The following is a 52690-nucleotide window of genomic DNA, read 5'->3' on the forward strand; positions in this document are numbered from 1 at the left end:
GGACCTAGCTAGCTTCCTCACACTAGCTATTCTGAAAGTATGGGCCTGTACACTGCTCAGGTGGAATCCCAATTTGAGAGAGACTTAAGTATCATCTCATCTTCAACCTTCTTAAGACCTATTCGAGGTGAAGAATATCCTTAAGGATTGTATTATTTAAATGCATTTTAATCCTCAGTGCTTACCACAAGTCTAGTATATCAGGCTCTTGATAAATGCTTGTTGATTGACAGGTAAACCTTAAAATTCCTAAGTTATATGTATGTGACTTGTTCTCTGGTTTATCACAAAATCACTCAGAGGAAATTGCTGCTAAAGGTAAGAAATAATAAGAGTACAATAATCTGAGAGGTTCCCCTTCTCAATTTTCTAGAAACCTCAAAAGTAACCCTAATTCATTTGGGAAAGTGAGTAAGGTACTAATACACATACATAGTACATTCAGTGACTCTTGAGAGTGTGAATCTGTTTCAGTTTTGGTCAGAGATCCCAGTTTTGCTGAAAGGAAATGTCTCATTAAAAAGTGCCATCATTATCCCAGTGACCTAGTCAGTCTCTCAACTTTCAGTGTCATCTCTGACTCTTACTTGTCCCTTATGACATATTTGATCAGTCATCAAGTCTTGTCCCTTCAGTGTGCAATATTGCTGATAACACCTTGGGCCAGTACTACCACCTGCCACCATGGCAGAGAACCACAGATTTTCCTCTCCCTCAATCTAACCACTCCCTGTTGCCCAATTCCCAACAGGTCCTGGACATCTATTTTCAGCTGGCTGCTGAGATTCCCATCCCCGCTTCCACAGGAGATCCTTGAGCCCTGACCCTAGGATTCACTATCTTATTGGTTGGGATCATCTTACCTTATCATTGTTCCTCAAGATCCCTTGGCCTTCCTATTTTGCCTACCAGAAACTTTTTATCACAGCCTTTTCATCTTCGATAAGGTGACATGTTTATATTATCTCATCCAATTAGAATGTGAACTCCTTGAGAGCAGAGGCAGTCTTGATTTTTCTATTTGTATTTCTTTCTAGTCCTTAGCACAGTACTTGGAACATAAAACATGCTTAATAAATGTTTTTCCATTTAATTATAGTCACCTGATTGTATGACTTATTGCAACAGTTCCTTAACTAAAGTCCCTACCTACAGTCCCCACTCAACCTGTCCCACATTGTGGAGTGGAAAAGCAGAAAAAGCACAAGACACGAGTTCAAATCCTACTTCTGTCATTTTATATTTGTGACCTTGGATAAGTCACTTAACCTTTATGGATTTCAGTTTCTTCATTTGTAAGATAAGATGGGTTGAGGTGATTTATAGGGTCCCCTCTAACTCTAAATCTATGATCTTATGATCTTCCTAAAATAAGTTCCTCATTCACCTGCCCAGAAACTTCCAACGATTCCCCCTTGCTTATAAGAAACACTCAAAATGCCTTTGTTTGGCATTCTAGGCCCTCTCCAGCCTGGGTCCTTCCTCTCCTATTAATCTCCTCTTCATACAGTATGCCACAGCAAAACTGGGCTCCGCACCTCAGTTCTTTCTGTTTCTTCCTTGGAATGCCTCTGCCCCTTCAGCTTTCTCAAATTAATCCCACAGGCACTCATGAAGCCTCTCCAGGGTGCCAAGGACCGCGTCTAAGGAGGTGTGCAGACACAAGGGCACGGGGCTACACTCTGCGGGAAGGGATACAGTAACCACCACTCAGGCCTCCCTGAGCGCTGCTGCCCGAGGTCCTGGACCAGCTAACAAACATTTACACGGCGATAGAGACCCAAGCCGTCCACGGTGTAACCCGGCTGGACAACTTTCTGCTCCCCAAACATCGCGTGTGCGGGCATGTGTGGTTAGGAGCGCCCCCGGCCGGTGTAGGGGGCAGGGCTGAGGCTGGCCCCAGACCTGGCAGTGCCCAGCTCCCTCCTCCCAAGCCTTTCTGTCTGCTGCCAGATCTGCCCGTCTTCTACTCCGTAACTCCCACGCTGCTTCCCTGACTCTCGTCCCCATTCATCCCGTCTCCCCCTTCTCTTTAAATGCCCGTAGGAAGCCCCACGTGGTAACTGAGTGCGGGTCTCAGTGCCCTGATGGGCGGCAGGGGGTGGGCACCAGCTTTCCCTGAAGGCGTTAGCTGATGCTCACCGACAGAACGAGAGTGAGGGACCGGCCTGGGGCGGGGCGGACCGGGGCCCTTCCCAGGTTCCACGCCAGCGAAGTCCACGTGGCTCCCGGACCCACTTCCGGGCGGAACCTTTCTGCCGGAGCCCGGGGGTAGCCGGCGCGGGCGGACGCACGGACAGCGGAGTCCGGGGGCGGGGCGGCGGCGGCGGTTGCGAGGAGGGCGGGCGCTGGAGGGGCCGGGCCAGGCCGGGGCGGGAAGAGGAGACCCGGGGCCTCCCTCCCTCCCTCCCTCCGAGCGCCACGGCCGCCCAGGATGTTCCCCTCCCGGAGGAAGGCGGCCCAGCTCCCCTGGGGGGACAGTAGGTGAGCGCCCCGAACCCGCCCACTCGGCTGGACGCGGCGGGGGGGGTGACGTCCGATCGCGCGCCTCTCGCTGCCCGGCTGTCTGTCCTGGGGGTCCGTGTGTCTGCACCTGCCAGCTCCCAGCCCTGCCTGTCTCTCTCCCTGCCTCCCCTGTTTCTGGGGTCCCTGGCGGTCCTCGCTCCGTGTCCGTCCCGGGGTGTCCGTCTCTGGCTCTAAGTGCCCCGTTCTCTCCCCTCTTTCTTCTCCCCCTTCCCCGGTGTTTGCGTGTCCCCGTTCTGCCTCAGTTTCCACGTCTGCCTCTCTCCGTGTGCCTTCATGTCTGCCTCCCTCTCTTAGCTTTCCCCTCCCCTGTGTTCCCGGCAGACTCCGGCCTAGCCCTTGGTCAGTGTATCCAGATCGTGCTACCCCCCAGGGAGGGATCCGTGGGGATGCTCGCCTTCCCTTGGATAGAGCTGAGACCACGTTCATCCCAGAGCTTTAGTTGGATTTGTTTTTCCTGAGTGCCTGGCTTACCACTTGCCTTCCTTAAAGGTGGGAACTTTGTGAAAGTCATCATGTAGGGGCTTAAAACTGAAAGCCCCTACCGGCAAACAGCACTTTGCCTGGCTGAGAGACCCCCACGGTGAGATCCCGTGGAGCGTTAGGAGTCCCTACTCTCCTGCCTTGATCTCCTCTCACCCTTCCAGGCCTCTGGCATCCCTGCGGGAAGGAGATGGAGGAACAGAGGGATGTTTTACTTGTTCTTTTCCCTTCCTACTTCTCTGAAGTTGCAGGAAAGTCCGCACATTTTGGGTCTGGGACAGTTGCTCTTGGTCACAGACTCAGGTAATTGAGGAACTTGTCCGTTTTTTCACCAGCAGAATGAGAGGGTTAGACTAAATGATTTCTAGTGGCCTTCACAGTTCTTACAAGTCTCTGTAGCTTACTCGAGCCCTTAGTAAGGGAAGTACCCAGGAGGTTTATGGTCCTAGAATTAGGGATATATTAGGGTGGGTAGCTCAGCAGTGTTTTAGCTTGCCTGGTGCCCTTGAGCTCCAAGATAAGTGAGCTGTGTTCTGTTTAACAAACAGCTGCTTGCTTCTTTCCACCCAAAGGTGGGGAAGGCTTCTCTGTACCTCTCCTCTACCCCCTCCCTGCTCCCAGAAAGAGCCTCGAGTGCTGAGGAGATTATCTAGAAATTTCAACCTTCCTAGGCAACATTCAGGACCTGCATATGCTCCTCCCTGTTGGAGGCCAGCTCTGCCAGATGGTAGGGGGTAAGTCAGTGTCTCCTTCCAGGGGCCATTGCTTGGCCTTTCCCTAGATTGCATGTGGTGAAGCCTCACTCTTTGCGTTAGGGGCTACAGGTTTCCACGTAGTTAGCTGTGCCTATGGGGAAGATTTACAGTTGATTTGGCTTGTAAGAGAGGAGGAATCTAGTTAGAACCAGTATTGGCTTATCTTAAAGGTGACTGGCATTGAGATTAGACCCACAGACTTGAAGTTGGGAAAGTCTAGATTCATATCATCTTCAGTCTTTATTAGCTATGTACATCTGGACAAGTCACATAACCTCTCTGACCTTCAGCTCCTCATCTTTAAACAGGGGTGGTGATAGGATCTACATTGTAGGGTTGTTTTGAGAATCAAATGAGATAATGTATGTAAAGTACATTATAAACTTTAGCATTATATAAATATGAGATATTTAATTATGTATTAAAGTGGGAGTAGCAGGGAGAACCGCCTTTATCCTTGAAAGATCTGTCAATCACTAGATCTTAATATCAAATTCTAATTATATACGTATTACTATTCTAGGTACCTAGTTGGATAAGTATAGGGGTGGAAAGAACGTACAATTTGGAGGCAAGAAGACCTAGGTTTGAAATCTAACTCTTCTATTTGCTATCTAGGTGACCTTGGGCAAGTCCCTTTCCCTACTCTGGGCCTCAGTTTCCTTATCTGTAAGGTCCCTTCCAGCTCTAAATTTTATGATGCAGTCTCTGACAAGCAATTTATAATCTGTCTGGGAAGACAGAGACAGGAAACAATAAGGGAATTATTAGGAGCTGAACTATGTGCTCCTAATGCTACAATGAAAATTTAATTAAGTAGAGCAAATAATTGAATATTTGCAAGGTCCTTAACCCCTAGTAGAATCCCAGAATCTCAAGATTGGAAGAGAATCTCTTTTTTAGGCTAAATGTTGTCAGTTCCCTCAGCTGGACTTCTTATTATATGATATATGATATCAGATTCTTTGACGATCTGATTGCCCTCCTGAACAATCTTCCGTTTGTCAGCATCCTTCCAAGAATGTGTCACTTTGAACCAAACACAGCGGTCCAGATGTGGTCTAACCAGGGAAGGATCTGGCAGGACCAGCACCTCCCTCATTGTATAGACTGTGCTTTTTAAATAGAGCCTAAGGTCCCATTGGATTTTTTTTTTTTTTTTACTTCTGTGTCACACACCAGGGACTCACACTGACATTTTTGTCCACTAAGACCCTCAGATCTGTTTCAGGTCAGAACTTCTTCCTAGTCATGGTTTCCCCATTTTGCTTTGGGGAAGTAATTTTTTTAATCTGAGTATAATATTTTACACTTATCCTTGCTAAATTTTGCCTTAAGACCATAGGATTATCAATGGAAGGGACCTTTTTGGTCTTCCAACCCAACTTCCTCATTAGATTTGTCCCAGGGTTCTAGTTTGTTGAAATCTCTTTTGGATTTAACTTTTGTTAGCTAAGTTGTCTGCCTGGGATCTATACCTCGATCCAAGTCATTGATTAGAATGTTAAATACTATCAGGACAAGGACAGGTCCCTGGAGCATTTCACTAGAAACCTTCCATGCTGACATCAAACCATTAATAACAATTCAGTCTCTAACCATTGAGCTGCTTCTGAATCCATCTCATTTTACTGTTATTCAGCCCACATTTATCCATTTCATCCACAAGGATACCTCAAGAGATTTTGTCGAGCACTTTGTTAAAGTCTAGGTCAACTGAATCCGTATCATTCCACTGAACTGCCAATCTAGTAAACTTGTCGAAAAGGATGTGAGATTAGTCTGGGATGACGTGTTCTTGATGAAGCCATTCTGACTCTTTGTGAGGAGTTTCCTTTTCTACATATCTATTAATTAATATCTTTGATGATAAGTTCTACATTTTTTCCAGGAATCAAAGTTAAGCTTATCTGCCCATAGTTTGCAGACTACAATTTCTCCCCTTTTTTGAAAAGTTGAGAAGTCTGTTTTTCTGCAATCCTGCCACATCTCCCCTGTCTGCATGATCTTTCAGAGATCATTTACAGTGAGTGCAGTGGATCAGCAGTCATATTTAAGAGTTTTGTTTTTGTTTTTTTCTATATGCTAAGATATTTGTCAGGGCCTGGAGACTTAGACTCAAGGGAAGTTAAATACCTCTTTATTATCTCCTTACTTATTTTGAATTTCAGCTTCCTATTACATATTTATATTTTTACTCTTACAATGCAAAATTTATTTTCTTTGGAAAAGAAGATAAAAGCAAAATAAAACTTAAATAACTTATCTTTTCTCTGTTATTATTATCCCATCCTCCCCAAGCAGTGATCTCACACCTTCCTTGTCTGTAGTGTTCTCCACTGGCCTTGGCTTGTTTTGAACTTTAGAGATTTTGATAATATTCTTTCCTACATCACCTTGTTTTTTCTCTATTTTCTGCCTTTATACAAAAATTCCCTGTGTATCTACAGTATATCTTTTAGGACTATGTAAATGTAGCAGTAGATCCCCCTGCCTCGTACTCTCTGTGCTGGATCACTTACTCCAACCTGTCCTTGAGTTCCCATGGATGGGCCCACCATTCCACCATTTGCTACTCCCCTGTTCTTTGCTGCTCTTCTACTGCACACATCCACTCCTTTTCTGCTCTTGGCAGTGACAAGATCTAATTTACAGTAACCCTTAACAGGGGACTGGGAAAGGAATATGCTATTTTAGTGGCAAGTATTTCCCCTAATCTAGAGAACTTCCAGGCTTCTCAGATCTTCAAATTACAGGGAATTTTGCTTTGTCCAGGAACCTCCTAGCCTTTTCTTCCAGCAAAGCAGCAGGTATCTAGTGGTTCAGTGGATAGTGCACTGGTTCTGCAGTTAGGTTGCCCTGAGTTCAAATTCAGCCTCAGGCACGTAGTAGCTATGTGACCCTGAGCAAGTCACTTAACCTCTATTTGCCTCGGTGTCTTCAACTATAAAACTAGGATGGTAACAGCACCTACTATGTAAGGTTGTTGTGAGAATCAAATGAGATAATATTTGTAGAAAAAAAAATTGTTAGCACAGTCCTGGTACATAGTTGGCACTATATGAATGCTTATTCCCTTTCCTCCCCAAAATAAAGCTCTCTGGACAATGCAGAGAAACCTAGCAAACTCTTCATTCACAAGATTCTTTGTGTTTCATTCTGCTTTCAGCTAATCAAACCTACTCTATTCTTTCACCTTGCTTTTACCCTTTTAAATCTGAACTGGTTATAGAGGGCAACCAGGCATCTCTGTGATTTCACATTTTTCAAGCTGTAGATGGTGAGGGCAATAGCTCAGATTGGAGCAGATTCTAACTTTTTTACAGCCAGCTAGCTCCCAGCACTTACTTTAGCAAAGTCACAGAACAGTGCCTCTCTTCCAATCTGCAGGCTCCCAGCAAGGCAGTTGAAGCCTTCCTGTCAGCCGATTCTGCTGGCTTCTTAGCTCAGTTCCTTACAGCTGGTTTCTTTGAATACTACAGCCTTCTTAATTTCCTCTAATGCTTCCAATCAGAGCCTCCTGGTGGTCAGTGACTCCTCTTTTCCTTAGGAGATAAAACATGAAATCTGCCTTTCTGTTCATTCTGAATCCAGTAGTTCTTCTCTAATCATGCCATAGTCTCCAAACAATCATTTGACTTACTACTTTGTGAGTTAGAACCTTCTAGATTTTAAAAACAGCCACATGTCAATGAGCTGAAGGATCATAGTTTCCTGTGGCCTCAGGCATTTCTCTCCCCTCAGGTACAGCCATCTGAATCTATCTATTCCCCAGAACAATCTGTCTCTACTTCATGGTTGTCTTAAAACTATGTTTCTTCAAACTTGGGTTTGTTCAGTTTCATACACAAAAGTTCTCTTTTTGCCCTTTTCAGCACCCAAGCTGTTCACCTGTGAAAGGAGAAGTACTAAAATAATGATGAGTGTTTCTGTCCACTTCCATCAAATTAGTCATAATTGTGTGTTTATGTGAGGGAAAAATAAGATCCATGATACATGGCAGAATTAAATAGTTTAATTCAGTGCACATCTAATAAATGCTTCTTCAATTCAGCAAACATTTATTAAGCACCAACTATGTGCTAAGCACAGGTTACAAAAAGAGACACAAAACAGTCCCTGTCCTTAAGGAGCTTACAATCCATGGGGGAGAGGACAACATGCATACCATATATACAAAGCAAGCTATCTGCCAGATAAATAGGAAACAATTATCAGACGGAAGGCACTAGAATTAAGAGGGATTGATGAAGGCTTTCTGTAGAAGATAGAATTTCGGTTGGGACTTACAGGAAGTCAGAGTAAGGAGGAAGATCATTCCAGGCATGGAGGTCAACTAGAGAGAATGTCCAGAGCCAAGAAATGGAACAACCGGGAGACCAGTGTCACTGGTAAGGGGATAAGGTATAAGAAGACTGGAAAGGCAGGAGGGGGCTATGTTATAAAGGGCTTTGAATGACAAAGTATTGTATTTGCTCCTAGAGACAGTAGGAAGCCACTGGAGTTTATTGAATAGATGATGATCACACCTGCACTTTAGGAAAATCACTTCAGTGACTGAATAGAGGATGGGTTGGAGTGGGGAGAGACCTGAGGCTGGCAGACTTCCACCAGGCTATTACATCAGTCAAGGTGTGAAGGCCTGTGCCAGAGTGGGGACAGAGTCAAAGTAGGGAAGGGACCATATTTGGGAAATGATGCAAAGGTGAAATTGACAATCCTTGGCAACAGCTTGGATACAGGGGGTAGAGGTGGTAAGAGATAATGAGGAATCTAGGATGAATCCTAGGTTGAAAACTTGAGGGATTGGAAGAATGGTGTTTCCCTGTGCAGAAATAGGGAAGGTAGGAAGGGTGGGGTGGGAATTTAGGGGAAAAGATAATGAATTCTCTTTTGGCTATAACTGAGTTTAAGATATATATTAGACATCCAGTTCAAGATGTATGAAAGACAGTTGGAGATGTGAGCTTGAACGTCAGCTGAGAGATTGAGGCAGGAAAGGTAGATTTGAGAATCATCAATATGAAGATGGTAATTAAATCCTTGGGAGCTGTTGAGATTACAAAGGGAAGAGAGACAAGAGAAGAGGACCAAGAATAGTGCCCAGAGAGACACCTACAGTTTGAGGGTGTGATCCAGTGGAGGGTTCAGCAAAGGAGACACAGAAGGAGTGGTTAAGTAGGTAGGAGGAGAACCAGGAACGAGAGTGTCCTGAAAATCTAAAGGAGAGTACCTAGAAGGGGAGAGTGAGTAAGAGCATCAAAGATTACAGAGAGGCCAAGGAGAATGAGGATGGAGAAAAGGCTTTTGGATTTGGTGACTAGGAGATCATTAGTAACTTTGGAGAGAGCCTACTGTACAAAGGACTGTCTGGGACACACAGGATTTGAGACAAAACATAGTCTCTGCTTTCAGATTACTTATAGTTGTGTGGGGGAACACATCCAAATAACAAGGACATAAGAGAGAGATCCACGCAAAGTGGTTTGAGGAATTTAAGGAGAGAGAGGGATCACTCTAAACTGGGATCAGAGAAAAATTCATGGAGGATGTAATACCTGAATGGGACCTTGAAGAAAAGAATTTTAACAGATGAAGGAAGTCCTTGAGCAAAAGCACAGAGATGAGAGCGTTTTAGATAAGAAGTAGTAGTGCTGAGAAATAAATTATTTTCCTGGTTGGCTAGAGCTTAGAGAACCTAGAATTTATGTATAGAGGATTCAGGAGTATGAGATAAGGCTAGAAGGCTAGAGTAAGAATATGAAAGGGGGAATGTCCTGTTGATATTTTATTTGGTAGACAATGGGAAGCCACCTCAGGGTTTTAAATTGATTGGTGACATGATGAAGGAGTGCATTAAGAAGCTGAGGGAATGCATAGAACGCTGGGAGAACAATCTGGAGGTTCTTCTCCTAGTACTCTAAGAGAGAGGTAATGAGACCTTGAACTAGGATAGTTGCTCTGGGATCAGAAAGGAGGTACCAGATAGGAGAGTTGTTTTGGTGGTAGAACCAATGAGACTTGCCAGCTGATTAGATATAAGGGATTGGGAAAAGTTAAACATGACTAAACTTTTTAAACTGCATGACAGAGAAAACAAGTTGAAGGATGAGTAAGTTTTTGGGAAAAGAAGACAATGGGTTGTTTTATATTGAGTTTGTACTCAGTTTATACTGAGTTTGAGGAGCCCAAAGGAGCTCCTGGGGCTGATATTCAGCAGACAAGTGTCAAAAGAGACATGCCTGTGCTGTGGGATTTCAGAGAATGAATAGCAAGATCATTTCTAGCTGCAGGAAATCAGGGAAGATCTCTCTGAGGAAGGCTTTGAAGGAAGGGATGTATTTTGACAAGTTGAAATGTAGTCTAGGTGGAAGTTATGCCAGACACTCTGTGGAAGTGAGAGAGCATGTGGCTAGGATAGTGGGAGACAACAATGGAAAGGTAAAATGAGACCAGTTCATGGAGAGATTTGAATCCTAGTTTAAAGAGTTTGGCCCTTTGACATTTGGGAATCACTGAAGGATTTTCATCAAGAGAATGACAGTTGAGACTTTAGATGGCATCATGTACAGAATGGAGTGGAGTAAGAAAGACTCGATGATTAGGAGGCCATCATAATCATTTAAGCAAGACATGATAAGTGCCTGGACCATTTGGGGACCCATGGGAAAAGACGGGCTAGATTTGAGGTAGATTCTTTGGTACAATCAGAGTTAAGAGAAGAGAGAGCTCATGATGAGCTGGGATGTTTAGAGAAGACATATGAAGGTGGTAACCTTTGAGAGTTGTGTCTTAAAGGATAGGTAGAATTCACATGGGTGTTCTGGGCTGGAGGAAGAGCATGAGCAAAAGTATTTGAAGCTGTTTTGCACTAACCTTCCAAAGCTTCCTGAGTAAGCGTGTGTTACTAAGGGGAGTTTCAGGCATCTTCCTGTAGCTGGTGCCCATAGAGCAGGAAAGCTGGCACTGGTAGTGCTGATGCATGAGGTTGGAGAAGCCCAGGCTCTAGGTTCAGTAGGTTTCCATCCCCACCTCTGGAGCCCCGATTGTTCTGCTCAGCCACATTTTCCCTGACTCTAGCCTTTACTCCTCATCCAGGTCTTTCCTGCCTCGGAAGTACAGTGTGTTCCAGCTCTTCTTTGCCTGTCTGTTCCTGGCCTTCCTCTCCTTGCTCTGGCTGCAGCTCAGTTGCTCAGGTGACATGAGCCAGGCAGGGCAGGGGCAAGAGCTAGTCAACCCTCCAAAGACCTGCCCCTATGAACCTCCAGTCTCTTTGGAGGAGGACTCCTCTTGGGCACCCCACCGCCTGGCAGTGCTGGTGCCATTCCGTGAACGCTTTGAGGAACTCCTGGTCTTCGTGCCCCACATGCACCACTTCCTGAACAAGAAAAAGATCCGACACCACATTTTTGTGCTCAACCAAGTGGATCACTTCAGGTAGAATGACCAGGCTGGTCCCTCTGCCCTGTGGGGAAGGTGTGGGAACAGAGAAAGGGAGATGAAAGTAGAGGAAAGAACTTTCCAGGCTGACTTAGCAGTGGCCTTCTATTTCTGGCTACAGTGGTCTTTGTTTGCATGTCAATTTCCTCAGATCTTTCTCTGGGCTTATATTGCTCCCCAGGTCTGACCTGGGCTAGGTCCCTGCTGCTGACCACCTCCAAGAGCCATTCAGAGGCTCACAGGGGGAGATGGGAGAGGCAGCCTGATGTCCTAGGAAGGCCTAGCTCTGCCAGTGTAGTGGGGAAAATTAGATATAGAGTTAGGAGACTGGGAATTAAATCCTGGCTCTAGAACTTGGTACTCTTTTAGCCTTAGGCAAGTCCCTTAACCTTCCTGGGACTCAGTTTCCTCATCTATAAAACAAGTGGATTGGACTAGATAGTCTTACAGGTCCCTTCCTGGCATCAGTGTTCTCAGGTTGGATCCTTAAGGCCCCTAATAGCTCTAAAGCCTATGATCCTATTAACTTACTGATTCTGTGACCTTGGGCAAGTCACTAACCTCCTTTAACTGGTTTCTTCTTATCAGCTTAAATAGGGATGATAAACCTTGTCTCACCTCTCTGTTGGGATTGTCAGAAGGACTAAATAAAATAATGAACGTCAAAGCACCCTGAAAACTACAAAGTTCTCTTGTGCTCCTCAATACCCCTCCCTTCCCAAGCAACTGCCCAATTTGTAGCTGCTCATATAACCTCCTGTCCCCTGGAAGGTTTAACCGGGCATCACTGATCAATGTGGGCTTCCTGGAGAGTGGTAACAGCACTGACTACATAGCTATGCATGACGTGGACCTGCTGCCCCTCAATGAGGAGCTGGACTACAGCTTTCCCGAGACAGGGCCCTTCCATGTGGCCTCCCCAGAGCTGCATCCTCTCTATCACTACAAGACCTACGTGGGTGGCATTCTGCTTCTCACCAAGCAGCATTACCAGTTGGTGAGGCCTGGGCCCTTCACCGGGGAGGCAGGTGGAGAGATAAGTCATTCCCTTAGCAGAAACTGGCTGTGATACTTAGGAACCTGGGAGATGGGGGGCTAGTAGACAACTTGGAGATTCCCAGTGTGCAAGGTTTTAAGTACTCCTTGGGCTAGGGAGGAAGACCAGGGCTGTAGTCAGGAAAGCAAGGAAGATCAAGCTGAGTGATACCATTTTGTTTCTGTTAGTGCAACGGGATGTCCAATCGCTTCTGGGGCTGGGGCCGGGAAGATGACGAGTTTTACCGGCGCATTAAAGGAGCCGGTCTCCAGGTAATATTGCTAAAGTCCAGGCTTTCTTATTCCCTGGTCAGTATCCTCAGCAAAGCGCTGCTGGCCTGAGGCCTTGTTTTTGCCCTCATCTAGCATACCCCATCTTTCCTTGGAGATATTTGCCTGGTTAAGAAAAAATTGAGAGGCTAGGGGTCACTCCTAGCTGTGTGACTTTGAACTGATCACATATGCTCCTTGATTGCAGTTGGATTAGATGACCTTGAAGGTCCTTCTTGATTTCAGTGTTCTGTTCTTTGGTGGGGATCCCTGCCTTACCCCTTCTCTGGACTTTTGTCCAATTGATCTAGTGAAATATTATTTATGAGAGCAAAGTGATATAATGATTGTAACAATGACTCCCATATGATTTTGCTCACAGTAACCCTTGGAGGTAGCTAGTATTTTGATATTTCCACCTTAAAGATAAAGACGAGGCCCATGGAGGTTAGTTGAGTTGTCCAGGAGCCCCTCCCTACCAAGCAGTAGAGGTGTCCCTTGACAGCTATGATCACACGATCATAGGAGTTAAAGCTGGGAAGGCCCTTTGGAGAGGACCTACTTCAGTCACACTAATTTTAGAGAGGAGAGAACCAAGCTTCAGGCTGTGATTGCCCCAGGTCACTCGCCTTCTCTGGCTGTCCGCATTTAGTCAGTGCTCTTTCCCCTCCACCACACTGCCTGCTTCCAAGGCCATTGCCCTTCCTACTACACTAATATCATGCCCATCGTCTAGGACAGGGTTTCAGGAAGTGGGAGAGGAGCTAAATTTGAAATTGCTCTGTCTTGGTTTTCTCTAGCTTTTCCGTCCTTCAGGAATTAAAACTGGGTATAAAACATTCCGCCACCTACATGATCCTGCCTGGCGGAAGAGAGACCAGAAACGCATTGCAGCTCAGAAGCAGGTACTCTGGCTTCCTGAAGAGGAGAGATATTATCAGGGTGGGGGGTTTGGGTGCGGGAGGAAGCTTCTTGGAAGAGACCCCCACACACGACCAAAGAGGGGCCCAGATGACTTTCTGTACCTTTTGCTTCTCACTTACAGCACATAGGCTCTTAGAGCTGGAAGAAGTCTTAGAGATCATCTTCTCCAACCTCCTTCTTCATCATTTTACACATGAGAAACTGAGGCCCAGAAAGATCATTTGACTTTTGAAGGTCTCACAGATAGTAAATAGCCGTGCTAGTTGTTAACCTGAGTCCACTGATTCCAAATCTGGCATTTTCCCATTATACTGCTTCCAAAGCAGAGCTAATTTTCCCTTCTCTTGACCATAAAACCTGGACCCTCTTGGACTCAAGGAAGGAAGCAGGTCCTTCCCCTAAGACCCTAGTGCTACCCTTTTCAGCTCTCACTGTTCTCACCTTGCATGGTTCTAGTATCTCAGAACCCTTAGGACACTGGGAGAGTCTTGGTAGGGCTCCTGTGATCCAGGTCAAGAATTTGAGCAACTCCTCTTTTTTCCTAGGAACAGTTCAAGCTGGACCGGGAAGGGGGGCTGAACAGTGTCCGTTACCATCTTGATTCTCGTACCCTGGTGTCAGTAGCCGGAGCACCCTGCACAGTTCTCAACATTGCACTGGACTGTGATGCAGCTGACACACCCTGGTGTGCGTTTGACTGAGGGTACCATGGCTAGCACCACCTCAATCTGCTTGGCTGGTGTCTGGCCCCAGGAGAGCTTTGTTACTGCTGGAGGGAAGACCTTCAGTGGGCAGGGCTGAAGCTAAGGTATGCTTTAGGACCCAGCACCCACTTAGATGTGGCCCAGAATCAAGTGATGGGAGGAGATCTGAGCCACTTTGGCTCAGCTACTTAGCTGTGCTTCTTCTGGAGACTGACACAACCTGACGTAAAGGTCTATAAGTACTCTTGGACCAAACACTCAGTTGTTATCCCTGCCCTATGGGCAGTAGAAAGAGATTGGAGATTGGAAAGAGGCTGGGGTGCAGAATCTTTGACTCCATGGGTTTGTTATATCTGGCCTCTTTCCTCTGCAGGAGGCACTTGCTGCCTTTTGGCCTTTTCTGACCTTGTGCCCAGGACAGGTACATGCACATGATAGGTGCTTAATAAACATTTGAGTTTGGGATTTTCAGCCTCACTTTCCTATTAACTCAGTGATGCTCCTGCTGGGGCTGTCCGTAGACTCCTCTTGACGTCATGTAACACTCCCTGGTTCTGGGAGACCCTTCTTGTGTCTTCCATGGTGAAAAGCCAGACTGAGGGAGTCGAAAGCACACACTGTGTTGAGGGGATTTAGGTTACCAGAATCAGGGTATCTCCTCAAGTCAACCTGGCCTTCACTGTACCCTCAGGCCCAGTATGAAGCTTCCAAAGACATCCTGGAGACCAGTGCTGTCCTCTACCTGGGGGAAGGAGTAGATGGAAAGTGCTCCTGCTCTTCTCTCTCAAGGTTGTCACTTTTTTAAGAAGGGATGGTAGACTGGAGTTGGCCTTGCAGAAATTTCTTAAGAAAGAGGACAGTTGATTGGCAGCCCAGCATTTTAAAAGCAAATGGTATACACTGCTCAGGCTTCCTTCCTGGGCCAACTTGAACTGTTTCTGGAAAGAAAGAAGATTTGTCAAATTCTTGACGTGATTTCTGGGGACAGAAGGCCCTGTCCAGGAGGTTTCCAGGGTCCTAAGAGAGATAAGAGACTGGCACCATCAAGGCCAAAGCCTACCAACCTGGTACCAACCAGGATGCTTAGATTCCTTTGAGTGTGGATCCATGCTCTGCTGTTTAGTAGCTGTTTGAGCCTGGCAAGTCACTTAACCTCTCTGAGGCTCAGTTTTCCCATCTGTGAAATGAGAGTGATAATACTTGCTCAGCCTACCTCACAGGGTTTTTGTGGGAAAAAAAAAAAAGCACTTTATTAAATCTTAAAGAATAGTTATTATTATTATGTAGGTCCTGTCTCTTTTATACTCTGAAAGACTTCTACTTTACATTCTCAGCATTGGTTAGTGTATAAATGACAAAGTATTTGAGGGAATCTGTTTTATTGTTTTATAGAAGTGGAGGGACTAAGGCTCAGGGCAGAAGTGGATTACCTGCGGTCCAACCTTCAGGTCATCAAGTAGTATTTATCAGTTTGTGGTGGATACAAAAAAATAGAAGACATGTCTATCCTCAGGATGCTTCCTCCAGGAAACCAGGCTAACGCATGATGAATTGTGAAGTCCCAGCCTCCCAGAATATGATCATGTGCTGGGGAATGGGGTATGCACAGTGAGGTGATAGTGAAGAATGGAGGAGGTGAGACTGGAAGGGTTTGAAATTCAATTCTGTACAACAACCAAGTATTTTAAAGGAGCTCTGTAGACATGGACACTAATAATGATGATGAGGATGATAGCTCACATTTATATAACATTTATAGCACTTCGTATAGGCCAGGCACTGCACCAAACACTTTACAAGTATTTAATCCTCACAGCAACCTTGGGAGATAGGAGCTATTGTTATACCCATTTTACAGATGTGGAAACTGAGGCAAATAGTGATTTGTTCCGAGGTCACACAGCTAGTAAGTGTCTGATAAAAATAATTGTAATACAAAAGAAGAGGTCATCCTAGGCAAGCGGGGTATGAGCAGAAGTGCAGGAACAGAAATGAGCATGGTATTTTTGGGGAACAGTAAGGAAACTTCTTGTTAGAGAGTCATGATGGGCAGTTTGACAATGGAGGGAGGTGCCTGGAAGCAGGGAAACCTTTCAAGAGACTCTTGTATGTGTGGTGATAAGTCCTGAACTAGAGTGGAGACCCTGGGGAAGGGGAGGAGGGAGTGGATCCCAGAGACTTCAGAGTAAACAATGAGCTGGACTTAAATGGACAGATTTGCCTTTAGGGGATGAAGGGGAAAGAGAACAACTCTGAGACAACTGAAGAGATGCCTGGGGGAGGAGGGTGGGCTGCAGTTGGGCTTGGGGAGTACTGAGGGGGACAAAGACCCTGGGAAGTTAATTCACTCTTCAGACTATTTTGTACCCATTCTCTGTGTAAATATTAACTTTCCCCAGTGAGAGATAAACTTTTTGAGGGTGGTGTTTTTTGTCTTTGTATTCCCAGCACAGTGCACATAGTAGGTTTTTAATAAATGCTTATCAAATAGGACTTTTGAATTCTACCTCTTGACCTTGGAGAGCTGGATGCTGCTCTGCTGATAAAACTTTACATGTCTGTATCACAGTAGCATTCATTACTTACTTGATTTTCCTAGTGACCTGTCAGGTAGCCAGGGCAGGGATTTGTGACAGATGAGGAAATTGAGGTACAATGAAATTTCCGGCCTGCCGGCAATACGCAGCTGGTACAAGGCACAGCCAAGATGTGGCCCCAGATCTTCCAGCTCCATGTCTGGTCCTCTTTTAGCTGCTCCACAGTGCTTCACAATACTAACATATAGAACAAAGGCTTTAATCTCTGGTTTTCTAGTTCTTTCAGGACAACTGAAGGACAAACTTCACAGACTTTGTTTTCCCATGTCTCATCATTTATTCCAGATAATGCCTGTGTGTCCTTTCTATTACAGACAGCTAGGTGGCGCAGTGGAGAGAGAGAGCTGGACCAGAATTTAAATGTGTCCTCAGACAATGGCTAGTTCTATCACCAAGGCAGCTAGGTGGCGCAGTGGCCTGGAATCAGGAAGATGAGTTCAAATCCAGCTTCAGACACTAGCTGCGTGACCTTGGACAAGTCACTTAACCTTGTCTGCGTCAATTTCCTCATCTGTAAAATGAACTGGAGAAGGAAATTGCAAACCACTCCAGTATCTCTGCCAAGAAAACCCCAAATGGAGCCATGAAGGCATGGACACAACCGAACAACAATCCTGAACAAGTCACTTAACTTCTGTCTGCCTCCGTTTCCTAACTATAAAATGGTAATAACAGCACCTACTTCCTAGGGTTGTTGTGAGGATCAAATGAGACATCATTTGTAAAGCTCTTAGTGCAGTGCCTAGCACATACTAGGTGTTTAATAAATGCGTATTTCCTTCCCTTCTTTCTCCCCTACACAAACCTAGTGAATTCCTTAGTGTTTTCTCTTTGTCCCTCTCAGCACAATAAGTATGTCCAGCACCAGATCACTCTACTACCACCTGCTTTCTTAACATATGTTCTTGAGCTGCCAAATACCTTTTGGGGAAGTCATATCACCAGGCCAACTAGATCCATTACAAATTCATGTTCTCCAATCTCAAATGAACCCTTATTGCTGAATGACAAAATTTTTATTCTTCCTTCACTGACTTTCTATATCATTTACTGGTTTTTACCAAGCCTCTTCTCAAACCCTTGGTACCTTCCCATGTTCCTCTCGGTGAGCACATGTCCTTATCTGCTACTTCACTCAGAAAACAGAACCTATCCATCATGAGCTCTCTCTTTCCCCTTAATCCAAACCCCCAAACCCCCTTGTTGCCTATCCTCTCCTTTATTCCTGTCTCTCAGGAAGAGGGGGCCCTTGCTCCTTGCCAAGACCAACAGTCTGTGCCCTCTATCCCCACACTCTCCTGTTTCCTGCAGGAGGTTTCCTTATCAACTATTCCCTCTCTGGCTTTCTCTCTGGCACATTGTTATGTGATTATATCATTCTTTCATACTTCTATTTCTCTTTACATTTAAAATATATTTTTCTCAGGACAAAGTACATATCATAGGGAGTGCAAGTGGTATTATCCCCATTTTACAGATGAAGAAACTAAAGCTCAGAGAGGTAAAGTGAATATGGAATAGTAGAAAGATCATTGAGTTTTCAGCCAGAGAATCTGTGTTCTCAGCCCAGCTTCACTATTTACTACCTATGAGTAAGTCATTTATTTAACCTTGCTGTGACTGTTTCCTCCCAAATGAAGAAATTGGACGTGACTGATAACATCCCGTTCAGCTCTAATTCATATGATCTAAGTGACTTGTCCAATTTCCACACATCTTGACTTAGCTTCCACTTTCTATACATATATTCTTGAAATCTAAATTGGCTAATGACTTCCTTCTACACCCATGCAGCCTTCATTAGACAACATCCCCTTTCTTCCTCTTCAGAATTGTTTATATTGTCAGAATTTCTTTCTTTAGAGCATCACATCTCTCTTGGACTGACTTCCCCTCTGGTATTTTAGGCCATGGAAATCCATCTATCTTTTCTTTGAACTCTAAAATCTGCTCACATCTCAAAGCATCAGACCATACTCAATTTTCTCTCCCATATTTATTACTAATAGGATAGAAGGTCACTCACCAAAAACATTAGAAGAACTTCTAGATGTGCCTGGCCTTTTGTCAGTGAACTTCAGAGAATCATAGAGAATGGGAGAGGGGCCATAGGACTGGAAATAGGCAGATCCCCTAATTTTCAAAAAAGAGGAAGAGGGTAGGTAGATTAAAAAAAGACTTCAAATCTGGACAAAATTCTAGGATATGTTACTTAAATGATGATTTCTGATCATTTAAAAGAGAAAGAGTGATTGCTAAGAGTCACCATAGGTTTAGTTGGTTCATGCCAGGCTAATCTCCTTTCTCTTTAGAGTTGAGTTTGAGGGTTACTACAGCAGCACTGCTGTTATTCTGTTATTTCAGTTGTGTCCAACTCTTCATGGTCCCATTTGAGGTATTTGTGGCACTAGGGTGATTTGCCATTTCCTTCTCCAGTTCATTTTACAGATGAGGAAACTGAGGCAAGCAGGGTTAAGTGACTTGCTCAGGGTCACACAGCTAGTAGGTGTCTGAGGTTGGATTTTAACTCAGGTCTTCCTCATTTCAGGCCCAGCACTCTATCCCCTGGGCCACCTAGCTGCCCATAACTATGGCAATAGATAGGGAGAATGACATCCAGGATTTTAGAAAGGTGATAAACCTTTAATAAACTCTTAAATTTCTTATGATGTCCTTGTGGATTAGGGACTCGATGATACTAATACATATATAAAAATTTAGATCGAGTTGAATGACCACAGTGACCAAGTCCATGATGAAGGAGCTGTAAGTGATGGTGAAATATCACCTGGGCCAGCTGCAGCAGCAGCCAGAATGCAGAAAGCTAGGAGTCCTGCCCTTCCAGGGGCACAGAGACCCAGTTAGAACTAAGGTTGAGGCTCCTGGGAATGCACGAGGACTCCAGACTTCATGCCAGATGACCAGGAGCTCATGACTGAAGAGCACTGGCCAGAGTTGCCCAGAAGTCCGTATACTGCCATCAGGCCTCGGGGTCCATGAAGTTGTCTCCTTCCAACCAAAAGCTAGGTTTTTTTCCTCCTTTTTTCTTAGAGAATATTTTGGTGTTGGGCCAAGAAAATATCAGCACTGAGGTGGGTCTTTAGAGGACTGTTGCAATGATGTGTTCTTGGCCCTATTCTGTTCAACATTTTGATCGCTGGATGGAAGCACAGATAACATTTATCAAATGTGCCAGGTATGTGAAGGTATAGGGAGGGACACATTGGATAGTAGAATCAGCATCCCAAAAGATCTTGAAAGGCTGAAATGAGTTGAATTTAGTGAGATTAAATTTAATAGAGAAATATAAAGTTCTGCATTTGGATTAAAACAAATGCCAGAGTATAAGATTCTGGGGTTGGATGCGGGTAGGTGGTGGGGTGTGGATCATAACTGCAAACTCAATATTAGTCAGTTATGTAACATGGCAACAAGGCAATCAAACAAAATAAATTTGCTCTTAAGCCCGTGCTTCCAGCACAGAAGTGAGGGTCCTTCTGTCATCGGTCCTGATCAGGCCACACATGGAATAAACACATTAGGAAGGTCATTGACCAACTGGAGGTGGGAAGAGGGGTGTTGACTATCATCTGGAAGAGAGGCCTGGAAAATACAGTATGAAGGTCGTTGCTGAACCGGGATGTAAAGATGAGATGGGGGACAGGGAGGTGGTCAATGTCTTCAAGTATTTGGAGGGCTGTTATGTGAAAGACCCCATTAAAATTGTTCTCCTTGGCTCCACAGGGAAGAGTCGTCCATGAGCTGAAAGTTTCAGCAAGACAGTTCTAGTGGAGCTAGGAAAAACAACTTTCTCACAATGAGAGTTGCCCCAAGGCCAAATGGGCCGCTTTGGGAGGCTGTCATGGTAGGACTTCCAACAAGGATGTACAAAGTTGTGCAGGTTGGACTAAATCACCTCGGAAGTTGCTGCCAGCCCCGAGAGGGTGAGATTCTGGATTCTGGAACAGAGTCTCAGAGGAAGGAAAGCTGAATTATTGGAAGGAAGGAAGATCCTTGTCAGGATGGAACTGTGGCAGGACAAAGTGGTGCTTGTTGGATGGACGTGGCCGGTGGCCGCTGGGATCTGAGGGGAGGGGCCCTGGAGGAGAGGGAGTAGTTGTCAAGGCTGGGACTGGAAAAAAGTGGAGAGCCTGGTTGTGCGTGTCTTGCGGGAGCCGGGCTGCGGTTGGGTCGGGAAGGGGGGGTACCCTGGGGTGGATGGGCGGGCGGTAACCAGCCCCCTTTCCCTCCCTCGGGGCGGGCTGGCGCATGCCCCCTAACCCGCGGTGCTGAGTGCGGATGCGGCGCAATCGTGGCCCAGGAGACCGGAGGGAGGCTGCGCGGGTCAATCGGTCCTTCCCGGACTCGGGAATGTTCACCTCCGCCAGAAGAGGCTTCTCCATCGAGGCGCTCGTGGGCACCTCTACGGAGCCACTGCTGCGCCCCGCGCCCGCCAGGCCCAGCGTCTCACCAGCCTGGGGGGCTGCCCGCCTGCTGATCCCAGAGCCTCCCGCTGCCCCGGACCGCGGAGCCGGTGGTCGCCTGGGTCCGCCCTCGCCCGCCCCCCGTGACCTGTGCAGTTGCTGCCCCTGGCTTCTGCGAAACCTCTTGTGGACGCCGAGCTTCCCGGGTGAGTGCGACTGAGCCTGGGGAGCGCGCGCCGTCGGGGAGGCAGCTCTGGGGGAAAGAGCTGGGCTTGCATTGTCCCGCCTCCACCTTCACCGCGGGACCGTGGGCAAGTCCTGTCACCTCTTTGCGCCTTAGTTTCCCCATCTGAAAAACGCAAAGTGTGGGGGGATTGTGTATGGAGGGTGAAGGAAGAGAAAGGGTTTGGACTAGATCTCTAAGCGAGCTCTTCCATTTGTGACAAACTACATCTAAATAACGGGGACATTGCGGACCCGATAGGGAGCGAAGAGGATGCCTGTGTCCGAGGGAGGGAGTATGGGTTAGGTGGGGCCGCTCCTCTGGTCGCAGGACGGAGAGAGTTGAGGCAGGCGCATCCTGTTGCCTCTCTGACCAGGAGCTGGGCACTTTTGACGGGGCGGGGCCGCACAATTAGCGTTGAAAATAGCAGCCCGAGCTGCCCGATAGCAACTTAATTTCCTTTTGGAGCTCCGATCCTGCGGGGGAGGCAGTTCTAGGGTTACTATTTCCATTTTGCAGACGAAGTAACTGAGTTTCAGAGAAGGGAACATACTTGCTCAAGGTCACCACAAAAGGCACCAAGTAGCCGATCATTCCAGTTCCCTCCCACCCCGTAGAACCGAGCAGAAGAACTGGTATTGGTTCTGCGGACCACTTTGGGGATGGAAAGTTTCACCAGAATCTGGCTTTACCCTTGAATCACAGGAGGTGTATCTCTGTATGCAGATGGCACAAGGGGGTGGGGGGCGCGGAGAGGGAAGAAGTGTGATTCAGAACGGGGCTGGAGGTCGGGGACCTGGCCAGGGGTGGCACCAAAAGAAAGAATTGCCTTTCTTTTGCAGTTAGTTGTAGAAAGTATGGTGGGACAACTGGTAATGGAAACTGGGCGGGGAGAGGGACACTAGTTTTGATAAAGCCGGTTTCCAAGGCTCCCTCTTTCACATCACTGCAGAAGCCTTCAGTCTGAGTCAATGTGTGGGCTCCAGTAAGAACATTGGTCACTCACTCCACAGATCCTCCTGTGACCTGATGACTCTGTAGGCAGGAATACACCTTTCTAGGAACTGGAGGCAATGCTTAAGCATCACCCTACCAAAACTAAGTACTAATGATCCCTATTTCCATAATGATTTAAACCTTATGAAGCAGTTTCCTCCCTAAAATGCCAGGCAGCTGGGGCAATTTCAACCCATTTCACAGATGAGAAAAGTTAAGTGACTTGTTCAGGGACACAAAGCTAGTATCAGAACCAGGATTCTTTCCCTGAGATTACCACACTAAGGAAGAAAGAAGCAACTGGCCAGCAATACTCCTGGAGCTACGTGAATCTCCACCAGTCAATGCCCATTCCAGGCAGCAGTTAGAAGCCTGGGGTTATTCTTAAAGAGGTTGGACAACTTCCCTTCCCTGTCCCATCCCCAGCCCCAATCACTATCTACAGCAATGACACAGAGCCTTTAGACCCAGGCTTCTGTCATCTAAGGTTCATTAACTCCCTTTTGACATAGGTATCTGGAAGTGGTGAGAGTGTGACAGAAATATTGGCAGAACCTAGGAACTCCCATTCTCATTCTGCTCCTCTCCTAGTGTGCCCTGCATTTTCTTTTGTGGAAGCAATAAAACTGAAAGCCAAGTACTAGCTTAGAGGGGTGGTCATAGGACTTAGAACTAAAAGGGTTCTTAGACACCATCCAATCTGACACCCTTGTTTTACAGGTCTAGAGAGGTTAAACTGTCTTCAAGGTCACCCAGATCAATAATGTGATTGAAAATGACTGATAGGATTTTAATCCAGGCTCTCCGGACTCTGAGTCTGGTGCTCTTGAGTTCTATAGAAATGGGAGCCAGCTATTATTGTTCCACCTAAACTTCAAGGCCAGGATGGGCATTAGAGGAAAGTGCTGGGGAACTGGGGGAGAGGATGACGGTGCTATTCTACTACCCTGGAAACCTGGTAGAAACACTTAGGGTTTCTTGGACACTAGCTGGGAAAGGTGAACCAGAGAATACTGGGAGCTTTTCTTTTCAAACAGGAGAGGTTCATTCCACTGAGAGCCTGCTGCTTTGTGGACCCTTTACTCGAAAGCCCAAAAGGATCCGGACAGCTTTCTCCCCATCCCAGCTCCTGCGGCTGGAAAGAGCCTTTGAGAAAAACCACTATGTAGTGGGAGCTGAGAGGAAGCAGCTTGCAAACAGCTTGTGTCTAACGGAAACTCAGGTATTGTTTTTTTGGTGGGAGGAGGGGCAGAGAAGGGAAGTCATTTCTAAACCATGCACATCTCCCTCTGGTTTCCCTTCTATATCCAGAACAAGGACTTGAATGAAAAGGAGCAAACTCCAGAGGAGCTCCTTGATATAATGAGCACAAACTCCAGCCTGTCTAGTCACAGCATGTAAAACTCTTTGTTTCCCAAAGGTCAGAAGTAGTATTTGATTAGGGAAAAGGAAGGGATGAGAATGGTGGAAAGATCTAGAAAGAGGCTATTCCAGGCACCAGTGTAATAAAAAGACAATGTGGTGAGAGAGAGGAAGTGAAGTCCAAGAATTTAGCTTCAGAGTTCCCTGGGAAATAGAGCTGAAGTGCCCTGGATTACCCTCTAGGCAAAGACTAACATCTGACATAGAAGCTACAGGCCTCTCATTGAATGCAAGAAAGGGAATGGAGGATATCTTGTCTGTTAGAGGCTGGTTAGAGTACAGGGATGGGGAACCTGCAGCCTCAAGGTCACATGTGGCCCCCTAAGTCCTTAAGTGTGGCCTTTTGACTGAAACCAAACTTCACAGAACAAATCCCCTTAATAAAAGGATTTGTTCTGTAAGACTTGGACTCAGTCAAAGGGCCACACTCAAGGACCTAAAGGGCCACATGTGGCCTGGAGGCTGCAGGTTCCCTATCCCTGGTTAGACTAACAGTCTGGGGAGGTGTAATCTTACAGGACTTCTCCTGCAGGTGAAAGTATGGTTCCAAAATCGTCGAACAAAACACAAAAGGCAGAAGATGGAGGAGGAATGCCCAACAGCAGAGGAGAAGAGGAAGAATGGACCTCTTATGAGTCAGTGGCAGGTGACTTCAAGGCAGGGCATTGATGAAGACATTGATGTGACATCTGAGGATTAGGAGTGTTCTTGGGGACTGAAAGATGCCTTCTCATGAAAGAATGCTTCTGGCCCTGAGACAAGTTTGATGACAGAGGCAGGTCCCTCTTTGATGAGGCTGACAGAGTTTAAAAATTTTCCAGTGGTATCTGAAAAAATAACCACCAGGAATCTGTTTTGGAGAATGATATCCACTCAACTGCAAGGTAACAAATTGGAAAAGTTGATGAAAGTTTTTTTCAGAGCTAGGCATGGTGGCACATGCTGACAGTACCTGTTACTGAGGTAGCTGAGGCTGCTGTATTGCTGGAGTTCAGGATCTCTGATATGCAGAGTGCTAAGCCAATTAAGTGTCCACACTAAATCTGGCACCAAAATGGTGAGCCTCCAGCACCTAGAGAGTACCAGGCTGCTTAGGGAGGGAAGAATTGCCCCAGGTTGAAATCTGAGTAGGTCACAGCTCCCATGCTGATCAATAGTGGGATTAGGCCCATGAACAGCCCCTGCACTATCATCCTGGCTGAGATAAGGATACCCTGTCTGCAAAAAAAAAAAAGTTTTCACAGGCAATTCACATTGCTTTGAGAAACTGGAGCTCCAGATGACCACATTGAAGATAGCAGGTACAGTTACCTCCTTTAGCAGATACTCCTGAAGAGTATCAAGGTTGGAGAAACCTAGGAGACTGTCAGAGAAAGCTGATTTCTAGACCTGGCCTCTGACCCATTGTCACCTGTCTGAGCTAGATTCTCTCAGCCATGCTTACTCACTTCCCTTCATTCCATCCATTACTTCAGGTTTGTGATTAAGGAGTCAGAATGGGGAAAGGAGATCCAGAATCTGCTCGGAGAACCCCATAAATTTTTGCAACTGGTATATAGACACAAGTGGCATCCTGGTGTTGTATTGCATATGCACAAATATACATACACATGTATATATTGATGTATGTCCATTGATTTGTTATTCACTTGGTTCAGTCATGTGCAACTGTGACTCTGTGTGTGTGTGTGTGTGTGTGTGTGTGTGTGTGTGTGTGTGTGTGTGTGTGTGTGTGTGTGTGTGTGTGTGTAGCTGTGATCCCTTGCCTGGGGACCTTCTGCCCATTGCTGCAGATCCTGTCACTCCACATCTTTGCATCTTGTGTGATACTTGTGTTCTCTCATAGATCCTCCACAGAGTATTTCTCAATGCACTTCTGCTGTGTCTCCTTACGGATAACAGTAGAACACTTGTATGGCTGCTCTATTGTCTTGCTATACAACCAGGCTCTTCCTTTTCCAAACATACATTTCCTGAATATCATCCCTCATACCACTTGAAAATGTGGAAATACAGTGTGGCCTATGTACACCCACTGTGTGTCTATCCATCGAACTTTAATTTCCCTTGTAATTCTCATTCTTTGTTCCCAGCTTTTCAACCTTACAGTATCACCAGGAGAATATATTAAAAAGATGGGGTTTTGTGCCAGGGAGCTGCATTAAAAGCCCTGTGCATTTTCCCAAGTACAATCTCTTTCTCCTATTGAATTCTAGTCCTAATACATCTATATGTAGTACCTGTCCCAGACACGTGAACTGATATGGGGAAGTTTTAAATTTAATTGGGAATACTATAAGCTTCCCTACTATATCACTCCCTAACTAGGATGAGATGGATACTATTCTCTGCTTATCTATTTTCTTCACTCGTAGTTAGCATTTAATAAATTCTTTTAAATTCTTTGATAGCCTTCTGTTGCTGTGTGGGCCATGGCTAAGCAAGCAAGCTTGGATTTCATAATATTTGTAATATTTTCTCAGGAGGTTTCTGATAATAAATTCCTCTCCTACTTGGGGACTAGTACAAGCAGTGTTGACAGTAATCCCTCTGCTGTATTACTGACTTTACCTCCTTCAGGATGACAAGGAAGATGGAACAAATCTGCCTTGTTGCCTACATGAATTATACCTCACCTGTATACAATGTTTGGCCTGTGAATTCTCAAAACCACAATGCTTGAATTAGAAGGGAACATTTTATCCCATTTAATGGAAAAATTAAATATTTTGGTGCATAAATTGACCATGTCATGTCTCTTCTATGGTGGGATAAGGAGGGAAGTATTATGGGGGGAAAAGGTAATTTTGTTGATTTGTCACCGGATGGACAAAGATGCACTTATTATTGCCGAGAACACCCTTACTGGTGGATCCTGCTTTCCAAGAGGTTTCTGATATATATTTTCTATTCTGCTTTTACCTCACTCCCAATCTATGAGTGACACTTGTCTGAAACAATACTTCCAGATTTAGAATCATTTTCCCCAATTTACAATGATTGACATGTGTCAGGCGCAGTTATTCACACACCTGAGTTTAGTTTCCTTTAATCAGATGCTATTCCCATCATGTTTGCTTGTCTGCCAAAAGCTGGAGTGCTCTCTACACTAGCCTATCCTCAATACCCTATTAAAGCTCTGGCTGTTTAACAACCCATCCTTATCTCCTTAAGAGGTTGAAGTTATTGGTTTGTCCTCCCTCATCTTGTTAAGTATCTCTTCTGAGGGAAACCAGTTCTCAACTCATAGGGGTTAAATTCAGTTTTCAAATTTGATATTGTAGTTCTAGAAAGGTCATTCTTTTAGTCTGCTATTTTAATACATTTTCTTGATGTTCTTTGTCATTATATTACTATCATTCCTGGAAACTACCCCCTACCACACACAACTAGACTGAACCCACCCTGATAAAGAAAAAACCTCAAATAGTAATCAAATCTGACAGTAGGTACAGCATTTGGCCAGTATTGTCTCCTACTTCCATGCCCTGAGCAGAGAGGTAATGTTTCATTATCTTTTCTCCAGCACCTTATTGTTCTTTTGGTTTTACTCATTTTATTCTGCATCAGTTGGTCAAAATATTCCCATGTCTTTCTGAATCCTTCATATGGTCATTTCTCACTGCCCAATCATATTACTACATTCATATGCCACAGGTTTTTCTGCCATGTTACAACTATACCTACTTCATTTCCAGTTCTTTGCTACAACATTGCTACTGTGAATATTTTGGAATATAGTGGACTTTTGTTTCTGTCTTTGATCTTAATGTAATTAATTCACTTGAAGAAATTATTCACTACTAGGATCAAACATATGGGCCGACTACTGTGGCATAACTCCAAACTGAGATTTGAGATAGTTAGAATAGTTAACTCCAACAACAACGTACTAGTGTGCCTATTTTCCCAAAGCCTCTGACCATTTTTGTTTTGGTTATCTTTGCCAAATTACAAAGTTGTTTTGAGTTACATTTCTCCTGCGATTAATGATGTATTTTCAAATGGTCACTTATTACTTGTAGTACCTCTGAAAGCAATTTCTTCATCTCCTTTGACTACTTATCTATTGGAGAAGGGCTCTTAGTATTTTACATTTTTGTTAATTCTCTATGTATTCTCTGCTTTTATCACTAATATTTGATGTAATTTTTTCCTACTACGGTTTGTCTTATTCTATTTGATTTTGTTTGTGCAAAAGCTTTTTTAATTTTCTGTAATCAAGATGGTCTATTTTTCATAATTTCTTCTATCTCTTATTTGATAAAAACTCTTCCCCTGAATTCTTAAACAAAATAGGACAAAGGTGATTACAAAAGATAAAATGTATTTTCTATTATATGAAATTGAAAGCTTTTATACTGGCAAAATTAATGCAACTAGAATAAGAAGGGAAGTGATTGATAAGAAAAAATATTTTTTAATAAAACGTCATTGATAATTATCTGATAACCATAATATATGAACTAATTGTTTAAGTTCAAAAACCATTTCCTAATTGATGTGATCAAAGGATATACGAACAGTTTTTAAAAGAACTGCAGTTAACAAAGATTAGAGTGATTGCTCCAAGTCACTAATAACAGAAATGCAAATCAAAATAACTCTGAAGTTTTATTCCATACCCAGGAAATTGGGCAAAAATGACAAAAATAGAAATAGTTGGAGAGACTGAAAAGAGAGGCATATTGATATACTTTTGCAAGAACTGTGAATTGGTTCACTATTTTGGAAAGTAGTTTGAAATTTTGCCAAGAAAATTACTAAAATGTCCATACCTTTTGATTCAAGAATCCCACTGCTTGAAATATATTGTAAGGAGGTCAAAGATAGAAATAAAATTAACATTCAGCTAGAAATAAAATTAACATTCAGCAAAATACTTATAACAACACTTTTTATATTGGCAAAGAACTGGAAACAATGTAGGGATCTATCTGTCTGGACGTGATTATGTAAAAGGTGGTACATGAGCGTAATGGATTATTTCTGTACCATAAGAAATTATGAATGCTCATCAAAAATTAGATAAATGCAATTTAGAACAACTCCAAGGTTCCACCTCACACTCACATAGACAAAACTAACCAAAAAAGAACAATGATGAATGTTAGAGGGGCTTCAGGAAAATAGACACAGTAATGCACCCTTCGACCCAGTTATATCATTACTAGGTCCATACACCAAAGATCAAAGAAAGAGGAAAAGGGCACACACACACACACACACACACACACACACACACCACATATATACACAAAAATGTTTATAGCAGCTTTTTGTAGTAGAAAAAAACCTGGAAACAAAGTGGGTCCTGATCTGTTGGAGAATGGATTTTTTAAATGGTATATGAATGTAATGGAATATTACTGCATTCAGAGAAACCTGGAAAGATCTGTATGTAGTGATGGGAAGTGAGTGGAACAAAAATAATGTTATGAAGAAAACCATTATAAAAAAAAGACTTGAGAACTCTGATTAGTTTGATGAACTATAATTCCAGAGGAATAATGATGAAACAAGCTACCTACTTTCTGTCAAAGGGCTGATAGGCTCCAGATGCATAGAATAATTCATACATTTTTGGACATGGCTAATATGTAGATTTGTTTTGCTAGGTTATGCTTTGTTAAAGGTTTTTTTTTTTCTTTTTCTAGTGGGGGATATTGTAAGAGGGTGAAGGACATTACAGATAGAATAGTCAAAAAAGAAAAGCATAGAGGATTGAGACAAAAATTTTTTTAATACAGAAAAGACCAGAAAGAAATATAGACAAGCAAGACAGTTTTGAAAGCTACAAGCGAGAACTTATTATATCCTTAAAAGGAAAAGCAAGTTGTAAATAACAGACAGCTGCAATTTCATGTTCAGTCCTCTTTTTCTATTCTACTATGCATATATAAATGCCCATTTTATTTAGTGTTTGGTAAGTTCAGAATAGAAATAATTTTTTAAAAAGAAAAATATTAAAGATTCAGAAAAGCATGGGAAGACTTATGTGAACTAATGCCAAGTAAGCAGAACTAAAAACATTACAATGGCTAAAATGATATAAATGAAAAGAACAACAACAAAAAAAGCAACCATAATGACAAAGTTAGACTCAGAAGAAGAGATGAAAAAATCTATCTCCCTCCCCTTATCTGCAGAGGTAAGCAACTATAGGTTATGCAACATTGCTTGTAATATTGGACACACTTGATGTATTTAGTTTTGTTCAACTGCTTTTTTCCTTCTGTTTTTTTGTTATGGCGAAAACTCTGGGTGAAGGGTGGGGATAGAGACTATATTTTTAAATGGAGGTGAAAAAACAAAAAGTATCAGTTTAAAAAATTGAATTCTTCCCCTAGCTATAGTAGTAAAAGGTATTTTCTTCCCATTCTCCTCTAATTTTTTCATGATAATGTCCTTTATATTCAGGTTATATAACCTTTTTGAGCCTATGTTGTAAAGTGATGGTCTAAACCTAATTTCTGCCAAGCCTAATTTCTCAGCTGTTCCCTTTAAAAAAAGAAGTTTCTCCCTAAATAATTTATCTACCTGGATTTATTAAATACTGAAGTACCGTGTTCATTTACTCCTTTTTCTTAATTTTCTGATCTGTTCCTCTAATGGATTTTTCTGTTTCTTAAACAGTACTAAATTTTTTTAAAATAACTATTGTTTAGAGACTTAGAATGCAACCAATACTCTATTCCCTTTGTACTTTTCTCATTTTTCTGGGGATTCCAGACCTTTTGTTGCTCCAAATGAATTACTGTTTTGTCTAATTCTATAGTTTCCCTTTGGTAATTTGATTGGTGTAGCATTAAATCGGTAAATTGATTTAGGTAGTGTCATTTTTATTATATTACTGCACTCCACCCATGAGCACATTATCTCTTCAGTTATTTTTCTTCCCTTCTGTAAAGTGATTTCTAGTTGCATTTAAGTCTCATATAGATAAATTAACTCCTATTTTATGCATTCTGTAATTTTGGATTTTTTGTTTGGTTTTTGTTAGTAACACATAAATAAGCTGATGGTTTTTGTGGATTTTGTATCCTGCTACTTAATTCAAGCTATTAATAGTCTTACTTTCTTTACCAATTCTCCGTGGTTTTCTAAGTATGTTATATGCTCTGTAAGTATCCTCTTTGCTATTATTTATACCTTCAATTTTCTTCTCTTTTATTATTGCTGTTGCTAACATTTCTAAAATTATGTCAAATGATACTGAAGAGAGGGAACATTCTTACTTGTTTATTTGTACTGGGAAAGCTTTTAGTGTTTCCCTGTTGTAAATAATAGCTCTTACATTCAAAGATATGCATTTGATCCTACTAAAGAACAACCTTCTGGAAGGTCACTCTTGTGGGATAGAGGAAATGCAGAAGTTAACAGCTAGCTACTCAGAATGCAATATGGCATAGTATAAGCACAGGATTTAGAGGGACTAGGTTTAAAGCTAGGGTTTGCTATTTACCACTGATGTCACTTTGGGCAAGTTACTGCTATTTATAAAACAAAAGGATTGCACTATATGGATTGTAAATTATTCCTAGTTCTGACCTTTGAGGCCAAGAGCAAGTCTTAATCCCTTTGCACTGGCCCCATCTCTCAATCTTTAAACTTCCTTTTTATCCCCCAAGAACTCTGCAACAGTGAACATGCTGACCTCATTAGTTTCTGATGGCCTCATCTCAGAGACATTTTGTGTTTGTTTTCTGAATTCTGTAGGGTAAAACTTATGAAAAATTCAGTGTAAGAGTTGAGGGGATAATTTGCTTATTTCTCACCTCTTCTGCCAGTCAGACTGAGAGACAGGATCTGGAAAACAATCGTCAACTTATTTCCAGCTTGGACTCTCCTTCCAGTTTAGCTGCCATGTTTGGGAGCTCACTCCAGAAATGTAATACATGAAAATTTCTGTCATATCATCATACCTACCTCTCTTCCTGCTGCTGACCAAGCATTAATACATACTTTCATATTCTGAATCATTAATATCAGTTTTCATAGGAATAAGCCAATGAATGATGGGAATTGGGGGAAGGCTGTTACACACATTGTTCTCTGTTCTCTAGAGTCTTGAAAGAGTCTAGGATAGCTTTCTTCATCTTGCTAAAGTATAGGTCATTTCTCATGAAATTTTGTATCATTATAATGTTACATACCACTGATTTCATCAATTTGGACATAAATGAGGATTGGTAGGACTCTCGATTCAACCTTGTAGACTTCATATCATTGCACCATTTCTACAACCTGTTGTGGATAGAATGGGACAAAGGACCTAAATTCAGTGACTAATATTTGTTTATAAACTTGATGTATTATCTGTAGATTTGGCCTAGAAAAGTGGTCTAAGCAGTGGTGTCAAACTCAAATAGAAAAGAGGTCACTAATCTGTACATAAGAATCTTTGCTGGTGCACAAGGACTTAGTTTTAAAATGTAAATTATTGATATTTTATTGTATTTTTCTTTTGCTAAATTTCCCAATTTAACTTTAATTTGGTTTGGACTCTGGAGCATTGTAGGCCACATGGAGCAGCGTGTTCAACCCCTTTGGTCTAGGCTACAGGAAATGGATGTTTCTGGGCTAAGTGTAAATCAGTCAGAAAGTTACATTGTTGGCTCACAAAGAATGTGTAGTTTCTTTCCAATGCTGTGTACTGCATGTGATCTGGCTTAATATTATGGAATTCTGTAAGGTTACAGAGACTGTGGAATGGTCCTTGGTCCAATAGGCTAACAAAATTTGCTGTCAAGTTTTAGAAGAGAAACAAAGTAAAAATGGCCATGTTGTAAAGTGTCCACATGAAATGACACATTTAAGAAAATCCAGGTTAAGTCACAGGATCATAGATTTAGGACTGGAAGAGATCCTAGATGTTATTTAAATCAATGCCCTTTTTAAAGATGAGGAAACTGAGGCACAGAGAGGCCAAGTAACGTACCCAAGGTCACAAAGGTAGTACAGTTGCTCAGAGCAGGTCCTCCTTTTTATTAAACCACAAGTCATGAACAGTACTATTGAGGACCATTGTCTGACAATGTGCTCTAGATCTGTATGCATGCAGGCTATATATATGTATATATATGTACATATATATCCCTATCATAAAGTAAAAAGGGCTGTGTGTGAATAAAATATCCTCTATCTATTTCTCCTGCATGGTATTAGAATGCCAGATCAAACATACTTAGCACTTTTACTGACCAGCATTGTGTTCTGCACACTGTAACTATGTAATAAATGAATTAGAGAATTAAATGTGTTTTAGGGAGATTAGGTTGATCTCTCCCTTACAGAGGGAGTAAGAGAGGAGAACCCTGACAGAAAGTTAATAAACTCTTTTTAGTAGTTGTGCATCTTAAGTCTGTAGCATGGGATAACTTAAGAATCAGGAGCCCAGAGTCTGTACAGAAATAAGCCTGGACCATCTATGAATAGCAGTAGGATGATGATGGAAGGAACAGACATTTTCTTCTACATGAAATAAGATGCATTTAAAGACATGTTTAGCATGTATATATGGGTCAAGTTTGTTTTTTTTTTTTAAATAGGCTGGCAAGTAAAAATGCTATTACAGCAGGAACAGTCATGTCTCAGGGGATAAACCTAAACAACTAAGACATGAGCCACAGCAACTATGACACTTTGATGAACTTTGTTGTTTCTTTGAAGCAGGCTCTTGAGGAACTTGCTGCTCTGGGGAGAAGGAAGGGGCAGATGAACCGTATGTCTTGTTAGTATGTAGGCTATTTTGAGAATTACAGTCTAGGTTCTCTGAAAAGCTCTCCCAAAAGTCTTCGCAGTCCCTTTCCTTTGGGAGGCTTGATTTCTTTTTGCTGAATGGAGTTAGTGCCTTGCTGGCCTGGTCCGGAGGCTCTTGGTGTGGCAGTCGAAGTAAAGAAGGTGACATGGTTGGATAGCTACTTGAATGCTTTGGTATTGAACTGATACCATCTGTACATTGATTTAAATCCTGGAATATCTCTTGGCAGGAATGAAGTTTGAACCCCAAGCCTTGAGTACTGTCTTGTGTGTTGACATCTGTTTCCAGGACCAGCATAACAGGTGATGCTAATGGATTTAACAACAAAAAAAAAGAAAGAAAAAAGAAAGAAAATAACAACAGAAAAATACCTACTCCAAAGTTAACTGGTTTGGAGTAAAGACTTTCTGAAAACTCAGAAAGTTAGTATCACTTGTAAATGTAGAAACAACAAGCATTTATTACGTGCCTACTATGGATAATGCAGTGTACTGGATGTGGGGGAATACAAAAACAAAGTAAAAAATGACCACTTGTCCTCAGGGAACTTACATTCTACTAGATAAATACAACATATACCCGGAGAAATAACTATAAGATAAACTGGTGGGTGAGGGAGGGAGGGAGAGAATTATGCAATCAGGGAATCATAAAAGCCTCTCTTAAGAGGTGGCACCTTGCCTATCTTGGACTCTAAGAGGCAGAAGTGAGAAGGGAATGCCCTGCTAGCATGGAGGACCATCTATGCCGTAATAAAGAGGCGGGAGATGAAATGCCAGGTTTAGGTAATAGCAAATATAACTGTTTGGCTAGAAGTGAAGAGTACTTTATGAAGAGTAATGTGAAATAAGCTGGGAAAAGTAGACTGGAGCCAGCTTATGACAGTCTTTGAATGACAAACTAAAGAGCTTTTATTTTATCCTAGAGGCAGAAGGGAACACTGAAGATTATTGAACAAAGGAGTGGCATGGTGACACCTGTACTTTCGAAAGATGATTTTGGCAGGAAAAGGATTGCAAGTAGGGAGACCAATTAGGAGGTGATCGCAGTAGTCCAGTTGAGAGGTGATGAAGGTCTGAACTAGGGTGGTTATCTTATGAGAGGAAAGAAGGGGACCAATTTGGGAGACAGAATGAGGAGACAGAATTGATAAGATTTGTCAACTGACTAGTTATGAGTGGTGAGAGAAAGTGAAGAGTCAATGAGTCCAAGATATCATGTGGGTGACAGGGAGGAGGGTGACAGGTGTACTCAACAGAAACAAGTCAGTTGAGGACCCTTCTCTAAAGATATAGATCCAATTTTGGATATGTTGAGTTTGAGATGCCAAGGAGCATACAGGAAGGAATATCTAGTAGGCAACTGGAACAACAATATGGAACTCAGGAGAGAAATGAGGGTTGGATATATAGATTTGGGAGTCATCTCTACAAAAATGATCATTGAACCTGTGGGAGCTGATGAAAACACTACCAAGAAAGGATGTGGAGAGAGAAGAAAGCCCAAGACAGATCCGTATCGGATAGCCTCCCCTCCTCTCCCAAGGGAGCCAAGGAGACTGAGAGGGAATAGCACTAAGACAAACAGGAGAACCAGCTAAGAGCGGTATCAAAAAGTGCCAGAGGAGGAGTTTTTAGGAGGAAGAAGGTGGGTCACAAGTATCCAAAGTTACAAATAGCTATAAAGATGAGACTGAGAAAAGGCAATTTTTAGCAATGAAGTCATCATTGACAACCAGGGAGAAAGTAGTTTCAGTGTAGTAAAGGGATAAGATTGCTAAGAAGCAACAGGAAAGTAAGGAAGTAGAGACAAATGTAGATACTTTTTCCTAGGAAATTTGATATGAAATGAAAGCAAGATATGGAATGACACTTGAGGGAATGGCAGTCAAGTGATTTGGGAAAAAATTGAGCATGTTTGTAGGCAGTAAGAAAGGAGTCAGGAAAGGATTGCTGTGCAGGATTGAGATCCTAGTTGAGATTAACATAAATCTGTACTGGGCTCAACTAGTGTTCTGCAGCACATGAAGGAAAAGAGAAGGCATATGGCAGGAGTAATCCCTGATGGAGGGGGAGTATGGTATGAGAGTCAAAAAGACAAGAGAGTGAGGAAGTCACAAAGTCCTTGAGACACAGAGGTAACTAACTATAGGGTCAAGCATAGGAAGGGAGGGAAATGAGAAGGGGGGATGGATTGAAAAGCAGGTAGGGATGAAGTAGATGAAGTACTTGATGAGAGCACAGAAAAAAAATTAAGTGAAGCAGAGGGAGAGATGGAATAATAAGTTTGTGATAGCAGAGAGAAGTTTGAGGGTTTTAGATCTTGGGGGTAGATCTGTCAGTTGATGATAAGACAAAGAATATCTCTGTGTGTGGTGGCAATGAAGTAAAAGTATAAATCATGGGAGTTGAGGCAGTTGTTGAACTAGAAGGCCAGAGTTTTTGAGGAGGCATCAATATTTATATTCACAACCCAAATAAGTAGGTAAAGATTAAGACAGAGAGGAAGACTTGTACTGAACTCCTTTGAGAAAAGAGGAAGAAGGGCAATAGATGAATGTAACAAGGATTTGAATAGGGTAATATATATATATGTATATATATATAGGTGGAAAAACTTCCAAGGAGAAAACGTAACTGAATAATAGCAGTAAAGGGATGGTATGGGAGGAACAAGCAGTAAACCACTAACCTAAGATTAAGTTTAGTCATCATCAAATTAGCTACTGTTCTCTTCCAGTTCTCTCAATAACAACTCACCTCTAGTTGGAAATGTATATCCTGAAGAACTAGGGGCAATGATTGATGCCCTCTCTGATTCATTAATGTAGCTGTAGTCACCAATACTGGGCTGAAAACAAGGAACAAACAGGGTAATGGATCTTGTAGCTGTAACAAGCCTATGGTTTCATGTAAGGTACTATTTCACAGCCATCTGGCAGGTTCCTAAGTGAAATCTGGCAAATTAATTAGCTTCAAGGCTGAAGGATCTGAAGTCCTAGCAACTATTCATTGAAATTTACCCAAGTTTTGGTCCTAAAAGAAATTCTGTCCCTGTATGTAAGGATTCATGTTGCAGTGATTTAGGGGCTGCTTAAACTGACTGCCACATCCCCATAATCCCTATACTGTGGTTTCAAAGAGCAGGCCCTTCCCTATTTCAGTCTACCTTGATACTGGTCAGAATCATAACATTCTTAAGAGATTTATGTATAACAGGTTCTTTGAAAACAAGGAGAAAACTGAAAAGATAAGGAAACAAAGATGTTAGGAAACACAGATCCTTACTTACCATGGGAAAGGGATTTGCTTTATAAATCTTGCTTCTCTTGCTCATTAATCTGCTGTGGAATTTGCCAAAGGATGACCATGACCCACTGTCTCTTGGAAAAACTGACTCCCTGTCCTGACCCGAAATCTCCATGAACTGAATACTGAGCTGTAGACGTCCAAGGTACTTGTTGGCCTTCCTGCTTTTGGACTGCAAGATGAACCACCTACATGAAGGAAATTCCCAAGAAGTCATCGGAAGCTAGCACAATCATGCTACCCTACATTGGTTTCGGCCACTTTAGGGACTGCCCACATACTATGCCAGTGATACCACAGCCACTGAAATCTTACCCTACACATAAAATGAATCTTCTCTCAGGCAGCTAAAATAGAATTTCCTCTTAGCTTCACAGAACCCAACTTCCTCTTTTACCTCCATTTCCCTTCTGTTTTGGGTCTGCTACCAAACACATTCTCTATCTTGGTTAACATGTTTCCCTGGTTTAAAGGAAATGAGTAACATGTTGCTCAACAAAAGATTCCCTCATACCAAGTGGTCCTATAGAAACTGAACTTAATCAGAGATTAAATAGTTAATGTACTAAACTATTCCTTTTATTCTACCTCTACCCAAGGACATTCTTACATAAAGTTCTAGAAGTAATTAGCCTTAGATAATCCTTTTCTTTCCTCTATACCTTGATCACCAGGAATCTGTTCCTCCTTCCACTTATTTTTTTGTTTTACTCTTTCAATGGTCTAATCCTTCTCTTATTTTCCTCTACTTAATAGATTTTCCCTTCACTAAAAATGCAATTTTTAGGTTGTTTTTTTTCCTGTTCTTCAAGTGTATTCCCAATGATATTTATAGCCCACTCTTGGTTACCCATGGTAATGGGAAACTGAAACTCGTGAATCTATAGTCTAAACATTTCATTGAAGCTAATAATTTCAGCTTCTTCCCTCATTTAACCTTTTACCAGCTCAAATAACAGTAGACTCAACTGAATTTCATCTGGTGGAGAAATTGTTAATGGGTAGGTAGCAGGGGAGTTAAGTAAGAGTCTAATAATTCACAAGCTGGAAAATTATTCCCTAAATTACTTTCTTGGTTTTATTTAAATATTTTCCCATTGCTAGTCACTTTCTAAGATTCATGGGTCCAAGAGACTGATGTGGTTTAATATTTTGTGATTTTTACTTGAAACAGCCCATACATACTAGGGGACCCCTCATTTTACCTTTGGAGGGTAAAGTTGATGAGAAAGATTAATTTATTCTAGAGGGATAGCCCTACTAATTCACAAGGTCTTGATCCTAGACTGATACCCTTGCAGAGGATAGTGACCTTGGCATGATGATGCATCCCTGTCATTCATCTGCTACCCTTACTACCTCCTGCTGCCTGCTTCAGGAGAATGAAGAAGAGTTCAGAAATCCTGAATCTGTCCTTACGTGTGTGGAAATCCCTCAATTGTGTGTGGGAAAAGCCAACTCTGCTCACTCATTGTTCCTCTTGGTTTTGTCTTGGAAAAGCTGCTTCAGAGAAATGGATATCTGGCCCAGGAACTGGTCTGCGAACCACTGTGAATGATGCTTGACTGTTAAGATGAGGTTAGGATCCTCCAAAATATCCAGTTTACCAGGCAACCGAAGGATGCAATCCTCTTTCCACTCAGGATTCAGGTTGTGACGCACCACTGAGGTCATATATTTCTGTTTCTGGAGCCGCATGATCACATAGGCATTGCTGAACCCAGAGCGTCCTTTGGCCTGGAGGTTCTGAGCCCTAAGGATCGTCAACTGCACATGAGTTGGGTACCATTCTTTTTCCTTGACTGCCCTGCTGAGGAAAGAACCAGTGAGCACTGCAGCCTCTTACCCATGCTCATTAGACCCTATGCCAAGAAATGCCAGGTAGTAGAGACCAATGGATTCAAATATACTTACAGATGACATAGAGTCACTAGTGGTTCCACTTAGAGCCACTGGAGAGAAAAGGGACAGACCTTCTCCCCCTTCAGAGAAGGACCCTCTGAACTGCTGTGAGCAGAAGCTTCCAAAAGGGAGGCCAGTCTGTGGCAAGCAGGAATGGTACCTTTTGCTAATGGAAATTTGGATGGGTTCAAAGGAGTTGAGGGTAACAGATTCCTTCTTGGTAGGAAGCTTCCTTTTCTAGAAGCAGAGACTCTGGGAACATGGAACTCCCTTGGTAGGAAAGGGAGGAGACATTCAAGTCCTTCTTTATGTGGCAACTAGACGTGGGGAAGCACTCTGAGGGGGATTCCCCTTGTGTGAAAGCAGAAGCCCCCTCAGGGATTCCCCTTATGAGGAAGCAGAGACCCCTAGGAGACCCCCCCCTTGTATGAAAGCAGAGATGGGGAGTCCTCTTGGGTGGAAAGACTCATCCTGCCCTTTTGGAGAAGCAGAGACCTTTTCCCCTCGGGGACGCCCTTTGTTGGGGAGCAGAGCCTCTTTCAGGGGTTCCCCTTGGGAGGAAGCACAGATCCCTCCCCCATAGCTTGTAGAGGTGCAGAGATTCTCCCCCAGGGGTTGCCCGTTGGGGAAGCTGAGACCCTGTCAGGGGATGTGGTTTGTGGCGAAGCAGTGACGCTCCCTCTCTCCTGGTGGGGAATCGGGGCCCCTCGCTCCCTTTGTGAGGAAGTAGAGATCCCCTCCAGAGGCCTCTCGTCGTGGGGAGCCAGGGCGCCGGCCGCCCCCACTCTCCTTGCGGGGAAGCAGAGACCCTGGGGGACACCCCTTGTGTGCAGGTTGGGATGCTGGGGTGTCCCCCACCCCGAGGACAAGGGCCGGGGGCAGGGCTCTGGGGCAGGACTCTGGTCCCTCCAGAGGGGAGGAGGTTGGCGGCGGGGCCTCGAGCCGCACAGCGTCCGTTACCCCTCGTGGGGCGCGCGCTCCTTCTCCTGTTCCATTGCTCTCACGCCGGCAGCGCGCTCCGCCCGCGGAGGCTCCAGCTGTTCCTCCGGCCCATCCCTGCGCACACGCACAAGGAGTCTCTCCAGCCGCCTGGCCGCGTGCTGAAGCGCGGCGCGAGGAGCCGCCAGATCCCTCTCTTCCCCAGGCTGCGCTAGGGACGGGACCGGCAGGGGGGCCAAGCGGACCCTGCCCACCTCGAGGGACAGCCTCCGTCCTGCCTAGAGCGGGCCTGGGATGCTTTGCTCAGGAATGACTGATAGTCGGGAAAGACCTTCGAGGCCGTCTGGTCCAACCTCCGTTACTTTACAGATGAGGAAACTGAGGCCGGAGAGGATGCGCCCAAAGCCACGAGGGCAGTAAGTGACAATGGAATTGGGATTCAGGCCCCGGCTCTGAAGCCAGCACACTTCCCCTCCGCAGGAGGCAGCCTCTTCGAAGACTTTCATAATTAGGAGGCAAGTGTATGGAAAAGAACCTTAGCCTTGACGTCATGGACTCCTCGAACCCCGGGGACTATTAATTTACCAAGTGGACTGCGGCAAGTCCCGTAGCACGTGTGCAGAAGAATCAGATGTGGGCCCCATGGCACCTTGTGGCCGGCAACACTCCAGAGTGTTCCCAGAACCAATTTAAAATGGAATTGGGAAATGTTTAACAAAAATAAACAACAATACAAGAAAACATACATAATGGTACTTTTAAAAACTAAGTTGATATGCCCCTGTAAGGATCTCTGTGTAATTAGTGACTCCCCCGATCCCCACACACCTTTCTATACTGAGTTTGACACTACTGGTTTTAGTGGATAGAGCCCTGAACCTGCAGTCACGAAGATCTGAATTCAAAACCGGATTCAGGCCTAATTGCTTTGTAATCTTGAGCAAGTCACTTAATTTCTCTAGGTCTCAATTTTCTCATCTGTAAAATGGATTCAATGACCTCTAAGGTCTTTTCCAGCTTTAAATCTATAATTCTATGATTCCCCTCTGGGTCCTCAGTTCAAAGTTAGACTAAAAATTCACTAAGAGCTCTTTCAGCTCAATTTAAGATTATACAAGTCCAGGAGTCAAGGTGGTGGAAAGGAAATTGCCTTGGTAAATCCTAGTTTACAACAGGATACTGGGAGGATTGTTTAGCCAACAGCAGCAAAACAAATCAGCCTGGGACTTGAGTCCTTCCACTTTCCCACTGGTTTCTGTGTGTAACAGCTATCTCTGTTGAGGGTACAAAAAGGCTCAGGTTCCTCAGCTAATGAAAGCTTTCAAAGTGCCCAGTCCTTGTCAAATCCAGATAAGGATCTAGGACGCTCCCATCTGAGTCAGGAGATTAAATCGCACCATACAGAGGATGGAGTGCAAGGAACAGAATAAGGTCTGCCCATGAATGGAGATGAGGAATCCTCGCAAGGTTGAGTTTTGGTACCTAGGGGTATGTTGTGACATTTCCCTGCTCTTTTAGTCCATGAAGGAGAAGCAAATTGCAGATCACCCATTAAACATTTCCTTTACTCTGCTGTTCTGGAGAAGACAGGTTCCTTCTGTTAAGACCATCTCGGAGAAACATCTTCCTCGTCCTCAGAGTCAAGCAATTAACATAAATTTTAGAACTGAGTAAAGACTTTAGAGATCATCTAATCCAGCCCTTTTCTTTTTTTCTTTGTGTTCCTATTCCCTTTTAATCTGGGGTACATGTAATGGGATGGGGAAAACTAGATTCAAGTAAATATGAACTTTACAGAGAAAAAGAACAAAACAGTAGAAAGTGTTTATCGGTGGGTGTGAATTCCTTCTCACTCAACAGATTCCAAAAATGAATTACAGCTCCAACTACCATCTTTAGTGCAAATTTAATACTGCCTGTGGTGATCACACATCCTCAGTGCCACTAATGAGCATATTAGCAAAAGGAGCCTTGGTAATTAGATGGAGCATCAGAATTGTCTTGAAATAAGGCCTTCTGTGCAAATTTGACTCCTGGTAGTAGGGTCCTTGGACATAGACCTGGTCCTGGTCTTGACCCTAGGCAGCCAAAGAGGTCCCATCCATTTTCTGTGCCCAGCCTTGAGGAACATTTCTTTGAGTTGAGACAAGCTGAGAATCAAAGGGACAAGATTCAAGATTCTTTATTCTTTCTCTGATCTGCCAACATGTATTGGCTCTGCTGCTGCAGAGAGTTTGGAGACTGTTGATATTGGTTGTTTTTAACTTGCTCATGCAGAATATCTACTTTCTATAATTCCTGCTCTTGTCTCACTTGTCCACCTTGGATGGATAGGTGCAGATTAACTGATTTCTCCCAGGTCAGATGGTTGGGTGAATTCTAGGTTTCAATCAAGGCTACTTCTGCCTCTTTGCTCTGAGTTAGGAGAATTTTTATTCATTAGTGTAGAGGGAAATAGTATTGACTTTGGAGGCAGAAAAAGTGGCATAGAATCTTGTTTCAAATACTTATTAATTATATAACTATTGGCAAGTCATTTAACCTCTTTAAGCCTCCATTTCCTCATTTATCAAGTGGGGATAATAATACTTTCACTACCTGTCTATCTCAAAGGCAGGGATGATATGAGGAAAATGATTTGCAAACGTTAAAGTATTATTAAAATGGATAATTATTGTCAAGCAGTTAATTCCAATATGCACTTAATTGATCCTTTGAGTCCGATTAAATTATGTGTGCAGAGCAGTGCTCAAGGTGCTACACTCAATTCTGTTGTATGATCAATTCAGTGATAGCAATAATGAGGGCAGCTATTTGGTACAGTAGGTAGAACAACAGGCCTGGAGTCAGGAAGACTCTTCCTGAGTTCAAATCCAGCCTCAGACACTTACTGGCTATGTGACCCTGGGCAAGTCACTTAACCCTGTTTCCCTCAGTTTCCTCATCTGTACAATGAGCCAGAGAAGGAAATAGCAAACCATTCCAGTTTCTTTACCAAGAAAACCTCAGATGGGGTCACAAGAGTTGCACAAGACCGAAATGAGTGAACAACAACTGTTGATAAAGTAGGTCTGTGTATGTTGGTATTGTTTCTCCTGATAGCCTTCCTCCCTTCAGCATTTCCCTCTTCACAGCCTTTAACTTTTGCATCCTGTCTTCCCACCCAAAGGGGATACCTGATGGGACTGAGCATATACTCTGAGAGGAAGTAACTCAGGAAGGATTTGTTTTTTCAGTCACAAATGGAGAAGACATTCCATTTATCTTGTTTAAAATTAAATTCTACCAGTGGAGGTCCAAGGTCTAGACCCACCTTCTACTTCCTGAGGAATTTCAGTTATTCCCCGCAGGGCTGAACTGTTGCTCATTCATTTAACAAATTTATGAAGTACTTTCTTGCATACTATGGGAAATGCTTTATAAAGGACACAGTCCCTGACCTCATGGAGTTCATAGTTTAGGATGCGTTAGGATCCAAATAAATGCATGAGTAAATCAAGGCTGCTCCCTCTCCCCACTATTATTTGATAGTGCTACATGAAATGCTAACATTAGTAATAAGACAAAAGAAAGAAATCAAAGGCCTAAATGTAGGCAAAGACAAGACAAGATTATCTCTTTTTGCTGAAGATAAGATGGCCATATACATAACCTCTCTCTCTCCCTTCCCCTCCTTGAATTCTGACATAGACTTTAGTGGCTAAATGGAGGATGGATAGGAGTAGAGAGACACCTGAGACAGGGAGATCAATAAAACTTTTATAATAGTCCCATAAAAATTCAAGGAAGGGCTGATCTGGGGTAGTAGCTGTGTGAGAAGAGAGAGGAGGACATATGAGAGATGGTGTGAAGGTAAAAACCACAACATTTGAAAACAGATTGAATATGTGAATAAAGTTGGGTAGTTGAGAATGACATCAAAGTTTTGAGCCTGGATAACTGGGTGATTGGTGGTGCCCTTCAAAGGAATAATGACACTCTGAAGAGGGAAGGGTTTGGGGTAGGGGTGTAGGGGAAGATAATTTGTTCTCAGCATCTACAGCCCATCTAATTTGAGATGTCCCACATGACTGAAACTCAGAAGAGAGATAGGAAAGGATATGTAGATCTGAAAATCATTAACAAAGGGGTGATATATGAACCCATGTGTGTGTTCATCCTTCGTTGCCGAAGAAGACCATGACATCAGAGAAATGATGACATGACTTGCACTTGACTTTGTTTTGAGTGAGGGAGGGCTGTGGAGATCACCAGCCTCACTTCTCCTCCAGAGCCATCTGATTCCAGTGACCAGATATTCATTAGGATGACTGGAGATGACCCAGGATGAGGCAATTGGGGTAAATGACTTGCCCAAGGTCACACAGCTAGTGAGTGTCAAGTGTCTGAGGTGAGGTTTGAACTCAGGTCCTCCTAACTCCTGCACTTGTGCTCTATCCACTGCACCACCTAGCTGCCCCATGAACCCATGAGAGCAGATGTGATCATCAAGGGAGATAATATAGAGGGAAAAGAGAAGAGTCACTATAGAACCTTGGAGAGTACCCATAGTTAGTGGCCATGACCTACACAAAGATCCAGGAAAGGAGAGGAGAAGGAGCAGTCAGTGGAGAAGGTAATAAGTGACCAACAGTATCAAAGAGAAGTCATTGAAGATAAAGAAATGTCCATTAGACTTGATAATTAAGAGATCATAGGTACCTTTGAAGAGAGAAGTTTCAGTTGAGTAATGAAGTCTGAAGCCAAATTGCAGAAGATTTGGAATAGGGTGAGAAGATAGGAAGTGGCAGCACCTAGTGTGGACGGCTTTCCCAAGTTGTTTAACTGAGAAAGGAGGGAGACACAGGACCATGGTTGCCTAGATTTAGATTCTGATATTATATCTATATTAGATATGTTTATGTGCATGCATGTCTACCTCTTTAAAATGTAAACTTCTTGAGGGCAAGAACTGTTTTATGTGTCTCTTTGATTCTTTGGTAGCTATGGAAATGAAGAGTACATAGTAGGTGCTTAATAAATGTTTGTTGATTGACTGAACAAAAACCAAACATTTTACACAGTTCCAAAGCATTACTTTTAGATGCAAACTGAATGAGAAAAACCACCTTTCTTTTCTTGGATTCCCTGGTTGGCAGTCCAGATATCATTGCATGTAATGGTCTATACAGAGAACGGGGTGACTGAAAATTTAGGCAAGATCTATCTGCCAATCCCCACCACTTGACTCTCACTAAGCAACGTGATTCTCGCCGGCACTCTCCACTGGCTTCCAGTTTCTTCTTCTCTTTGAGATGTAGTGACTCAACTAGCTTGGCTCAGTCCCCAGGGGTCAGAGGCTGCCAGGGTGATGCCAGGCACTTTGAGACCCTAACACTTCATATTCACAGCCACAGAGCCAGATGGGAGCTGAAGAAACCAAATCTGGAGAGAAGGGAGAGGCGGTAGAATTCTCACCCCAGCTGCTGCCCAGATTTGTACAAGAGAGGTGTGGGTGCCATGCGATAATTAATGAGCCTGGCAGCCCTGGGAGCCTCTAGCAGGTGGCTAGCTCTTCTGAGAGGCGCCCTTCACCCTTTGTCCTTCCTGCTGACATGTAAGGAAGCAAAACTGGATTCTCTGCAGGCCCCTCTTTTCTTTCTTCTCACAGAGGACAGGGCCTCAGAGGCTTTGAAAAGGAGGTGAGAGGATTTGTTTTGACTGTCACATCCTGCTTAATTACAGTTCTAGTCCCCTTGAGGCCCAGGCAAGCTAAGACACACAAAGAAGGAAGCTGTTTTGGTTGTGTGCGCAGAATCATAGCATTTATTTTATTTTTTTACATTTGCTTTTTTATTTTATTTTTTTCTCAGTTACATGTAAACTGAAACTTTTAACATTTGTTAAAAACATTTGTGTTCCATGTTCTCTCCCGCCTTCTCTCCTCTTTCTCCAACTTGAGAAGGCAAGCAATTTGATATAGATTATACAGAAATCATAGGAATTAGAGCGGGAAAGAACCCTAGATGTCATCTAGTCTCTCTTTTTTATATATACATATTGGGAAATTGAAAGGGTTTCAGGAAAGTTACAGAAGTAGGAGATGGCAGTGCTGGAATTTGTACCTAGGACCCCATTTAGGCTACTCTTTTTACTGCCTAGACTGCCACACTTTCCTCCTGATAACACTGCAAAGTAATTAGTATATTTACTTGCCCAGAGTCCCCTGACTTTATGTCCCTACGGTCTGAGCTTTCCTAGGGATCAATATCTCTTTGGCTCATTGCCCCTTCTTTGAAAATCTCAAAATATAGTTTATATTATAAATATAAGTAATATTCTAGAAATAGAAATACATATTAATTATATTATATTTTGGTCTTATATAGTTAGTTTCTTATATTTAGGCTACTACAGAAATGGGTAAAAGTGTCTCTGCCTGCTATAAAAAGCACTCAAAGTAACAAATGGTATCAGAACAATTAACAAACATTCTTTAAAAAGAGTTTTTATTTATTTTATTAAATATTTCCCAATTACATATAAAACTTCTGAACATTCATTTTTTTCAAATTTTGAGTTCCAAATTGTCTCCCTCTCACCCCTCCTCAACCCTTTGAGAAGGCAAGCAATAGTATTGATTATACATTAGTAAGCATTTATTAAGTGTTTACTATGTATTTGGTACTGAGCTAGGTACTAGAAATACAAATACAGGAGGAAAAGACAGTCCTTGCCCTCAAGGATCTTGTACTCTAATGGGGGAAGAACCCACATACAAGGGAGCTGACGAGGGGGTAGTGAAGATACCGGGAACCTGGCTTGGTAGAAAGAGTCCTGTGGAATTAAGCCATCAGTTACCATTTGTCCTTTGTTCTCAAAAAGGACCATGACATTAGGGAGGTGATGCCATGAGTTTCAAGTGAATTGGATTTAAGTGAGTCAGGGCTGTGCAAAGTCACCAGCCTCACTTTTTCCTCCAGAGTCATTTGGGTCCAATGATGAGATATAGATCAGGATGACTGTCAGTCTATTAGTATCTGTTAGCATCCGTATGGCTCCACCATCCATCCTTTCCATTCCACAGTATCCCTCCTTGAGTGCCACTTCCCATCTGTGCTTTCTCCCCCACTGGACTTTAAGCTTCTTGAAAGCAGAGACTATCTTTGCTTTTGCACTTATATCCTAGGCTTAGTACAGTGTCCTTGATAAATACTTTTTCGTTTATTATGTACCAATCTGGGACACTTCATAACTCTTCCAGCGTCTGCCATCTCCTAGGCCAGGAAAATCCACTTGTAAGACTCTGCCTTGTATTCAGAATAGGAAAAGGAAATGCAAAAGATGGCCAAGTTCTCTCATCTTCAGTTAGATTGCCAAGAACATGCAGCTCTCATGGACTTCTGCTCCAAGGCAGCCATTAACAGCTCAGCATCTGCTAAGCTCTCTGTGGAAGAAAGGAAGAAGAGGGAAAAGTGAAAAACAAGCCAAAAGGAGTAAAAGGTATTGATTAGGTGAATTCCCTAATCAATCCTTACAATAGTCACTGAAAGGATTACCATCACCATTTTACAGATGAGGAAACAGAGGCCCAGAGAAGTGATCAAAACATAGCATTTAGAGATAGAAGGGACTTTAACTCTGAAATTCCTTGCCCAAGGTTGCAAGCTGGTTCTATCCTTGGAAATAACTCTGATGTAACACCCATAGTATAGTACAAATAGTATTAAATTTGGAGTCAGAGGACCTGGGTTCAGATGCTGAATCTACCACTTATTATCTGTGTAATCTTGGGAAAGTTACTCTTTGACTATGACCTCATATATAAAATGAGATGATTGGACAAATGGCATTAAATGTCCCCTCTAGCTCTAAAGTCTATGATCCTATGACTCCTCACTTCCTGACACCCTGTTCCTCAGTGGTTCCACATAGGAGGAAGATCCTGAGGGTGGGAAATATGGGAGCTAGATTGTCTAATACAGGGAAATGATGCACAATACAGTTAGGTAAGAATTTTTCAAGGTCTAGGAGAGATATAAAGATAGCCATCAGCCTGGAGACAGCCAGACTCTTGCCCTGCTGCTGCTTTCCATGGTAAGATTTTGATGGTAAGTAAAACTGTGGGATATGAACAATTGATGTGAATGGCAGCAAGAGACTGGAGGGAAATTCAGCATCAAATCCAGATTAATGATGTATGCCTCTCAGGGGGATATAATTCTAAACATTTGAGCAATGTTTCTTTGAACTCTTGAATTTGGAGGGGGGCAGGGGAGAGACAGGGTAATTTGCTTGTAAACCATGGGAAATTTTAATCTGAACGCTTGAGCTGTGTTCATTGAACTCCTAGATTTTGTCTTGCCCACCATCCAAAAGAGGTTTAGGGTACCTGGTCTGGAAAGAAGTCATGTGCACACAGTTTGTGTTGTGTTAAACATATTTGATTATTATTGTGCTTTTTCCCTAAATTTTTAAATTAAAGAACTGTATATAGATGCCATCTTTAAATGAGAAATGCAGCAGGGAAGATTAGAAGGTGAAATTTCCCAATTCTGAATCACCAATCTAATTGGTTAAATCGAAGCTAATATCTTAGACCAGGGGTGGGGGAACCTTTGATTTTGAGGCCACACATGACCCTCTAGGTCCTCAAGTACGGCCCTTTGATGGAATCCAAATTTCACAGAACAAATCCTCTTAATAAAAGAATTTGTTCTGTAAAACTTGGACTCAGTCAAAAGGCTGCACCCAAGAATCTAGAAGACCATATATGGCCTTGAGGCCACAAGTTCCCCACCCCTGTCTTAGCCTAACAAGAGGAGTGCTGCCACACACATGAGAAGTAAGGAGCTGGAGAAAGAGGTAACCAGCTCTCTGAGAGCCAGTTAGCTTGGCATTACCTCCACGAGTTCATTAGCTAGAAACCCTAACATTCAAGAGGCAAACTTGTCTTCCTAGGTGGGATAAGACTCATGCTTGGAATATGGCTCTGGAAAAATACACCTTATTAGAAAGAAGCAGGATAGATAAAGGAAGTAGCATGGCATGTTAATTGGAGGAAGTCTAGGAACCAGATGGGGAAGAACGGCAGAGAACATTTGGAAAACCTGTACCTCTGCAAGATCCCTCCAGTGAACTAATGGAACCAGACAGGTAAAAAGAAAAAATGGGAGAGGGTTGGAGGAGCATTGCATATTTAGAAGATATACCCAGGAAACCAGAGGGAAAGTCTGGGTGAAGATCTGTGGAGGCAAAAACAGGTAACACAGTCATGAAATATACTATATACCCCAAAACAGAAAGAAGAAATACGTGAGGTGTTTAGAAAATAGATCCTAAGACTTCTGATGGGCCATATGAGTAAATAAGAGCAAAACAGCTCAATTCTTTGTTTAATTTTTTCTTTTTTAATAATTTATTTGTTTTCAGTTTTCAACAATCACTTCCATAAGTTTTAAATTTTTCCCCCTCTCTCCCACCTCCTTCCCCAAGATGGCATGCAATCTTATATAGATTCTATACATCCGTTCTTATTAAACATATTTTCACATTAGTCATGTTGTATAGAAAAATTAAAATGAATGGGAGAAACCATGAGAAAACAAAACAAAACATAACAAAGGAGGAAATAGTCTGCTTCATTCTGCGTTCCAACTCCATAGTTCTTTCTCTGGATGTGGATGGCATTTTGCCTCAAGAGTCCTTTGGGAAATGTTTTAGGTCCTTGCATTGCTGTGCAATCAGAAACAAATCAATCAGAAACAGTCTTCAAACACTGTGGCTCTTACTGTGTATAATGTTCTCCTCGTTCTGCTCACTTCACTCAGCATCAGTGCATATAAATCTTTCCAGAAAACAGTTCAGTTCTTAAACATGCACGTCAAAGCAGATAAAACAAAAGAATACCAGACTGATAAGGATTAAGAAAACAAAAGGAGAAAGAGAAATAGTAAATTCCCTTCATCCAGCCTAGATTGGCAAAAGTGGACATCCAGAAGGCTGCAGTTTATATCAAGAAGGAGTTCCAGCAGTAGGAACTGGAGGAAGGCAAGCACAAAACAAAGTTTGTTAAATACTCACCACCTTGACTTCACTGTTAAGGAGCCTAACCACTTGTAATGCTGTACTGACAAGTGGGCCAGATACAATCTCAGCTAGACAGAGTATGTCCTGGATTAAACCTCAGGGCCTTCATGGAGGCAAGATGGAACTTAAATACAGAAAAAGACTCAGGCAAGCATCCAGGTGTTGCCAGGTACTCTTGGGGTCCTAGGGATGGTCTTGACACATCAAACCCAGGGAGGATCCTGATGAGAGTGGCTGGTAGTCCTTCCAGCCAGGAAGCCCCAAGCCAGTCAAGCAGGCCTAGCCAAATAGAATTTTTACTGAGAAGATCCTGAGGAGAGTTAAGATCTATAGAAGTCTGGGCCCAGACAGAACCAGAACCTGCACTAGAAGGCCACCTGTGACCTCGAGGCTGCAGGTTTTCCACCCCTGAAAGTTAGGAGAAAACTGACATAGCTGCTCCCACAGGCTTGAAGCATTCCAAATGTTGTTCATTGAAAATACAGAGGAGCTGTTGGGGTGGGAAACCTACCATTGTGTGCAGCACACAATACATATTAGGGACCAGGCAGGGACCTACCATCCTGTCCAGTCTTTACAGAAGTATTTAGAACCCAATAAAAGTAAGCTGGGAATAGAAATAAACAGAAAAAGAAGCTGGCAATGAAGAATTTTTTAAAAATTGTATTGATTCAGAAATATAAGCCCTAGAGGAAGAGAGTATTTTCACAGTTTCTATAAAGTTTCAGATAAATGTATGACTTACCTATAAAGCCAATTAGAATTCCTGGAAAACGTAAAGAAAGAGATTAAGAAGAATATTATAAGTGAAATGAGAGCTCTGCAGAAAAGATATGGAAAGAGAATAAACAGTTTTGTACAAGTCATACAAAATGAATTCCTTGAAAATTAGAATTGACCAAACAGAACTTACTGACTCCATCAGACAATATGTATGAGAACACAATCCAAAAATTGAAAAAAAATTTAAAGGATCTCTTATCACAAGCAAGCATACTAGAAAAGAGGTCAAAGAGAAATAATTTAAGAATCTTTGAATAATTTAAGAAATCCTGAAAACCACAACCAAAAATTAAAGCTTGGTTATTATATTTTAAGACATCATAAATGAAAAGTTTTCAGACCTATTAAACCAGAAGGCAAAGTGAAATTAGAAAGAATCTACTGTTCACATCCTGAAAGAAAACCTAAAACAAAAGCTGCTAGAAATGTCATAGTCAAAACCCAGAGTTTCCTGGTGAAATTAAAAAAAAAAATCTGTGAGCAGCCAGAAAGAAGCAGTACAGGCACTAAGAAAAAATTATTAGGATCACACAAGATATGACAGTTATAATAAAGGACATGATGACTTGAAACATGATGTTGAAAAAGTCAAAAGATAAAAACTTACAACCAAGACCAACTTACCAGTAAACTTGAGTATAATCCATGCAAATCACTATTAATTTAAGAATAGTTTGTGATAAGAGATCACTTACATTTTTTTCAGTCTTTTGAGTCTGTTCTGTGTCTGCTATAAGCAGAGTTGCTCCTAATTTTTTGACTTATCTTAATCATAGTTTTAAATTTCCAAAGGTGTAAGAACCAACAAGGAGAAATTTTATTTTGGATCTGATTCTTGTCAGCACTGGACAAGAAATGACAGGGGAAAGTGGCTACTCTATTTAATTTGTGATAAGAAAAGGAGAAAGCCAGAAATAATCCGACATATATCCTAGATTTTCTTTCTTTCTTTTTTCTTTCTTTCTTTCTTTCTTTCTTCTTTCTTTCTTTCTTTCTTTCTTTCTTTCTTTCTTTCTTTCTTTCTTCCTTTCTTCCTTCCTTTCTTTCTTTCTTTCTTTTTCTCTTTCTTTCTTTTTCTCTTTCTTTCTTTCCTTCATTCCTTCTTTCCTTCCTTCCTTCTTTCCTTTCTTTCTCTCTTTCTTTCTATCTTCCATCCATCTATCCATCTATCTTTGGATACTGGGTGTCCCTATTTCACCCTAGCTAGAGGTTCAGCCCCCCACTCACTGGCCCAACCCAGTGCTAATTGGCATGAAAACATTGACCTGCTTAGTTTCCAATCTTGGCCAATTTGTCCCTCCTTAGGCAGCCTGGTGGTCTCTTTCTGCTGGTGCCCTACCATACCAGTGCCAGACTTAGTGCAGATACTAGATCAACTTTAGCCCCACTATAACTCAGAACTCCATCCTCAGCCTCTCTGTAGCAGGGATTACAAGCATGAACCACCACACAAGGCTATCCTATCTTTTAGTAGACAATATTTCGAAGGATTCCAAGAAAAGGATAGGTAGGATCACACCGATTAAAGTTCTACAGGGCAAATCAACCCAGGAGGGATGGGAAAAATGAATTTTTAAAAAATTTAGTCTATTATTTTTCCCCAATTATTTATAAAACAATTTTCAACATTCATTTTTTAGAACTGAGTTCCAAATTCTCTCCCTTTCTCCCTCCCTCATTGAGAAGGCAAGTAATTTTATATAAGTTATACATGTATAGTCATACAAAACACATTTCCATATTAGTTATGTTGTAAAAGAAAACAAAAACCAAATAAAACTCCAAGAAAAATAAAGGAAGTAAAAAAAAATTATGCTTTAATCTGTATTCAGACTCCATCAGTTCTTTTTCTGGGGATGGATAGAATTTTTTGTTTTTTATCATAAGTCCTTCAAAGTTGCCTTGCATCATTGTATTGCTGAGAATAACTAAGTCATTCACAGCTGATGATGTTACAAAATCGCTGTTACTATGTACAAAGGTCTCCTGATTCTGCTTATTATTTCACTTTGCATCAGTTCATGCAAGTCTTTCCAGGTTTTTCTGAGAGCATCTAGTTCATCATGTCTTATAGCACAAAGTATTCTATTATAATCACATACCACAAGTTGTTCAGCCATTCCCCAGTTGA

The 52690-nt window shown here is 42.7% G+C and overlaps 3 protein-coding genes across 5 annotated transcripts; 2 read left to right on the plus strand and 1 right to left on the minus strand.

Moving 5' to 3' along the window:
- Positions 1 to 2303: 2303 nt before the first annotated feature.
- On the plus strand, positions 2304 to 16627 carry B4GALT7 (beta-1,4-galactosyltransferase 7). 2 transcript variants are annotated; one of them, XR_011972013.1, is made up of 7 exons: positions 2304 to 2484; positions 10860 to 11198; positions 11973 to 12198; positions 12426 to 12509; positions 13307 to 13411; positions 13976 to 14591; positions 15355 to 16627. XR_011972013.1 is itself a non-coding variant. In XM_072631191.1 (6 exons), exons 1-6 carry the CDS (start codon positions 2435 to 2437, stop codon positions 14129 to 14131), a joined length of 960 nt encoding a protein of 319 aa, XP_072487292.1. In that variant the 5' UTR covers positions 2304 to 2434; the 3' UTR covers positions 14132 to 14599. The 2 variants fall into 2 exon arrangements, 1 of the variants encoding a protein (XP_072487292.1); XM_072631191.1 differs by lacking the exon at positions 15355 to 16627 and having other exon boundaries at positions 13976 to 14599.
- A 943-nt stretch (positions 16628 to 17570) lies between these two features.
- On the plus strand, positions 17571 to 26537 carry LOC140518784 (homeobox protein EMX1-like). Of its 2 annotated transcripts, XR_011972014.1 has the most exons (4): positions 17571 to 21361; positions 23412 to 23596; positions 24329 to 24680; positions 25272 to 26537. XR_011972014.1 is itself a non-coding variant. In XM_072631192.1 (3 exons), the coding sequence occupies exons 1-3, from the start codon at positions 21031 to 21033 to the stop codon at positions 24494 to 24496; spliced, it is 684 nt and encodes a 227-aa protein (XP_072487293.1). In that variant the 5' UTR covers positions 17571 to 21030; the 3' UTR covers positions 24497 to 26537. The 2 variants fall into 2 exon arrangements, 1 of the variants encoding a protein (XP_072487293.1); XM_072631192.1 differs by having other exon boundaries at positions 24329 to 26537.
- A 2983-nt stretch (positions 26538 to 29520) lies between these two features.
- LOC140518063 (uncharacterized) lies at positions 29521 to 40214 on the minus strand. The gene is made up of 6 exons (XM_072629816.1): positions 40040 to 40214; positions 39730 to 39919; positions 38336 to 38677; positions 36851 to 37055; positions 36319 to 36409; positions 29521 to 32043 (listed from the first exon to the last, which is right to left on the minus strand). Exons 1-6 carry the CDS (start codon positions 40212 to 40214, stop codon positions 32018 to 32020), a joined length of 1029 nt encoding a protein of 342 aa, XP_072485917.1. The 3' UTR covers positions 29521 to 32017.
- Between the last annotated feature and the right edge of the window lie 12476 nt (positions 40215 to 52690).

The sequence above is a fragment of the Notamacropus eugenii genome, chromosome 1 (genome assembly GCF_028372415.1).
Source record: "Notamacropus eugenii isolate mMacEug1 chromosome 1, mMacEug1.pri_v2, whole genome shotgun sequence".
NCBI classification, from domain to species: domain Eukaryota; kingdom Metazoa; phylum Chordata; class Mammalia; order Diprotodontia; family Macropodidae; genus Notamacropus; species Notamacropus eugenii.

Coding starts and splice junctions, on each gene's coding strand:
- B4GALT7 (XM_072631191.1), top strand. CDS start 2,435: ATGTTCCCCTCCCGGAGGAAGGCGGCCCAGCTCCCCTGGGGGGACAGT. Junction 2,485..10,859: donor CTCCCCTGGGGGGACAGTAG/GTGAGCGCCCCG, acceptor CTCCTCATCCAG/GTCTTTCCTGCCTCGGAAGT. Junction 11,199..11,972: donor AACCAAGTGGATCACTTCAG/GTAGAATGACCA, acceptor GTCCCCTGGAAG/GTTTAACCGGGCATCACTGA.
- LOC140518784 (XM_072631192.1), top strand. CDS start 21,031: ATGCGGCGCAATCGTGGCCCAGGAGACCGGAGGGAGGCTGCGCGGGTC. Junction 21,362..23,411: donor GTGGACGCCGAGCTTCCCGG/GTGAGTGCGACT, acceptor CTTTTCAAACAG/GAGAGGTTCATTCCACTGAG. Junction 23,597..24,328: donor TGTGTCTAACGGAAACTCAG/GTATTGTTTTTT, acceptor CTTCTCCTGCAG/GTGAAAGTATGGTTCCAAAA.
- LOC140518063 (XM_072629816.1), bottom strand. CDS start 40,214: ATGAAAGTCTTCGAAGAGGCTGCCTCCTGCGGAGGGGAAGTGTGCTGG. Junction 39,920..40,039: donor TGGACCAGACGGCCTCGAAG/GTCTTTCCCGAC, acceptor TCCCGTCCCTAG/CGCAGCCTGGGGAAGAGAGG. Junction 36,410..36,850: donor AAGCAAATCCCTTTCCCATG/GTAAGTAAGGAT, acceptor CCTTGTTTTCAG/CCCAGTATTGGTGACTACAG.